The sequence below is a fragment of the Schistocerca gregaria genome, chromosome 6 (assembly GCF_023897955.1).
Source record: "Schistocerca gregaria isolate iqSchGreg1 chromosome 6, iqSchGreg1.2, whole genome shotgun sequence".
Classification (NCBI taxonomy): Eukaryota; Metazoa; Arthropoda; class Insecta; order Orthoptera; family Acrididae; genus Schistocerca; species Schistocerca gregaria.
The window spans coordinates 355,262,391-355,334,479 of NC_064925.1; positions in this window are offsets into that span (position 1 = coordinate 355,262,391).

Genomic DNA, 72,089 nt, shown 5'->3' on the forward strand with positions numbered 1-72,089 from the left:
GAACAACAATATGCGCAAAGCTGCAGGGTTGGCAGCACAGAGTCTGAGTAACAGTGGCAAGATGCAAAGGATGTAAAATCACATTGGAATTTTATTGAAGGAGACAATTTCAAAAAAGGTGACTCATTTTGATATATGAGAGAGCTAGAAATATCATTCGCTAGTGGCAGTAATATTTAAAAGGCATTTCCATAGAATCCAACGTAGGTATGTGGTTGAATGGAAAGACTTGATTCCAAATCGCAGACTTCATTTCTACCTGAAGTGTAGTAATTTTTCTTACGACCGCAGTCAGCTCATGATCTACCATTTGTGATCATTCTCAACCAACCCTCGCCTGTAACCCAGTCAATAAATCGCAGATCCTCTGACGTGGCATTGAGATACAATGCATTACAAATACTGGACAAATCTAGCGGTGGCCTGAGGAGTGAAAACACCGGCTCTATACCACATTCCTTAGCCGAATCACTTTCTAAATTCGGCAATTTTATTATAAGGTGACACCTTTGGTGACGTGTAACCACACTTTCAGTATGTTAATTACACTCGAGTTTTCACCGTCTGTATTCAGTGTTGTGGTACTAGTGTGGAAAAGGCACTTCATTTGGAGGTAATGCGATTCCTCGATTTGTAAGGCTTGTACAGTTTTCTAAATGCGTATCGTTAGATATACTTGTGAGCACTTGTAGAACCAAGACAGATTTTGATAGTAACATTGTCGTTGTGATGCTGGTTTTAACATCTCACAGCTTGTAAGACTATTAGGTTTCTCCTTCTATAACACTGTGGTATCACACGCAAGTAAACGTATGAGACATGTCCATCCATCACTCATTTTCGCTAGGTATTTTTTCGTGTCGCCAGCAAACAATTATGGACGAATTATTAACTCAGTAGTTGGAGATGCATGATAGATTTGCCTTGAGCATCAGGCTTATAAAGTGTGTGTGTGTGTGTGTGTGTGTGTGTGTGTGTGTGTGTGAGTGGTAAGAATGGTACAGATATTTCTATTTCCAAAGCCACAGCCACCAGCAGTGGTATTTCCGCTGTTTCGCTCATTGTCGAATGACATCCAATTAAGACCGCCATCAGCATTTTTATTTGCGAGTACAGTGATAAAATACTTGTGGCCCGTTTCCTAGGACGATTCTGTCTGATTTGTGAGGAGTACGTGGAGGCGTTGGCCTTTGGGGGGAATCATTCACGTTTCCAGCTAACGGCCGGTGCCGTGCTAACGGAAAGACTGGTTAGGATACAGCAATGTAGCTGATTTAACTAACTCGCTCTCTAGACAGTTGAATAGTCTACTAATACTCACTATTATATATTGGACAGCATTCATGATTGGGCATGTTCTCTGTACGAATTTGAGAAGATTCAATATGGACATGTAATTGCACTGGACCACATTCCCTCCAATATAAACTCTCCAGTTGACTGCTTCTGCACATTTCCCGCCTCTATTTCATTGAGGGAATATCTATTGTGATGTGTACATTCAGCAGGTGAAAGACTGGTGGCAGGCATATATGCAGATTCTCTACACACGAGAAGCACTTTAATTGACTTTGTAAATTATGAGGATGATTGGCAATCTGTTATAACACCAACATCCTTATTCAAGAGTGGAAATATCAGTTTCCTCTATTTGTTTCGAGTTTTTGCTTAAAGATCTTCGTAGATGGGGTAAGTTACTCAGTGGTTTACGGCACGCTGCACCTCGTTTACATTTCGGGTCGCTAGATAAATAATTTCCTGTCTGTATCTCCGGAATTATACGGTACAAGCCATCGGTAGCATACTGCTATTTGCTTGATATCGAGACGTGTAGCATAAATCGTATGATATTCTGTCACACCATGTGAAAATACATATACTCTTGTAATCCCAGATTCTGGAGTTGGATGTATAAAGTAGCAAGCAACCAGGTCGGGACCAGAAACACTATCACCTTTCTGCCAAGGGAAACCAACTCAGCCTTTGTACAACAGTTCGGAGAGTGACCGCAATCCACTGTGAGTACTCTGGTCACATGTCAGGTCAGCGTGTGTGTGCTCAGCCTTTGTACAACAGTTCGGAGAGTGATCGCAATCCACTGTGAGTACTCTGGTCACATGTCAGGTCAGCGTGTGTGTGTGGAGACAGATGACTTGTCACCCTCATCTGCAGCTGATGTCTCACTGACCTCAAGGGAAATATCTCTGATCCATGTGGTTATCCTATTTATGTTTAAATGTATTGCAGTGCTTGTCTGAAATGTATATATGTTGTACTGTAAAGTTATCATGGCTCGTATTCCGGTATGATCAGAGAAGGGTATGGGAGAAATTGTATGTGGAGAATTTTGTGCGCTCTAGATACTGAGATTAGTTCCAGAACCACGGCGTCAAGAGGAGACATTTTCTGTACATCGCTCTGTATTAAACTACAACAGTAATCCTATTGAATTGTAGTTACACAGATAAATATGCGCCAGGTTCCCAATATTCTTGTGGATCTGCAGATGGCTGTAGAAAGTGTAGCAGCAAAAAAGTAGGTTGGGGAGTTGAAAAGAGAAACAGCTTGTCAATGAACAGCTTTGTTGTGTCTGGGACTTGCCTATACTTTGTACACCTGTTCAGAGAGTCAGAGAAAGCGTCCAGCTTATGACGATTTTGGTAGTGGTCCCCCTATCCTGGACAGGTAAATAGTGACCTAGTATCCAGTTTTTATTTGAGTCTGCTTATGGACCGTTTATATCGTTTGTTGACTATGCAAAAATGTGGGAAGATTCAATATGACGAGAGTTTGCACTGGTGGTATTGGTAGTGTTCGGACTCCTATACCTCAGGTTCTCCTTGGGTGGAGGGGGCTTGTCCACAGCTGGCTGGCATCTCTCTGACTGACACACGCTTCTGTGGCTGCGGTCATAGGCAACGTTTATGGTAGTAGTGTCCCTCATTAGCGCTGCTCTGTGGCACAGTGAATAGATGGGGTGTGTCTTACGCTCTGTAGACTATTTTTGCGGGGTTTAATTGTCATTGCAATATGGTGACCTGTACAAAATAGTTTTGCTGCTGAAAGTCTCCTCTGCAGAAAAAAAATGCTGCATCAGTAAATTGGCAGGTATATTCAGTAAGATACAAGCAGAATGCTCTATTATTTCAAAACGTATCCTTTGTTTCGGACATAGAAACCTATCCAGATTGGTTCAAAGAAGATTTGGGAAGTGTTCTAAGACAAGTTGAAGCAGTCCATCAATCTCTGCCATTGTGGCATTAGGACATCTCTACTGTAGGATGGTGTTTTCCATTCTGTTTGTGTAATTGTTTCGATTTTCCCGTCTGTGCTTAGATACTGCTCTCTTACCAAACAGCAAGTATTCTTTTATGATTAACAGTGTTTTCACTAGCATTCACAGACGTGATGAAAGCTTTTAGCGGTGAGAACATGAGTGAAACGTTTACCATTTCTGTTACAAATATGTTGCAAGCAGCACATTACAGTTTCTGGGAAGAGTAACACGCTGTGGACGGGCTGTTCCATTAGGATCGCTGGAACGAATGCATTCTGTGTTATTGTGGTAAGCATTGCAAAAGATTTATACAGTGCTTGCAGAGGGAGACTTGGCTGTCATTTATATAGACCTGAGATGTCAGTATTTTCGGGATGAGTTGCTATGCGAATATCTCTTGCTTGGCAGTTAGGCCTTTGCTGGACTCACTATGCATAGTCCACAGTGGCTAGCTAAACACGTGTTTTGACAGGAAGTTCTCAGGTATTAAGTATGAGAGCTACACCACCGCCTCATGCTTACAAGACTCGAATGCATACCTGAGCATGGATAGTCTACTCATTGCCGTGCCGTCGCATTGTGGGGGACGCTGGTGAATCCTGGATACTGGTAGCATGTGCGGTGGCGTTCTGTGCGGTCCTATGGACCGCACATTCATCTTAATCCTAAGATTTTTACCAGTTAATTAACTGTGGTAAGTGTTTCATGACAGAGATCCTTGCATGATCAGACCTGGATGATTTAAAACAGCAGAGAATGATTAGCAAGAGAAATCCATCCCCTGCAGACTGTTATCTTTATAAATAAACAATATAAACTTGAATTTCGCATCATGAGATGCTCTCCAACACAGAGCCACCAATTTCCACGTAGGGGTGATGGGAAGAGGGTTCATAGGGGCAGAGGGATGATTTGCCAGAGGGGTTAATTAATTGATGAGTTAAAACAAGTAGTCAATCAAACTGATAAGGAGAGGGGGTATTCGAATAACTCAAACATACAAGTGTACCTGTATCAGCAGGGAGGGTGAGTTGGAGGTTTCGTCAACATTAAGGGGGGGGGCAGGGGAGGGGTAGGGGGTGGCCTGCAGTATAAGGACCTGTCAATCAAAAGGAAGAGTCTTTGCAGAACAAAAGTTTATAGACCTGTCAATCAAAAGAGAAAAATGGATTTTCCCTGAGTGCATACCTGTCCCTGGAGTAGGCAACATAGACTAACGAAATGCGCTGTGGCCGCTGTTGCTCTAATACAGGCAGCACCATAGCGACCAATGCAATTACATCTGGATTGTAATAATATTTGTTTACTTAACGGTTTTGGCTTACATTACAGCCATCTGACAGACTGTGGCTGGTGCTCACACATCCTGGGTTTTCTCATGATGCCTCAATTGTACACTGTGTATGATCCATAGCAGGCAAAATATTCGAGATATGGCCTTAACATAAGACGAAACCGCTAATTATACAAATATTATTGCGACCTTCAATGTTGATTTTGCTCTAAATATAGCAACAGGTGACTGTATTCGGTGGACAACATTGTTTAAATTTGTGAATTATATCAAGTGGCTAGTGTGATAACTGTCAAATTTGTGTACCAATTGTAAAACCATTGCAAGTTATTAAACAAATTGACAGCAATGCACTTTAATTTCTTATCAGAAAATCTTTCAGAATTAGGAAACAGATATAGCATGTAGCAAAGGACCCCGCTTACTTGGGCCCTGTAGACCGGAACAAGTTCAACCACCACGTAACAGTCAAATCAAAATATCACGTCCTTGGCATGGAACCGAAACAAAGCCATGTGTAACTATGTAGGACAGACTGAACTCGTGTCTGTAAATACCACCGAAGGGCTGGCTAGAGAACTTCCTTTGAGTTGTGCCAGAAGCTGTTATTGGCGGGCGGTATTAATTAACGGTTCAGAAAAAAATATTGCTGAATACTGTGAGACTTAGTTTTCTAGATACATGTCAGTCCTGGCTGAAAGGCGAAATAACTCTTCAGTAGTAACGCACAAAATGTAAGTAAACAGGAACGGAACAAAATTTAACAAAATTCATCACAATAACTTGTTACAGTCTAAGGCAAAAGCGACGCAAATGTTACCGAACGGGAAGGGGTTAGAAGCAGTGCGAACTGTAACGCAGATCGTATCATTCTAGTCTGGAGACAATACGTGGGCAGTAACCACGAAATTGTAATCAAGAGGTTCAGCTGAAGAACGAACCCAAAGGCAATGCACTTTTCCTAATGCCACAAGACAAATGAATGTTCCAAAAGGTACACACCGGGAAGATCGTGTGACATCTGAATAACTCCCGGTACAGTCCGAAGCTTGTAGTGCAGCAGAAGGCTTTCTCCCATTTGGCCCCTGCATGGATCAACTTAGTTGCCTTCCCCACGTACTCCTCGGAGCCTAGCTTCTTAGAAGACCAATCGGCACTGAACTACAGCATTTCCAGGATGGGGCCCACGTCCAGCACACCCGCCGAACTCGAAATTGAGGTTTACGCACACCTTACCTCATCTACACATACATGGATGCTCTGCAAATCACATTTAAGTGCATGGCAGAGGGCTCATATAACCATCTTCATAATTTTCTATTATTCCAATCTCGTTTAGCTCGCGGAAAGGACGAACACCTATACCTTTCGGTACGACCTCTGATTTCTATTATTTCATCGTGGTGATCATTTCTCCCTATGTAGGTCGGTGTCCCAAAAAAACAAAAAACAAAAAAAATGCATTCGAAAGAGAAAGCTGGTGATTGGAATTTCGTGAGATGATTCCGTTGATACGAAAAACGCCTTGCTTTTAATGATGTCCATCTCAAATCCTGTATCGTTTCTGTGACGCTCTCTCCAATATTTAGTGATAATACAAAACGTGCTGCCCTTCTTTGTTCTTTTAATTTTTTCGGTGTACTCCGTCAGTCCTATCTGGTTAGGATCCCACACCGCGCAGCAGTATTCTAAAAAGAGTACGGACAAGCATAGTGTAGGCAGTCTCCTTAGTAGATTTGTTAACATTTTCCAATTGTCCTGCCAGTAAGACGCAGTCTTTGGTTGGCCTTTCCCACAACATTTTCTTTGTGTCCCTTCCAACTAAAGTTGTTCGTAACTGTAATATCCAGGTATTTAGTTGAATTTACGGCTTTTAGATTACAGTGACTTACCGTGTAATAGAAGTTTAACGCATTCCTTTTAGAACCCCTGTGGATGAATTCACACTTTTCGATATTTAGGGTCAACTGCCAAATATCGCACCACTCAGCTATCTTTTCTAAATCATTATTCCATTAGTTTTGATCTTCTGATGACTTTATTAGTCGATAAACGACAGCGTCATTTGCAAACAACCAAAGACGACTGCTCAGATTGTCTCCCAAATAGTTTACATACATAAGGAACAGTAAAAGGCCTATAACAGTACATTGGGGAACGCCAGAAATCACTTCTGTTCTACTCGATGATTTTCAGTCAATTACTACAAACTGTGGCCTCTCTGACAGGAAATCAAAAATCCAGTCACATAATTGAGACGATATAGCTTAAGCACGCAACTACACTACAAGCCGCTTATGTGGTACAGTGTCAGAAGCCTTCGGGAAATCCATAAATACGGAATGGATCTGAAATCCTTTGTCAATACCACTCAGCACTTCATGTGAATAAAGAGCTAGTTGTGTTTCACAGGAACGATGTTTTCTAAACCCATGCTGACTGTGTGTCAACAGACAGTTTTCGTCGAGGTAATTCATAAAGTTTGAACACTATATGTTCCTAAATCCTGCTGCATATCGACGTTAACAATTTGGGCCTGTAATTTAGTGGATTACTCCTACTACCTTTCTTGAATATTCGTGTAACCTGTGCAACTTCGCAGTCTTTGGGTACAGATCTTTCATTGAACAAGGATGTATATGATTGTTAAGGTATTGAGCTAATGCGTCAGCATACTCCGAACGTAACCCAATTGGTATACAGTCGGGACCAGAAGACTTGATTTTATTAAGTGATTTAAGTTGCTTTACTACTCCAAGGATATTTACTTCTTCGTTACTCATGTTAGCAGCTGTTCTTGATTCAAATTTTGGAATATTTACTTCGTCTTCTTTTGTGAAGACATTTCGGAAGTCTGTGTTTAGTAACTCTACTTTGACAGCACTATCTTCAATAGTATCTCTATTGCAGAGAAGACATTGACTGTTGCCGGCCGTGGTTGCCGTGCGGTTCTAGGCGCTACAGTCTGGAACCGCGTGACCGCTACGGTCGCAGGTTCGAATCCTGCCTCGGGCATGGATTTGTGTGTTGTCCTTAGGTTAGTTAGGTTTAAGTAGTCCTAAGTTCTAGGGGACTGATGACCACAGATGTTGAGTCCCATAGTGCTCAAAGCCATTTGAACAATTTGAACATTAATTGTTCCTTGCTGCTAACATACTTCACATACGACCAGAATCTCCTTGGACTTTCTAACAGTTTTCGAGACAAAGTTTCGTTGTGGAAACTGTTATAAGCATGTCGAATTGAAGTCTGCTCTAAATTTCGAGCTTGTGTAAAAGAGCGCCAATCATAGGGATTTTGCGTCTGTTTAAATTTGGTATGTTTGTTTCGTTGTGTCTGCAACAATGTTATAACCAGATTTGTGTACCGAGGAGGATCAGCTCCGTTGTTAATTAATTTATTTGATATCAATTTCTCAATTTTTGCCGAAACTATTTCTCTGAATTCAAGCCACATCTAGTCTATTTTTATATTATTAATTTGGAATGAGTAGAGATTTTCTCTCAGGAAGGCTTCAAGTGAATTTTTATATGCGTTTCTGAATAGGTATATTTTTCTCTTTTTTAGGAGGATTTGTGGATTACAATATTCAGCCTCGCTACGACAACCATATCTTTACTAATCCTTGTATCGGTTTTTATGCTCCTTATTAACTCAGGATTATTTGTTGCTAAGGGCTCAAGTGTCCATACTAAAGACCGTCGAAAACTAAACTGTGCAGATTAACTGACTATCGGCAAGTGCTGCGCAACTCTACTGTATATCCTGACAAAAACACAGGAACTGTGTCTAATAATATGCTGATATTCAATGGGCTAAGCACCGAAGCACTCAGGTGGAATAAATAATTCTCCCCTGATTAAGAACTTACAATGTGTCACAAAATCGGTTCACTTTCCGACGCAAACGAAAACGGGCAAACTGGGGCTATTAGATATTAAATATACACGCAGAACCTCAAGAAACGAAACTGTTAAAGCACACAGATGGTATAGTAAAATTCACTTCTGGTTAGGAAATCGTAAATGTCACTAAACCGGTTTCTTCCCTGTTGCTGCGTCTGTCTCGCTCGGCTACTACTGCCTCACTCCTCATTTCCGTTCATGTCGGCCGTCTTACACCAAGTCCCGCATCGTAGGCCCCCAAGTGGCACTGCCTGCACTCAAAAGATAAGCATGGATGGGGAATGGTGCGACCTACTGATTATGAAAGACTATTCAAGTTGATTAGGAAAATTTATTGCTCCACTACAGCATACTATCAGATAATATGAGAAATGTTAGCCGTACAATCCAGAAAATAGGAAGAAAAACATGATAAATGAGAAAACTACCGCACAATCAGCTTAACATCTAGTGAAGGATATCTTTCAAAAGGTCTAATTTTACAGTACTGGCCATTAAAATTGCTATACTAAGAAGAAATGCAGATGATAAATGGGTATTCATTGGACAAATATATTATACTTGAACTAACATGTGATTAAATTTTCACGCAATTTGGGTGCATTGACCCTGAGAAATCAGTACCCAGAACAACCTACTCTCGTCGTAATAAAGGCCTTGATACGCTGGGGCAGTGAGTCAAACAGAGCATGGAAGACGTGTACAGGTACAGTTGCCCATGCAGCATCAACACGATACCACAGTTCATCAAGTGTAGTGACTGGCGTATTGTTACGAGCCAGTTGCTCGGCCACCATTGACCTGACGTTTTCAATTGCTGAGAGATCCAGGGAATGTGCTGGCCAGGGCAGCAGTCAAACGTTTCCTGTGTCCAGAAAGGCCCGTACAGGACCTGCAACATGCGTTCAGGCATTATCCTACTGAAATGTAGGGTTTCGAAGGGATCGAATGAAGGGCAGAGCCACAGGTCGTAACACATCTGAAATGTAACGTTCACTATTCAAAGTGCTGTCAATGCGAACAAGAGGTGACCGAGACGTGTAACCAATGGCACCCCATACCATCACGCCGTGTGATACGCCAGCACGCCGATGACGAATACATGCTTCCAATGTGCGTTCACCACGATGTCGCCAAACACGGATGCGACCATCATGATGCTGTAAACAGAACCTGGATTCATCCGAAAAAATGACGTTTCCCCATTCTTGTACACAGGTTCCTCGTTGACTACACCATAGCAGGCGCTCCTGTCTGTGATGCAGCGTCAAGAGTAACCCCAGCCATGGTCCCCGAATTGATAGTCCATGTTGCTGCGAACGTCGTCGAACTGTTCGTGCAGATGGTTGTCGTCTTGCAGACGTCCCCATCCGTTGACTCAGGGATCGAGACGTGGCTGCACGATCCGTTACAGTCATGCAGATAAGATGCCTGTCATCTCGACTGCTAGTGATACGAGGCCGGTGGGTTCCAGCACTGCGTTCCGTATTACCCTCCAGAACCTACCGATTCCATATTCTGCTAACAGTCATTAGACCTCGACCAATGCGAGCAGAAGTGTCACGATAAGATAAACCAAAGTCGCGACAGACTACAATCCGACCTTTATCAAAGTCGGAAACGTGATAGTACGAATTTCTCCTCCTTACACGAGGCATCACAACAACGTTTCATCAGGGAACGTTGGTCAACCGCTGCTTGTGTATGAGAAATCGGTTTGAAACTTTCCTCGTGTCAGCACGTTGTAGGTATCGCCACCGGCGCCAACCTTGTGTGAATGCTCTCAAAAGCTAATGTTGCATTTCACAGCATCTTCTTCCTGTCGGTTAAATTTCGCGTCTGTAGCACGTCATCTTTTTGGTGTAGCAATTTTAATGGCGAGTAGTGTAAATTATTTCACTATGCTCTACTAGTTTAGGGAGCAGTCCACTTTTATGTGCATCTATAGCACGAGATGTGGCTAACTCGTCAGTGTAACGCTAAAAAATCGCACGCTATACATCGACATCTGTTGCTATGGAAGAACCTGATCGTAAACCGTGGTCAAAGGTGGTGCTGCAGAATACAGACCTGTGGAATAATATTTATCTTCAAATCGATCAAGTCTGAGCCACCGCCACTGAGCGAGCTGGCTCAGTGGTTACCACACTGGACTTGCTTTCGAGAGGTCGATGGATCAAACCCGTGCTTACTCTAAGTTGTTACAGGAAAATGCCGTGTTGGTTCCCTTTTAAGGGCATGGCCGACTTCCTTCCCCATCTTTCCCTACTCCGATAGGATCGATTACCTCACTGTTTGGTTCCCTCCCACATATTAACCAGCTAACCTGCAGAGTCACCACAAAAAAAAAATAACTTAACAATTGACACTTGCAGATTGCTGACCATAGTAGTAGAAACTGGAATAGAAATGAAATTTAAAGATATTTTTGTTTTAAGAAAGGTAAAGGCACGAGAGGTACAGGATTATCCACATAGCAGTGTCTCGGACAAGTGACGCACTCACCATATGTACGTCTGCCACGTTATCCACACCGATTGAGAGCGGAGTGCCTTCTGTGTAAGTGTGAATGGAGCAATGTAAAAGGGGCAGGTACAGCTGCCCATGCAGCATCAACACGATACCATGAGCAGTGGGTGTTTGTTCTAGAAAGTTATGTGACAACAAAGTTGTAGACATGGTGTGATCAGTTGTTTGCTGATGAGTTTAGTGGTTTAAAAATGCCAGCAAAGAGTTCAATGCAATGCTTAGTCCGACAATGGTGTCAAACAATATATGTTTTGAGCAAGTCGAAAAACATTTCGAAACGTGCCTGCACACCAGAAAATGTGGCTGCAGTTCACCAGAAAAACCCTTCAGAGCCTACCAAATGAACCCGACGCCTGTCGCGGAAGAGGCCGGCATAATATGTCGATCATGCGGAAGAACACTCCACCTAGACCCACACGTACACCCCTGCCGAGCTTCTGTTCCTCAAGTATTAAAATCACCATACGCTACACAGCACCACCAGTTATGTGAGGGCTGTTCACTGAGGAGATAACATATGAAAGTCTTGGACATGGATCTGTGCTTTATGTGAGATAAAGCCTGGTTTCAGGTGAGTCGTTATATAAATCACAGAATCGCAGGTTCTGGTCAGCGGAGTATTCGCATAACTTCCACAAAACACCGTTGCATGATGAGAACTTTGGGGTTTGGTGTAGAGTGTCTGCGCGCCATATTATCGGTCAATGTTCTTTCATCAAGCGCTGACTTCGGTGCGTTATACTGCCAACATTTTGAAATCATTTGTGGTAGCGTTAAAGGAGAAGCAAAAGACCTACAGTTACTTCCGACAGGATGGAGCAACTGCTCATACAGCCGGTCGAACCTCGGAGCACATTTACACAATCTTCACGCCCTACAGTTGTTAGCAGAAACCAGTCTGGTCGCCGCTCTAGCTGGCCATCTATGTTACCATATCTGTCAGTGTGTGATTACTTTGTGTAGGGAGCCCTCAAGTCTACTGAGTATCGCAGAAACCACCATTGTCTTCAAGAACTGCAGTAGAACATTTCGGATGGGACTGCAGCAGTTCTAGACATACAGCTTCGGTCCACCTTCAGAAAATCGCTGACCGGGGCCGAAATTTGCAACGGGGTGAATGGTGGTCATATTTAACATCTGCTATATGAGGTAAGTACTGTATTTCCTTTGTTGTATTTCTTTGCACGCTGGAACTCTGTACTCCGGGCCACTATTATTGGCCTCACCCTGCAGTTCTGACTTTGCATCTGATAATGAAAGCATAACTTAAGAAAAGTCGATATTTATTAGTAGTATTCGTCCAGCTAGAAAAAGTGTTTATTAGTGTAAGATTTTTAAAGACGTACGATATTCCTAGCAAAATAGGTGTAAGACGGAGTGGTAGACAGGTATTACAAATATGTACTCTACGATCTGTCTGTAGAATAAGCAATAACTGCAATAAGAGATTAAAATGAAAGGCGAAAGGACTGCAATGATATGCTTCACTGATGATATTCATAAGAATTAAAATGCATACTTAGTTTCAGGAACACAGAATAAGGAATTGGAGTAATCTGAAGAAATTCGAATGTATAGAGGAGTAGCAGAAATGAAGTTTGCCACAAATGTCAAAACTGGGGACCACGAAGAAAACTACGAGAGGGAATTCTGCTGCCTTGGATGCAAAATAACTTATGAAGTAAGAGGCAAGATGAATTTAAAAATTTACTTTAGGACAGGCAAAAAGGGCATTCCACGCAAAAAGAAGCCTAGTAGTACCAAACATCGGCCTTAATGTGGGGACGAAATACCTGAGAATGTATCGGAACTTTAATAACGAATCTCTGAAGAATCAGGTTTTCGGATTTAATTTGACGGTATGTGTCTCCTAATTTCGGAACTGCAGACAATCTGTAAATGTCCATGAACACGCCAGAGGGTAAAAGCCGTTTCCAGCATAAAATTTTCGCTGTCTATTAATTTATACTAAAGGAAAGGACAGAAGGTTCGACTTCAGTTCTAGTAAATTTTTGCTATATAAAATCAAGCGATCAAGTATGTCAGTGCTTCGCTTTTCGGTAGATCTTAAACACTGTGCACAATAAATACGACATGCGGCATTTTTTGCAGGAAATTAGCTATTCACGTACAAATAGGCATTCGGTAACTTCATAACAAAACACACAGCTCTTCTTAGGATTTTATATGTTTACATTCTAAATTTTATGAATCTGTCAATAGTAAAGAATCGCTCAAAGGAATTTCCGGAAGCTCCCATTAATGCTTGTATAAGAAAATGGTTCTCTGAAAATTTCTCTCTGCTGATTAGAATACAATCAGAGTTATAAGTTTCTAAAGGAACCACGCTTGTCCCACCACCTACCAAGAGCAGGATCCAAACACCAGAAATAATATACCCGATGATCTATTAATGTAAAACATATTAACAATTATGAACTTTATAAAATTTTATCGATGTATGCCCATTTCAAAAGGGATGTAAAAATTAAGTCTAAATTATGAAAATTTGTGAAATGTATAAAGCCTAGTTACAAGAGCTTAAATAAAAAATTTAAAATGGCAACTGGGGAACCTAAATAATTTGTGAAGACAATGAAATCAAATGTTGAAGATAAAGTAATTTCTAAAACGCTTTTACGTTAATATAATAGTTACTAACCTGATGTGCCCACAAACCATTTCGGAAAAAGAAATAACTTGTATGTGTTGCTTAAGATGTCTGTTTTGTGTACTGCTGCTGTTTCCGTACCTATTCCTGTGAGGCGGTAGAAGAAAAATACAAAAGAGGAAACTTAATTACACTCAGATTACTCTGATCAGATTAAAAGGCTCCCAGTGACAATCTTTTCCATTATTCCGTGTAAAGTGCAGTCTTACCCTGTGGATGAATGTGAAATAACGTAGTGTTAGACATCCGGTCGCGAGAAAAGGATTTACTTACTTCTCCTGTGTATCAAGCACCATTTTTCTCACATAGTTGCACCAAAAAAGTTATTCTTTGCTTTATTTTGCCAAATATCTTTGCTTAACTGGCAGCAATATTACGTATCTGTGAACTAGAGGCTATATTCTCGTGTTTGTACATATTTTGTAGAGTGGAATTGGTCAAATTGCTCTAAGTACTATGGGACATAACATCTGAGGTCATCAGTCCCCTAGACTTGGAATTACTTAAACCTATCTAACCTTAGAACATTACACACATCCATGTCCGAGTCAGTATTCAAACCTATGACCATAGCAGCAGAGATGTTCCGGACTAAAGTCCCTAGAACCGCCCGGCCACAGCAGCCGGTTGTACAGTGGAATGTTTCACACTTTTCTGAGGACAGAGGTTATTGTTAGCAGCTTAACCTCAGACGTGTTTAGCTCTATACCACATGGGCTGGTGGATACTCAAATGTAGACATAAGTGCAACGTTTCCCAAACACAGACTCGAACTGAGCGAGGTGGCGCAGTGACTCGCACAGTCGACACGCTTTTGGGAGGAGGAACAGTCCAAATCAGCATCCGGTCACCCAGATATAGCTTTCCGTGATTTTGCTAAATCGATCCAGGCAAATGGCACCATAGTCTCTCTGAAGGGACACAGCCGAATTCCTTTCCCGTCAGTGAACAATTCCGATCCTTTGCTTCTTCTCTAACGACCTCGTTATGTAGGAAGGTTCAACCCTAATCTTTCTTCTCTCCTTTTTTCTAGCGACAAGCACATAAAATATCGGCAGTTATCTACTTCAAAGGCAATTTAAGTATTGTTATGTAAGTGATTTGTAGATCAACGACCAGGCACTAGAGTCCGCAGCTCGTGGTCGTGCGGTAGCGTTCACGCTTCCCACGCCCGGATTCGATTCCCGGCCAGTTACTGTATGAAGTATATCGATTCAGTAAAGTCATACGATGATTCGGAATATTAGGTGAAGAGCACAGAGCTTATGAATTCGTTTCAGCGGTAAGCTTCATCACTATTACTCAACTGTTTTTCCACTGTGAACTAACCTCTGTGGACGAGGTATCTAGCTACGGCTGAGCTATTGCGCTCGACTCGGATGTCAGCAGAATCCTGGTGCTGGATCATACACTCCTGGAAATGGAAAAAAGAACACATTGACACCGGTGTGTCAGACCCACCATACTTGCTCCGGACACTGCGAGAGGGCTGTACAAGCAATGATCACATGCACGGCACAGCGGACACACCAGGAACCGCGGTGTTGGCCGTCGAATGGCGCTAGCTGCGCAGCATTTGTGCACCGCCGCCGTCAGTGTCAGCCAGTTTGCCGTGGCATACGGAACTCCATCGCAGTCTTTAACACTGGTAGCATGCCGCGACAGCGTGGACGTGAACCGTATGTGCAGTTGACGGACTTTGAGCGAGGGCGTATAGTGGGCATGCGGGAGGCCGGGTGGACGTACCGCCGAATTGCTCAACACGTGCTGCGTGAGGACTCCACAGTACATCGATGTTGTCGCCAGTGGTCGGCGGAAGGTGCACGTGCCCGTCGACCTGGGACCGGACCGCAGCGACGCACGGATGCACGCCAAGACCGTAGGATCCTACGCAGTGCCGTAGGGGACCGCTCCGCCACTTCCCAGCAAATTAGGGACACTGTTGCTCCTGGGGGTATCGGCGAGGACCATTCGCAACCGTCTCCATGAAGCTGGGCTACGGTCCCGCATACCGTTAGGCCGTCTTCCGCTCACGCCCCAACATCGTGCAGCCCGCCTCCAATGGTGTCGCGACAGGCGTGAATGGAGGGACGAATGGAGACGTGTCGTATCAGCGATGACAGTCGCTTCTGCCTTGGTGCCAATGATGGTCGTATGCGTGTTTGGCGCCGTGCAGGTGAGCGCCACAATCAGGACTGCATACGACCGAGGCACACAGGGCCAACACCCGGCATCATGGTGTGGGGAGCGATCTCCTACACTGGCGTACACTTCTGGTGATCGTCGAGGGGACACCGAATAGTGCACGGTACATCCAAACCGTCATCGAACCCATCGTTCTACCATTCCTAGACCGGCAAGGGAACTTGCTGTTCCAACAGGACAATGTACGTCCGCATGTATCCCGTGACACCCAACGGGCTCTAGAAGGTGTAAGTCAACTACCCTGGCCAGCAAGATCTCCGGATCTGTCCCCCATTGAGCATGTTTGGGACTGGATGAAGCGTCGTCTCACGCGGTCTGCACGTCCAGCACGAACGCTGGTCCAACTGAGGCGCCAGGTGGAAATGGCATGGCAAGCCATTCCACAGGACTACATCCAGCATCTCTACGATCGTCTCCATGGGAGAATAGCAGCCTGCATTGCTGCGAAAGGTGGATATACACTGTTCTAGTGCCGACATTGTGCATGCTCTGTTGCCTGTGTCTATGTGCCTGTGGTTCTGTCAGTGTGATCATGTGAAGTATCTGACCCCAGGAATGTGTCAATAAAGTTTCCCTTTCCTGGGACAATGAATTCACGGTGTTCTTATTTCAATTTCCAGAAGTGTATTTATGCTGCCAATATTTGTCCGGCGGAGAAAGAGACGGTGACTTAACGTTGCTGATAACCCAAGTTAGCACCAGTGTCCTGAATTAAATTACAGACCCCTCAGTAGTGTCTCATGAAGTGATAGTGTGAAACGCGGTTGACGGTGAGCCGTCCTTCCGATGAGTACTTTAATCTCGGGGGCTCCCTTCGAGCCATTCCAGTGGAGTATGCTGTGTGCCAGCAGCAGATTTCACCCTCTCCCTTTCCTCACCATCATCATATATCACAAACATAACATTACATGACACACGATCCATACACTCACCTACAATCCACAAAAACATATGACAGAACTGTCACGTATCCCTAAGAAACGAGGTTATTGCGAGTGGAGGAACATCAGCCTTTCCGAAAGGCGGCTGGTCGCACCCGATGGATTTTCCAGTCAACAATACAACACGATATGTATATGTCCATTTATAATATTATTATGGAATGTGTAAGCTATGGGACAGATGTCTTACGAATGAGTTAATGTATGTGCACGTTTCTGGAGTAAAGATAAGGATAAGTACAACGATGTCGTACGCTCGTTACTCTCTCTCCCCTTCTCTCTCAGCCCCTCTCCAAACTCTCACTCCCTCTCTCTTTCTCTGTCTCTATATCTCTCGCTCGCTCGGTGTATTATCTTCATATAGCATATAGCACAAATATAACATTACACGACACACCATCCATACACTCACCTACAATCCACAAAAACATATGACAGAACTGTCACGTATCCCTAAGAAACGAGGCTATTGCGAGTGGAGGAAAATCACCCTTTCCGAAAGACGGCTGGTCGCACCCTATGTATTTTCCAGTCAACAATACAACACGATATGTACATTTACATTTATAATATTATTATGGAATGTGTAAGTTAAGGGGCAGATGTCTTACGAATGATTTAATGTATGTACAGGTTTCTGGAGTAATGATAGGATAAGTACAAAGATGTCGTACGCTCGTTACTCTCTCTCCCCTTCTCTCTCAGCCGCCCTCCCAACTCTCACTCCCTCTCTCTTTCTCTGTCTCTCTATCTCTCGCTCGCTCGCTCGGTGTATTATGTTTTCACCTACTTGTGATGATTTGGTGATGTGTCACACTGTTTGTTGGACAAAGTTGTTTTCGTTGAATGTCTAGATACCCTGTTACACAAAAATCGTATGGGAATGAATCTTCAATGGCAGAATCGATCAACGACGCTCACAGCAGTAATTCAAGAACTGACGTAGTTGGTGGCTTCAATTGGAGTGCACTTCGTTGCGCAAATGGTAGCAGTGCGCACGCAGCCAGAAATGAGGTTGCATTTTCAGAGCATTTGCGTGAATCACCCTCTGTACTAAAGTGAATGTCAGCGCTGCATCAAACTCTGGCCCCGTGGAGTGTCAGGTGCTTACTATGCTACCCTCACGGTCATTAAAGTTAATCTCACCACACGGATCTTTCGTCCTCTGAAGTTTTTCTCCCGAGAATGATGAAATTCCGTTACAATTCTCCAAAGGAGAAAATATTCTTGACGGTACACAGGATAAAACCCCGCTCCCTCAATCGCCACGATTAAATGCAACGTTCGTGAAGTATGTATTACAGACTTGAAACTGTATTGTATTGTCCTTGCTACCAGTTTACATGTAGAATAAATCACTATTTTTACTGTTAGGTTCAGCTCTATTATGGAACCGGTTTTTTAAACGCAGCCCACTGGCATATACCAAACTCTCTATTCAATTAATGTTTCATGTTTAACTGAGAGATAACAAACTTTTGTCATATTGTCTTGAATATGAAAAACAACGTAAATTCTTGAGTCAGAATATACAGCGTGAGTCACTAATTACTGCCACCAAGAGTAACTCCGAAAGTATGATAGGAGCTGAATATTTTGTGGGACGAATGTTGCATGTTATTGTAGGTGGCAATAGTTAGGGACTCACTCATGAATTTACTTTTTTGATCCCTGTATAAATTTTATTTTATGTAGGCGAGGTGATGGCTGTTGTAACCTCGATGTTGATACTTTTACCAATGTGCAATGCTTTCTTGTTTTGGTAAATAAAAAGTATTGGTATAGGGTATACCAAGTCGCTCTCGGTCCTCCCACTTCAGCAGCCCTGTTCCGAGCTATTAATTACATTTAGACTAAAGCAGTACTGCCTACATATCCTTAGATTTTCATAGGTGTCACTCATGCTAGGTAACTAAAAAGTATACCAACCTAAGGAACCGTGGTGCACCACGTTTGTAGTAAGAATTGGGCGGCAGTGCTATGGACGTGCAAGCATAATCTTACACTAGTACTTGTAATCACTTGAAGCACTAACTACGGATATGAAGAAACTGTGGAAGTGAGCTTTATCACAATGTCATCTGTTTTCTGCTCACACTTAATGTGGCAAAGTCGTAAATATATTTCCCTTCATTTTCACCAGAAATCATAAGGAGTGTAATATTTTGACAGGTAAAAAGGCTCTCGCGTTTATAAAGTTGTGATACCGGAAAATAAATCACAAAAAGAATCCTAAATACAATAAAGTCTTGCACGATCAGCGCACAAGCATAAATTCATGGATCACGTTCTACATGAGGGTGCAAAACGTCGCTATAGAACAACTTCATAGCAATTAGCACAGAGAGGGAGAATGCACCACCCACTACTTGCTATACATTCAAGCAAGGCGAATAGAACAACGAAGATCCCGAACTGCGACGCTGGGACTTCTGATGTAGGTCACACTCTGTGCAAACACCTTACATCAACACAAATAATAATGACCCTGTTCTGAGACCCTAGATGATGCACATGATCCAACACACAAAGAACGTGGTTAGTTCCTGGAGTCTGTTATCCAAATGTTTCCACAAAATTTCTCTAAGCCGATGGTGAACAGTTGACAAAATAACGAATCAAAGAACTCGCGATAACAGCAACTCTAGTACAAGATCCAAAGGCACACCACTCACAATTCCTCGAAGAAGAGTGTGCCTGGACAGGATGACCACCAACTACGGCAACGATGTTAAATAAAACAATTAATTGTTGTTGTTGTTGTGGTCTTCAGTCCTGAGACTGGTTTGATGCAGCTCTCCATGCTACTCTATCCTGTGCAAGCTTCTTCATCTCCCAGTACCTACTACAACCTACATCCTTCTGAATCTGCTTAGTGTACTCATCTCTCGGTCTCCCTCTACGATTTTTACCCTCCACACTGCCCTCCAATGCTAAATTTGTGATCCCTTGATGCCTCAAAACATGTCCTACCAACCGATCCCTTCTTCTAGTCAAGTTGTGCCACAAACTTCTCTTCTCCCCAATCCTATTCAATACCTCCTCATTAGTTACGTGATCTATCCACCTTATCTTCAGTATTCTTCTGTAGCACCACATTTCGAAAGCTTCTATTCTCTTCTTGTCCAAACTAGTTATCGTCCATGTTTCACTTCCATACATGGCTACACTCCAAACAAATATTTTCAGAAATGACTTCCTGACACTTAAATCTATATTCGATGTTAACAAATTTCTCTTCTTCAGAAACGCTTTCCTTGCCATTGCCAGTCTACATTTTATATCCTCTCTACTTCGACCATCATCAGTTATTTTACTTCCTAAATAGCAAAACTCCTTTACTACTTTAAGTGTCTCATTTCCTAATCCAATTCCCTCAGCATCACCCGATTTAATTTGACTACATTCCATTATCCTCGTGTTGCTTTTGTTGATGTTCATCTTATACCCTCCTTTCAAGACACTGTCCATTCCGTTCAACTGCTCTTCCAAGTCCTTTGCCGTCTCTGACAGAATTACAATGTCATCGGCGAACCTCAAAGTTTTTACTTCGTCTCCATGAATTTTTATACCTACTCCAAATTTTTCTTTTGTTTCCTTTACTGCTTGCTCAATATACAGATTGAATAACATCGGGGAGAGGCTACAACCCTGTCTCACTCCTTTCCCAACCACTGCTTCCCTTTCATGCCCCTCGACTCTTATGACTGCCATCTGGTTTCTGTACAAATTGTAAATAGCCTTTCGCTCCCTGTATTTTACCCCTGCCACCTTTAGAATTTGAAAAAGAGTATTCCAGTCAACATTGTCAAAAGCTTTCTCTAAGTCTACAAATGCTAGAAACGTAGGTTTGCCTTTTCTTAATCTTTCTTCTAAGATAAGTCGTAAGGTCAGTATTGCCTCACGTGTTCCAACATTTCGACGGAATCCAAACTGATCATCCCCGAGGTCCGCATCTACCAGTTTTTCCATTCGTCTGTAAAGAATTCGCGTTAGTATTTTGCAGCTGTGACTTATTAAACTGATAGTTCGGTAATTTTCACATCTGTCAGCACCTGCTTTCTTTGGGATTGGAATTATTATATTCTTCTTGAAGTCTGAGGGTATTTGGCCTGTCTCATACATCTTGCTCACCAGCTGGTAGAGTTTTGTCATGACTGGCTCTCCCAAGGCCGTCAGTAGTTCTAATGGAATGTTGTCTATTCCCTGGGCCTTGTTTCGACTCAGGTCTTTGAGTGCTCTGTCAAACTCTTCACGCAATATCGTATCACCCATTTCGTCTTCATCTACATCCTCTTCCATTTCCATAATATTGTCCTCAAGTACATCACCCTTGTATAAACCTTCTATATACTCCTTCCACCTTTCTGCCTTCCCTTCTTTGCTTAGAACTGGGTTGCCATCTGAGCTCTTGATATTCATACACGTGGTTCTCTTCTCTCCAAAGGTCTCATTAATTTTCCTGTAGGCAGTATCTATCTTACCCCTAGTGAGATAAGCCTCTACATCCTTACATTTATCCTCTAGCCATCCCTGTTTAGCCATTTTGCACTTCCTCTCGATCTCATTTTTGAGACGTTTGTATTCCTTTTTGCCTGCTTCATTTACTGCATTTTTATATTTTCTCCTTTCATCAATTAAATTCAATATTTCTTCTGTTACCCAAGGATTTCTAGCAGCCCTCGTCTTTTTACCTACTTTATCCTCTGCTGCCTTCACTACTTCATCCCTCAGAGCTACCCATTCTTCTTCTACTGTATTTCTTTCCCCTATTCCTGTCAATTGTTCCCTTATGCTCTCCCTGAAACTCTGTACAACCTCTGGTTCTTTCAGTTTATCCAGGTCCCATCTCCTTAATTTCCCATATTTTTGCAGTTTCTTCAGTTTTAATCTACAGGTCATAACCAATAGATTGTGGTCAGAGTCCACATCTGCCCCTGGAAATGTCTTACAACTTAAAACCTGGTTCCTAAATCTCTGTCTTACCATTATATAATCTATCTGATACCTTTTAGTATCTCCAGGCTTCTTCCAGGTATACAGCCTTCTTTCATGATTCTTAAACCAAGTGTTACCTATGACTAAGTTGTGCTCTGTACAAAATTCTACTAGGCGGCTTCCTCTTTCATTTCTTAGCCCCAATCCATATTCACCTACTATGTTTCCTTCTATCCCTTTTCCTACACTCGAATTCCAGTCACCCATTACTATTAAATTTTCGTCTCCCTTCACTATCTGAATAATTTTTTTTTTATTTCATCGTACATTTCTTCAATTTCTTCGTCATCTGCAGAGCTAGTTGGCATATAAACTTGTACTACTGTAGTAGGTGTGGGCTTAGTATCTATCTTGGCCACAATAATGCGTTCACTATGCTGTTTGTAGTAGCTTACCCGCATTCCTATTTTCCTATTCATTATTAAACCTACTCCTGCATTACCCCTATTTGATTTTGTGTTTATAACCCTGTAATCACCTGACCTGAAGTCTTGTTCCTCCTGCCACCGAACTTCACTAATTCCCACTATATCTAACTTTAACCTATCCATTTCCCTTTTTAAATTTTCTAACCTACCTGTCCGATTAAGGGATCTGACATTCCACGCTCCGATCCGTAGAACGCCAGTTTTCTTTCTCCTGATAACGACATCCTCCTGAGTAGTCCCCGCCCGGAGATCCGAATGGGGGACAATTTTACCTCCGGAATATTTTACCCAAGAGGACGCCATCATCATTTAATCATACAGTAAAGCTGCATGTCCTCGGGAAAAATTACGGCTGTAGTTTCCCCTTGCTTTCAGCCGTTCGCAGTACCAGCACAGCAACGCCGTTTTGGTTAATGTTGCAAGGCCAGATCAGTCAATCATCCAGACTGTTGCCCCTGCAACTACTGAAAAGGCTGCTGCCCCTCATCAGGAACCACACGTTTGTCTGGCCTCTCAACAGATACCCCTCCGTTGTGGTTGCACCTACGGTACGGCCATCTGTATCGCTGAGGCACGCAAGCCTCCCCACCAACGGCAAGGTCCATGGTTCATGGAGGGGAAAACAATTAATAGCAGATTTAAAGTACAGCACAAGCCAATCAAACTCAGTGTAAAGGAACGGTCCACATGAAGTAAGCAGGTATCCTGATTTTGGTCCAGCGAAATCGCTCACTATAGTAATACAGCAGCTTCAAACTAATAACTCTGACGAGTCATGGAGAATTCACATTTGAAAACGCTGCAGATCAATGATGTGGCCACGGACAAAAACCAGTAGCTCTTTTCCCCATTATGCCCGAGCGACACCACGCTACTTCTATGATAAAAACGGAGGGTCTACTGGGCATCAAGTCACCGAGCCTCCCGGCTGTTCCTCGCCTCTGCTGCGCACCATATGTCGCCATAGAGGGCGCCAACGCTACAGTCCACCGCCGTGTTGAAGGATCTGTGCCCGCCGAAGTCCGGCACCAGCAAGCAGACCCGCGAATTCAAACGCCGGATCGATGGACATCCGGCACGCACATGGAATCATGTGGAATACAGGGTGCTTCACTATTATGGTGAAAGAAGCGTGTGTGAGACAACGAACCGAGCAAATGGTTTTCTCGATACGACGTAACACGACGGAGTGCATGATTCCATGTCAGACTAAACACATTACAGAAAGTGTTATCGATACCCATTCACGTTCAAAGGCCCCACATATTTCCGAATGCATTTACACCCAACCACAATGCATTTCCTGAGTTCATTGATATTTTCAAAAGGGCTGAAATATAACAAAGTGTTTACTTATCCCCACACAATGAACCTCAATGGAGTTCAAAACGGGGAACTCGTAAGGCAACGGTACTGGCGATGCTCGACCGATACACTACTATTTATCGGTGGTTAGGTATATATAACGATCATTAAATCAAACATGGGCAATCTGTCACATTCTTATTTACGCTTCATTTGCGGTGTTTCGAAATAAACGTAGACCTAGACATTAACGCTGTTGTAACGTTGGTTCGACTGCACTTGAGTATTTGTCATACCCGGTAGGTGCTTTTCACCCCTATGTTTATTAGAATCATCTGTTTGATACATTTTCGTCCCCTCTCCCCTTTCGTTTGCATCTACAACAGTTAAACATCCTGTCTAGTTATGGAAAAAGGGTTCTGTCTGTGGCAAACAAACCATTCTAAACAAGAATTTCTGTTTGATCATGGGAGAAATCTTTATATATAATCATGCATTTTAAAATGCACACGGGCTAAAAATGAGTCTCATCCACAAGATGAATGACCGTGGGATACGTTTTAGATATATTTTTAGCATCAAAGTTTTCATGCACATTTCACAAATTATCGAAGTGCCCTCAACCAGTATCACGCCAGACATCAGGACGAGGGTCAGACACGTCCTATGTTCGAATGTTAGCAGTCACAGTATTAAATGGGCTTGAATGGGGGTGATATGGGGGAAAGAAACAAACAGCGAGGTCATCGGATTAGTGGAGGATGGGGAACGAGGTCAGCCGTGCCCTTTTAAAGAAACCATCCAGGAAATTGCCTGACATGAGTTAGGGAAATTACGGAGAACTTAAATCAATATGACCGGACATGGGTTTGAACCGTAGTCCTCCCGAATCCGAGACCTGTGTGCTTACGACTACGCCACCTCCCTGCATCAGTATTTACTGCTGTTACATGCGTAACTTGGTATTAAAGCGGGACATATAGTGTCTCACAATATCAGACTAGTTGGCTACTGTGTGATTAATATACATTTTTCGGTTGATTCTATCTTCATTCAGGTCAGTGTTATGAAACGCTCCTATACGCAGCTGTCAGTGGAATAATGCAACGCTCTTTTGAAAAACTGAAATTTTCGGCTTATCATCACACCTGCGAATCGAACGAGCGAGAGGGATTGGTAGATGCACTAGGAACATCTCTACCGTCAGTTCCGTGATAAACCCAACTACAACTCTCGCCACGGTAAGCTTTCAGGTTCGATGTTCAAATTTAAGAGTATTTTGTCTTCATTAATGTAGAATGTTTGTGAATTGTGGTGTATCTTTGAAAGGACCTGTAAAAGTAACTGAAGAGCAGAGGCAACAGCCGGGATGATTGTCTGCTCTGGCCATGTAACATTAACCAAAACGGCATTGCTGCGCTGGTACTGCGAACGGCTGAAAGCAAGGTCAAAGTGCAGCCGTAATTTTTCTCGAAGGCTTGAAGCTCTCTCTAAGGTTAAATGAATATGGCGTCGTCTTAGGTAAAATATTCCGGAGATAAAGTAGTCCCCCATTTGGATATCCGGGCGGGGACTACTCAGGAGGACACCGTTATCAGAAGAAAGAAAAGTGGCATTCTACGGATCGGAGCGTGCAATGTCAGATCCCTTAATCGGGCAGGTGCGTTAGAAAATTTGAAAAAGGAAATGGATTGATTAAAATTAGATGTAGTGGGAATTAGTGAAGTTCGGTGGCAAGAGGAACAAGACACCAGTTCAGGTGAATACAGGGTGGCAAATTCGAAATCAAATAGTGGTAATCCGGCAGTAGATTTGATAATGAATAAAAAAATAGGAGTGCCGGTCAGCTCCTACGAACATCATAGTGAACGCATTATTGTAGCCATGACAGACAGGAAGCCCATGCATACCACAACAGTACATGTTTAAATACAAACTAGCTCTGCAGATGACGAAGAGATTGAAAAATGTATCATGAGATAAATGAAATGATTCAGATAGTAGAGGGAGACGAAAATTTAATAGCCATGGGGACTGGAAATCGATAATAGGAATAGGAAAAGAAGGAAAAGTAGAAGGTGAATATGTAATGGGGATAAGGAATGAAAGAGGAAGCCGCCTGGTAGGATTTTGCACAGACCATAACTTAATCATAGCGAACACTTGGTTTATGAATCTTGAAAGAAGATTGTATATGTCGAAGAGACCTAGAGACACTACAATGTTTGAGATACATTCAGTGATGATAAGACAGAAATATGGGAACCTGTTTTTAAATTCTAAGACATTTCCTGGGGCTGATGTAGACTCGGAACACAATCTATTGGTTATGAACAGTACATTAAAACGGAAGAAACTGTAAAAAGTGATAATTTAAGGACATGGGATCCGGATAAAGTGAAAGTACCAGAGGTTGTAGAGAGGTTGATAGAGGGCAGTAGGGAACTATTGACGGGAACAGAGAAAAGAAATAGAGTAGCAGAAGAATCTGTAGTTACGAGAGATGAAATAGTGAAGGCAGCAGAGGATCAAGTAGGTAAAAAGGCGATGGCTAGTAGAAATCGTTGAGTAACTGAAGAGGTATTAAATTTAATTGATGGAAGGAGAAAAATGCAGTAAATGAAGCGGGCAGAAAGGATTACAAACGTCTCTAAAATTAGATCTACGGTAAGAGCAAAATGGCTAAGCAGGGTTGGCTAGAGGATAAATGTAAGGATGTAGAGGCATATATCCCTAGGAGAAAAGAGTACTACTTGGGTGAACATCAAGAGCTCAGATGGAAAACCATTTCTAACAAAGTAGGTTCAAATAGCTCTGAGCACTATGGGGCTTAACATCTGAGGTCATCAGTCCCCTAGAACTTAGAACTACTTAAATCTAACTAACCTACGAACATCACACACATCCATTCCCGAGACAGGTTTCGAATCTGCGACCGTAGCAGTAGCGCAGTTCCGCACTGAAGCGCCTAGAACCGTTCGGCCACCGCGACCGGCTGCAAAGAAGGGAAAGCAGAAAGATGAAAGGAGTATGTAGAGGGTGTATGCAAGGGCGATGAACGTGAGGGCAATATCATGGAAAGGGAAAAGGACGTAGGTGAAAATGAAATGGCAGATGTGATACTGCGTGAAGAATTTAACAGAGCACTGAAAGACTTAAGTCGAAACAAGACCCTAGGAGTAGACAACGTTTTATTAGAACTACAGACAGCCTTGAGAGGGCCAGCCCTGACAAAACTCTACCATCTGGTGAGTAAGATGTATAAGACAAGTGAAATAACCTCCGACTTCAAGAAGAATATAATAGTACCAATCCCAGAGAAAGCAGGAGTGGACAGATGTGAAAATTGCCGAAATATCTACTTAATAAGACACGGCTGCAAAATACTAACACGAATTGTTTAGAGACGAATGGAAAAACTGGTAGAAGCCAACCTTGGGACAGATAAGTTCGGTTTCCGTAGAAATACTGATCCAACGACTTATCTTAGAAGATACACTAAGGAAAGGCAAACCTACGTTTCTAGCACTTGTGGACTTAGATAAAGCTTTTGCAAATGTTGACTGGAATACTCTTTTTCATATTCTGCACGTGTCAGGGGTAAAATACAGAGAGCGAAATGCTATTTACAATTTGTAAGGAAACCAGATGGCAGGTATAATAGTCGAGGGGCATGAAAGGGAAGCTATGGCTGTAAAGGGAGTAAGACATTTTCATGTCCAACCCCCGATGTTATTCAATCTGTATATTGAGCAATCAGTAAGTGAAACAAAAGAGAAATTTGGAATAGGAGTTAAAATCCATGGAGAAGAAATAAAAACTTGGAGGTTTGCCAATGCATTGTTATTCTGTTACAGATAGTAAAAGACCTGGAAGAGCAGCTGAACGGTGTGGACAGTGTCTTGAAACGAGGATATAAGATGAACTTCAACAAAAGCAAAACGAGGATAATGGAATGTAGTTGAAACGGGTGAGGCTGAGGGAATTAGATTAGGAAAAGAGACACTTAAAGTTATAAAGGAGTTTTGCTATTTGGGGAGCAAAATAACTGATGATGGTCGAAGTTGAGAGGATATAAAATGTAGACTTGCAAATGGCAAGAAAAACGTTTCTGAAGAAGAGAAATTTGTTAACTCTGAGTATAGTTTTATGTGTCAGGAAATCTTTTCTAAAGTGTATGTATGGAGTGTAGCAATTTATGGATGTGAGACATGGACGATAAATAGTTAAGACAAGAAGAGAAAATAAACTTTCGAAATTTGTTGATGCAGAAGAATGTTGAAGATTACATAGGTAGATCACGTAACTAATGATGAGGTGATGGATAGAATTGGGGGGAAGAGGAATTTGTGGCACAACTTGTTTAGAAGAATGTATCGGTTGGTTGGACATGTTCTCAGTAATCAAGGGATCACCAATTTAGTACTGGAGGCAAGCGAGGACTGTAAAGATCGTGGAGGGAGACGAAGAAAGGAATATGACAAGCAGATTCAGAAGGATGTAGGGTTCAGTAGTTATTCGGAGACAAACAAGCTTGCACAGGATAGTGTAATATGGAGAGCTGCCTATAACCAGTCTCTGGACTGAAGTCCACAACAGAAACACATGACATATGAGACGACGAGTTAAAACTAGTATCCTGAACCCACTGCTGTGAAGTAAACTTACTCCTTCCGCTGTATGCAACGTATGGGACGACAAGATGAACATACACTGCCAAGCCAATACAATATGAGCACTGCTTCCCGCGAGGTTGGGTGTTGCCTGGTGGCGTTGTGGGAACTTGTCACCATAAGAGAAGTCCGTAAGTGGATCAAAAACGGATGGGGAATAATTCCAGCGACGACGCAAGCTACAAATAGCTTAATAGAGCTGATATTGTTATTACCCAATGGCTGTGGAAAAGTATCTCAAAAACGTCATAGCTGGTCGAATGTCCATGTGCTGCTGTAATGAACATCTATGGAAAGTGGCAGTGGAACTACCACTGGGTGGTAAATGGTTTGACGCCCATAACTCTTCACAGTACGTGGGATTTGGAGGCTTGCCTCTCCTGTAAAGCAGGACAGGTGGCCATCTGCGACATTTCTGCCGAAAGAGCACAGTGCTAGTTCCCTTATGTGTACACCCTTCATCGACATTGTGAAACAAGTGGACCCGCAGCGGACGACCGCTATGTGGTCTCTTGTTGCCTCAATATCATCGTCAGTTACGATTGCAGTGGCCACAGGTTCCTCGAAATTCGTCCGTGTATCAATGGAAACGTGTAGCCTCGTCGGATGAAATAAATTTTTGCAACAACTGGTCGATGATTGTCTCCTTAAACGCCACCATCATCGTGAACGACAGTTCGAAATGTGCACCAGGTCAGCGACGCAGGGTTGTGGGAGCAGTATTATGCGGCAGGAGACACTTTGCTGCAATCGCATGGGAGCTAACGGTTGTAGACCACCTGCACCCTTTCGTTCTTCCTGTCTTCGTCTGGAATCGCGCGACCGCTACGGTCGCTGGTTCGAATCCTGCTTCGGCCATGGATGTGTGGGATGTACTTAGGTTAGTTAGGTTTAAGTAGTTCTAAGTTCTAGGGGACTGATTACCTCAGACGTTAAGTCCTATAGTGCTCAGAGCCTTCCTGTCTTCCGCGCCTACCACGACATCTTCCAACAGAATAACTGTCCATGCCTCAAAGCCAGAACAGCGTTACAATGGTTTGAAGGGCATGACATTGTACTAGCACGACAGTGTACTGACGCTGATGTTTTGGCCACGTAATACGCTAGGTGTGAGTTCAGTGGAATCCATTTGACTCTCCATCAGGCACTATTACCGCGTACACAAATTAACTACCCCCTTGTTTAAAGAAATCTCATTATTTGTGTATGGACATTTTCTGCGACATACCTACCAAACCAATCAACAAACTATGGAATCGATAATAGTAAGTATCGGTGACATATAGGGTTCCAGATGTGGACGAAGAAGTTATTGAAAGGTGGTCACAATGTTTTGGCTCGTCGGTGTAGAAGAGTTACCTGAAAACGCTATACAGGTAAATGTCACTCTCGTAAAGGGGAAAATTTGCAACAGGTCTTGAAACCAGAGATGAAGCCCCACGCCGGTAAGTACAGACTTAACCAGTACTGGTGAGCAACCCAAGGCCTGAGTTAACCAACCCCTCGACACAGTCTTCTGCATGACGAGACCAGGATAGTCAATAGGAAATGATACACACAGACCCACAGCCGTTTATGACTGCCAGTCGTGGCCTCTACTCCAGATAATTGGACGTGATACATAATCGCCTCCTCTACCGCCAAGCCAGTGGAGAGAAGCAGCACTTAAACCTGCCCGAATCAATGGATCAGCGATCGAGCAGCGGGTCATTTGTGTGACGTCAAAACCTCTGTCCAGCGCCGTTTCAAAGACGCAGACGCATCTACCATCAGTAAGTCACAAACCTCTACCTGCCGCCTAAGCATCTGGGCGCCAGGACAGCTCCGAACTCCCAGGATGGTTCACGCTTGCCCCCCCCCCCCCCCCTCGATAGGACAGCACGACAAAACCTCAACACTAAGGGCACTGGAGCGCGATGTCCCCATACGCTGTCACGGTAACTGCCGTCGGCCACATCGTTCCCAGCGGGGCTATCCAGGGAACCGACGACGCAGCAGCAGCAGCATCAGGGGGACGCGCAGTCAACAGCCGGAAACCGACGCACAAGAAACGCCGTGATATTCAACTCGCCTGCCATCGTTACTTGCATTTCCAAGCTAGTGATTGTGAAGAAGCTGCAATAATAACTTACTGTAATCTAGTTCGGATCTTCTTCTCCTTCACACCTCATCTTTTGTCAGCAGAGAACCATAGCCCACAATGTCATCCTGCAAAGCCCATTGCAACCAACGTGCAGAAGCCAACCACAGATGACACCATTATATTATTTATAGGAGAAGTGTAGTTAACAGGAGAAAGCACAAAACTTCCATCCCCGACATCCAATGTGTTTGAAAACTCGCGTTACAAGCTTTTGGTCTTGTGTGGAATGAGTGCATAACATACTATATATACTTTCGCTGGATAAATATAGGCGCCGGCTCCTAGAACTGTGATGCTCTGTAGCGTTGTTGGGTATCGGTACCGTTGTTTAAAGAATGTACGGCAGGCTGACTTTGAATGACAGTATTATGAACCTATACAAGTAAAATTGTCTAATAAGCAAGAGCTCTAACATGTATACGTCAGAATCTTTGAGCCTTTGTTCAATATGGGAGTTGTGTTTCACACTAGCGAAGTTGTAGAAGTGCTCAAAGCTCATGAGGTGTACATTTTAGAACCCCTTGTTTACTAAGAGATTTTGTTTTGTTTTGCTCCATACTACCAGTTTTGAAAGTTTCAGTCTTAGCAACATTAGTACCGGTGTATGAGTTTTTCTGTCATAGATATCACAATGATTTTCGCTTGTGACTTTCGTCTCGTTCGTATCCGAACCACGGAAATACGTTTATCGGTCTGTATCATCCTTGAAAGTCATCACCTTCTATATACATCCGCTGACAGGCGGTGCTGCCTACAGCCTTGACGTTTTGTTATGTCGTAGGTGACTTGGTCTAGGGGTAGCTTCAGAAAGTTTTTCATATTCCATACTTATTTCAAACTGCACATCACCGGTGGTCTAGAGGTTGCGTCTTTGATTCATAATCAAAAGTCTTCGGTCCCAGGTTCGATCCCCGCCACTGCCTAAATTTTCATAAATAACCAGCATTGCCAACGGCCTTGTCAAAGAGGGCGGAGGAGCGGATGGAGGTTCAGAGCACTCTCTTGTCCTAGGGGTGGGAAATTGCCTCTAAAGGCGGAAGAATCAGCAATGATCAACGACATGAGGATGCAAAAGGCAATGGAAACCACTGCATTAAAGACATATAACGTGTATCCGCAGGACATGTGGCCTGTAGTTGAAGAAGTGTCATGATGATCTCTTCATTGGCAAAAGATTCCGGAATAGTCCCCCATTCGGATCTCCAGGAGGGGACTGCCAAGGGGGAGGTTACCATGAGAAAAAGATTGAATAATCAACGAAAGGATAATGTTCTACGAGTCGGGGCGTGGAATGTCAGACGCTTGAATGTGGAAGGGAAGCTAGAAAATCTGAAAAGGGAAATGCAAAAGCTCAATCTAGATATAGTAGGGGTCAGTGAAGTGAAGTGAAGTGGAAGGAAGACAAGGATTTTTTGTCAGATGAGTATCAGGTAATATCAACAGCAGCAGAAAATGGTATAACAGGTGTAGGATTCGTTATGAATAGGAAGGTAGGGCAAGGGTGTGTTACTGTGAACAGTTGAGTGACCGGGTTGTTCTAATCAGAATCGATAGCAGACCGACACCAACAACGATAGTTCAGGTATACATGCCGACGTCGCAAGCTGAAGATGAACAGATAGAGAAAGTGTATGAGGATATTGAAAGGGTAATGCAGTATGTAAAGGAGGACGAAAATCTAATAGTCATGAGCGACTGGAATGCAGTTGTAGGGGAAGGAGTAGAACAAAACGTTACAGGAGAATATGGGCTTGGGACAAGGAACGAAAGAGGAGAAAGACTAATTGAGTTCTGTAACAAGTTTCAGCTAGTAATAGCGAATACCCTGTTCAAGAATCACAAGAGGAGGAGGTATACTTGGAAAAGACCGGGAGATACGGGAAGATTTCAATTAGTTTACATCATGGTTAGACAGAGATTCCGAAATCAGATACTGGATTGTAAGGCGTACCCAGGAGCAGATATAGACTCAGATCACAATATAGTAGTGATGAAGAGTAGGCTGAAGTTCAAGACATTAGTCAGGAAGAATCAATACGCAAAGCAATGGGATACGGAAGTTCTAAGGAATGACGAGATGCGTTTGAAGTTCTCTAACACTGTAGATACAGCAATAAGGAATATCGCAGTAGGCAGCACAGTTGAAGAGGAATGGACATCTCTAAAAAGGGCCATCACAGAAGTTGGGAAGGAAAACGTAGGTACAAAGAAGGTAGCTGCGAAGAAACCATGGGTAACAGAAGAAATACTTCAGTTGATTGATGAAAGGAGGAAGTACAAACATGTTCCGGGAAAATCAGGAATACAGAAATACAAGTCGCTGAGGAATGAAATAAATAGGAAGTGCAGGGAAGCTAAGACGAAATGGCTGTAGGAAAAATGTGAAGCCATCGAAAAAGATATGATTGTCGGAAGGATAGACTCAGCATACAGGAAAGTCAAAACAACCTTTGGTGACATTAAAAGCAACGGAGGTAACATTAAGAGTCTAACGGGAATTCCACTTTTAAATGCAGAGGAGAGAGCAGATAGGTGGAAAGAATACATTGAAAGCCTCTATGAGGGTGAAGATATTTCTGATGTGATAGAAGAAGAAACAGGAGTCGATTTAGAAGAGAAAGGGGATCGAGTATTAGAATCGGAATTTAAAAGAGCTTTGGAGGACTTACAGTCAAATAAGCCAGAAGGGATAGATAACATTCCATCATAATTTCTAAAATCATTAGGGGAAATGGCAACAAAACGACTATTCACGTTGGTGTGTAGAATATATGAGTCTGGCGACATACCATCTGACTTTCGGAAAAGCATCATCCACCCAACTCCGAAGACGGCATGAGCTGACAAGTGCGATAATTATCGCACAATCAGCTTAACCGCTCATGCATCGAAGCTGCTTACAAGAATAATATACAAAAGAATGGAAAAGAAAATTGATAAAGCGCTATGTGACGATCAGTTTGGCTTTAGGCAAAGTAAAGGCACGAGAGAGGCAAATCTGACGTTACGGCTTATAATGGAAGCAAGGTTAAAGAATAATCAAGACACCTTCATAGGATTTGTCGACCTGGAAAAGGCGTTTGACAATATAAAATGGTGCAAGCTGTTCGAGATTCTGAAAAAAGTAGGGGTAAGCTATAGGGAGAGACGGGTCATCTACAATATGTACAACAACCATGAGGGAATAGTACGAGTGGACGATCAAGAACGAAGTGCTCGTATTAAGAAGGGTGTAAGACAAGGATGTAGCCTTTCGCCCCTACTCTTCAATCTGTACATCGAGGAAGCAATGGTGGAAATAAAAGAGAGGTTCTGGAGTGGAATTAAAATACAAGGTGAGAGGATATCAATGATACGATTCGCTGATGACATTGCTATCCTGAGTGAAAGTGAAGAAGAATTAAATGATCTGCTGAACGGAATGAACAGTCTAATGAGTACACAGTATGGTTTGAGAGTAAATCGGAGAAAGACGAATGTAATGAGAAGTAGTAGAAATGAGAACAGCGAGAAACTTAACATCAGGATTGATGGGTACGAAGTCAGTGAAGGAATTCTGCTACCTAGGCAGTAAAATAACCAATGACGGACGGAGCAAGGAGGACATCAAAAGCAGACTCGCTATGGCAAAAAAAAGGCATTTCTGGCCAAGAGAAGTCTACTAATATCAAATACCGGCGTTAATTTGATGAAGAAATTTCTGAGGATGTACGTCTGGAGTACAGCATTGAATGGTAGTGAAACATGGACTGTGGGAAAACCGGAGCAGAAGAGAATCGAAGCATTTGAGATGTGGTGCTGTAGACGAATGTTGAAAATTAGGTGGACAGATGAGGTAAGGAATGAGGAGGTTCTACGCAGAATCGGAGAGGAAAGGAATATGTGGAAAACACTGATAAGGAGAAGGGACAGGATAATAGGACATCTGCTAAGGCATGAGGGAATGACTTACATGGTACTAGAGGGAAATGTAGAGCGCAAAAACTGTAGAGGAAGACAGAGATTGGAATACGTCAAGCAAATAATTGAGGACGTAGGTTGCAAGTGCTACTCTGAAATGAAGAGGTTAGCACAGGAAAGGAATTCGTGGCCAGTCAGTAGACTGATGACCCAAAAAAAAAAAAAAGTTGACAGGTGATCCTATTCAAAATATTGTTTAATCACTCCCATACTCCCATCTACAAGCCCTAGAATTCTGTTATGGAAATTTCTGAACACCCTGAGACGTAGTGTTTTTAATGTCAAATGATAAATGACTCGACTCATTGAAACATGTGTGCGATCACAAAACGCCAAATTATTTTTCTACTTCTTGTATGTGCCGTTCCAAAATCATGTGCGGAATCCATGTTTCAGTGTGCCGTATCAATTAATAGGTCTGTAAAGCTGTCTACGGCATGCTCTGTTCTTCCAGTCTGCAATGAACAATTTTTTCTACACTATGTTGAAGGAGATTTTAGTGTATTGTATAAATATGATTTCGTGTGAATTCAGCAGTTCGAATAATTGCTAATACTAATATAGGATCCTCACAGCACCATACCCCTGTTCCGAAAGATTCATTGCTTTATTTCTATGTGTAAACTGAGTCTAGAATCCTTCCAAGTAAGACACATAACAGCTGGAACTAGTCAAAAGGTAAAGTAATGTAACAGCGATAGCTTTACGTAAAATTTACGCTGTTGTTATGCTTATATACGACAACTACGTTTCTTAGGCGGCGAAATATGTTGTAACTCATTACTTCTTATAACGTCAAAAAGTCTAAACAAAATAAAGGGTATTACTACCCGTTGATTTATCAATGAAAAGGTAGGATATAACATATTATTGACCAACTGGTAGTGACTATATTTTAAATGTATTTAAATAAATGTCATCCTCATCCTACAATACAGGTGATTCATTGAACATGTGAAAAGGAATTCAACGCTAGCCTACAAACGTGTGTTAACTCAATTTATAATGAGCTGAAAGCTGAATAGCGGATAGAAGAAGGAACAAGTATGAGAATGAATACAAAGGTAATGAACAGAAGCTAGCGACTGAAACTATAGTTATATGAACGGAGTGGACAATAATAACCGACAGTGTTACCCCTTTTCAAGATGTTCCTTGTGTAGGGCCATGCTGTAGCTGGATGTTGCATATGGTGCGAGTGTAGACAAGAATTCTAGTTTGTTAGAGAAGCACGTGTCGTGAAGATGAGAGCACGTCAAGGGTAGCCGAATTTGAACGTCTGATGACAATCAGTGCAAGATGCATCGTTAGTAAGACATCGGAGATAATGCACGAATTCGGAAGGTACAAGACAGCTGTCTTTATTGTGGATCTTCAACATCACAAACTCAGTGTTTATAAACGCAGAAATAGCCACACAGGACGGCATCAAATCAGTGAGGAATCACGTCACGTGGCCTGCTCAGAGCGATAGGGCATTCGATGTTGTACTGTGTCGGGGATGAGGATGTTCGAAGCGATATTAGGAAGTATCCCACGGCTTCTTACACTTCATTGCACGTGTTCTACAGAACCAAGTGTATTTAGTGATGTTTCCGTTAATTAAGTGGCATTCACGCCAGATAATTTTATGTAAGCTTATTATGGACTAACGTATTAATTTGTCTCTTTTCTGTAGAAGCAGTGTAAGTTAATGAAAAATTACAGAAAATAACATAAACTGTGAAATAAGAAATCAAAAGGCTAAAGAACACAATCGAGAAGTTAAAAGTTTACATTACGAATATGAAATACGGAGGTATATCGCATTGTATACACGTTGTGTGTATCGTGTTTTCTATTGCTACACAGCATTCGGAGTTGCATTACGCTATACATCACGGTGAATAATGATACCTACTCACTCTAATTGGGTTACTGGTCTCATATGGAATTCAGAATCGTTGCAGGTAATTTCCGGGGAAACCTCTCCCTTCGGTACATCTCAAATGAAATACGAGGGCAATTGACATCATTTTTCACTCTGGCGCGAAATTACGTGCCAGATGCGGCCGGTGGTGCGCGGGAACTCTATCTGCATAAGTGGAAACGTTCCCCGCGTAGGGAGGGTCTGTGACGTGTTGATGCTTGTCTCCAGGAGGGAGGTAGCTGGAGGAGGAGGGGTATGGGGAGGAGGAGGAGGGAGGACAGAGGAGGCAAAGTGAAAGATGACGTCCGTCACGTGCTCCTGCGCACCCCGGCGTGGTTTCCTCTCGCGGGGTCGTCATTAATTGTGGGCCGCGCAGCTGCCTGCAAGCGACTCTAATGGATGGAAACGGGGATTTACGCCGACCCCAAGTGGCCCGGCGCCGCCCTGCCAGGGTCTTCCTTCCTGCGAGCGAGACCGCCAATCGCGCGGCGCTGCTGTCGCTGGCGGCAGGCACTGCATCTGCCAGTGTTTCCCCACCTCTAATGTACATATCAAATGCGCGTCTTTCTGCCTCATACTCGCTCTCAGTTGGCTGTAGTAACGGATAGTCAATTATAAATACGGAACAGCGGAAGTCATCACCTCCTGTTGTATCTCCTTCACCTCTGCTCTAGCGTAGCCTAAGCAAGAATCCTTATCTCAGGACTGTTCATCTTTTCTTTATTGTTCTTTTTTAATGTTTATTTTGAGTGATCAGTCGTCTGACTGGTTTGCTGTGGCTCTCCTCGCACTCATCTCAGGATGAGCACCTTGCTGGATGTGTTCCAATCCCTGCCCTTCTTCACATTTTTTACCTTCCACAGCTCCATCTGGTAATCTGGAATTTATTCTGTGATTTCTTTTACCTGCCCGATTATACTGTCGCTTCCTCTTGTCAGTGATTTTCACATATTCTCTTCGTCGCCTCCTCTGCGGAGAACATCCTCATCAGTTGAAATTTCCTGGCAGATTAAAACTGTGTGCCCGACCGAGACTGGAATTCGAGACCCTTGCGTTTCGCATGCAAGTGCTCTACCATATGAGCTACTGAAGCACGACTCATGCTCGGTACTCACAGCTTTACTTCTGCCAGTATCCGTCTCCTATCTTCCAAACTTTACTGAAGCTCACCTGCGAACCTCGCAGAAGTAGCACTCCTGAAAGAAAGGATATAGCGGAGAAATGGCTTAGCCACAGCAGGGTTACAAGGTATTTTAAGAAAATTTACTTTCAATTCTTTGTCTATAAGTTTAATTAGCAATCTCAATGAATGATATATTAAACACATAAATGATATTTGAAATATGTTTGTTGTACGGTAGTTGCTCAAATTAAATATAAATTTTATATCAGTATGAAGTGTGTTGTATTTGCTGTTTTTTCCACAACTCTTGTTGATTTGTGCTGTCTGACATGGTGTCTTGGTAATCATATTTAATGTCTCAAACCTTAAACAGAGGTAATTCAAGTATGGTTTTCTCTTTTAGTGCACTCATGTGCTTGTTAGACATAGATATTCTGTAATATCGCAATCAGCAGTGCATAACATTGTACAAGCGGTTAACAGTAAAAAAATTCTCAACATTCATTACTAGAGTCAGTGTTGGACCTTTCTATTACTTAAATGTAATATCCTCAATCTTCCAGACCGCGTTTAATTGATGTTAGTTGAAAATTGATGTTACCAAGAAACATATCAATATAATAACTTAGTTACTTCTACAGGCTTTATTCACCATTATATTTAAATTATGTTACACACTTATACTTGTGTAATTTTCAACATAATAAATTAGAACCTATCGCATGAATGACAATCTTACAGTCGTTTATCCTAGAAGACAGATTTTAAAGTAAAACCTACATAGTATTTCACTACATCGATCTGTCATTAATAGGTGTCATAAAACTGACTGCTTTGCTGGTAATAACGCCAGTCTTCTATCACCAATTCGTGATTGTGGTCACCTGCAGTAATGAAACACAACCTAGCGGCTAAAACACACACAACTTTTACACTGTTCAGTGTTTTTAACATTTCTCTGTTAATAATCTGTCCATCTATAAATCTGTGTGTGGATCACTGTCGCGTACATTGAGGTAAAGGAGAGAAAGAAGCGAAGAGTTCTCAGGAGTTTTAAACGTAACTGAGAACTAAGATGCACATTTATACTAATAGTCCCTAAAATATTCAAGTGTCTGGTCAGTAATACTACCTAGCTACGGCAAATAAAGATGAATCGTGCAGTTTAATAGACGGCTAGTGGGCTGAGGATACTTTAAAAGGCAAAGATATCGGATATGAAAAGAGGAAGGGCCAACTATATAAAATACAAGTCAGTGGCGAGTTTAATGTTCCGTTAAGAAGAGGAATGGAGTATTGGGTAAGATAAACGGCCCTGGAGGTGGAACTGGCCTGGGTAAAGCTTTCACAACGATTGATTTAGGAAAACAACGAAAATTCTGCGGGAAGTCGACTGGAAGAACTCCAAAAAATAGTCCTCCCACATTTCCGTAAGCCATCTTCTCTCGCATGATGAGAGGAAGGTGTTACTTAGGAGGGGCACACGGATGCACAAAAGGACAATTTGAGCATGTGACAACTAAACTATCATAATGTTCATTGTAAACCTTTTCATGACTTTGAAAGGTGGTTGCTACTTCCTTCGTTCATTACTTACTGTAAATGAAGATTGTCATACGGAATGAAATTTCCGAAGTTTCTCGCATTGGCCATTCTGTGTTACGAACTATTTGTTTTTCACAGGGCTACATCTGACTGGGTTTCAGTCATGTCTCGTGGAGCCCTCTAGTTGGCGGTTTTGTTTGGGGAACTTGTGGTCGAGTTCCTCTGCTAGCTGGTTGTATATCTTGACGTAACCATATTATTCTTCAATCGGAGTGATCCCTCTTAGGAAATATTTTGTATTTTTACTTTCAACTTTAGCTTAAAAGAAATCAAACTACTTTCCATGCTTTTTTCACTCGAGAACCAAAACTAGTTATTTTCCCTGCCAATATTTGGCTGAAGAGGGGAGGAGAGATGCTGAGTACAGTTGGTGATCGCCAGACTTTTCTTATATGTCCTGGGTTAAATGGTAGTGCTCTCCGCAGCGTCTGACGAAATGAGATAATGTGACACCACTGTTGACAATGATTTGTCTGCCAGATGGAGACTTTGAGACTGGTAGCCTCCTGGGTGCTGTTCGGGAAGAACCAAACACAATACATGCATTTAATACTACAAATATTATAAAGGAGCAGATGCAAATAAATAAATGAAGAAAAATTGAATGTTAATGGGTTCGAGCCACGCACCCATGTCGGTGAGGATATACAATGAATATTTTTCTTGTGTAATGTGGGGACTGTCTCTCCTAAATGAAAGCAAATCAGTTAATTACTTTGGAAACATTCCCTCAAGTATTACTTTCAAAATCTAAACTACTAAACCGTTCCCGAACAGGCCATGAAGACCCAATGATACCGACCGGCTGCCGTGTCATCATGAGACCATAGGCGTCCCTGGATGCGGACATGACGGGCAAGTGGTCAGCACTCCGCTCTCCCGGCCGTATGTCAGTTTCCGAGATCGGAGCCGCTAAACCAAGTAGGTCCTCAGTTTGCCTCGCAAGGGCTGAGTGCACCCCGCTGGCCAACAGCGCTCGGCAGACCGGATGGTGACCCATCTAAGTGCTAACCTACCCTGGCAGCGCTTAACTTCGGTGATCTGACGGGAACCGGTGTTACCACTGCGGCAAGGCCGTTGGCTAGTATTACTTTCTATTGATGTGAAATGACGTTTTTGATAGTTATCTTTCTCTGTGTGCCTAAAAACCATGTAAATGGATAGCAGTGTAATTATTTCATTTCCCGTTGCATGACGTTTTGTGAGATACATACACTGTCATCTCTTAACATGTACTATTACTTAGCGAGATAAATTTATATACTACTTTTTTTTGTTTAATATTGTTGGCTGCATACGACAGCCAGCTGGAGTGGCCGAGCGGTTCTAGGCGCTGCAGTCTGGAACGGCGGGACGCTACGGTAGCAGGTTCGAATCCTGCCTCGGGCATGGATTTGTGTGAGATCCTTAGGTTAGTTATGTTGAAGTAGTTCTAAGTTCTAGGGGACTCATTACCTCAAAAGTTAAGTTCCATGGTGCTCAGAGCCTTTTGAACCATTTGGATACGACGTAGTAGAAAGAGTGAGTGATACACTTCATTCTACTTCATTTAACACCTATTAGAGCTCTTTACAAACCTACCACAGGCAGTTCTATGCATATCACCATATTTAACTTTACTTTTCACTCCAGATGTCTTTTACCAGTAGCTATGTAACAAAATCTTTTGATAACCTATAATTTTCAGCATCATGAGGTAAATCGATGAGCATACAGGAACAGTAATAGGCTCTGATTCTAGTATGAACAGTGAGACGAGTGGAGGGGTGGTGGATTGTTGAATATTGTAGGGGGTGTATATTACTATGTACAGCAGTGTTAAATTGGAGGCACAATTTCAGCGACTCAGCCGGTTATAGAATGACTGATAATTTTAATACGCACCCTGTCCATGATGTTTGTGACGTCCACATCTCTTTGATGTGGTCAACCACAATGACCTCCGCAGAGATTTATACGTATGAATGTGAAACACGTAAACAAAAAAAAATCGTTATGGTGATATTCTTTAGCGATCTCATTTGTGGAACAGAATGAAGCGCCTGCTTCCGCTTTAACTACAAAAGTGTCACACAGTCTTTCGTGGACTTATGTTATGTGTATTCATGTCAGATATTTGTGGATATGGCACAACAAAACATCTTCTGGTAAACGTCGCTTTGAGAAACGACGAAAGGCTTCAGAGATGTGTCCTCAGATTTCTTCTTTATATGGAGCATAACAGCACTCTTATGACTTAAACTGTTCTTAACTCAATTGAAAACCAGAAAGTTTCTTACTCCATGTGATGTTTACTGCAACACCTAAGACGTCAAAATCTCAAGTCCCTCAGAGCACTTTCGAAGCAGACCTGGATATATTTCCTCTTCTCATACTGAACTTGAGAAACATTGTCTGTCAAAACTCTGTGTGGTTCCACTATATTTAAGAAATAACATGCTTGAATTATTCTTCTTATTTCTTGCTATTTGATTTCCACTGTGAATACAGCCGTAAATCTTTTCCAAATTCAGAGACCCGTTTCCTTTGTGGCACTGATCCAAAAACATCACCTGTAACTAAATGTTGATTAAACAGTTCTGCTACCCTGGAAGCCAAATAATACAGTATGAAAAACTAAAGGTGGCAATTACGAGAACAGGCAAGAAGAGTATCTCCCAACGTACGAAACAAATTAGTTCGAAATTAGAGGAAAACGTTACTAAGACTGTTCCATGTCTTCTACGATACTCCATTTTCTTCGTACTAATGATGTGGACCATCAGTTCCAACTAATTGCCCATTTAATTGTTGTGTCTCCTTGCAATAAAACTAACGCTAATCTAGGAGGGTATAAGGAACAGAAGCCAGAAGAACATTTCTTCCTGTAAGAATTTTACTATTACTAAAAACAGATCTAAATTTGAGCAAAACATTTACGAACATGTACATCTCAAACAAAGTATAGGATGAATTTAGTTAAAGGACTTTTGGAAAATCTGAAATAAGGGAACTGCAGGATTCATGTTGTGGTTTTATGTAACAATACTGAAGTCTCACTCAATTGATTAGAAGTGACGATAATTTCCACGGAAACGCTGAAGGAAGGAGTATGTGGATAACAAGTAATCGGCCACACCTGAAGTATTCCATCTCTTGGAAATATAGGACATTGTTCGTTGGTGGACATTGCAGCAAATCCAAGGATGAACCTGTCAAGAACCGAGCCTCTCCTTCCTTTAACTTTACTTTCATGTATTATTCTTGTCCCAAATTCCTTTAAGGCTAGACATATTCTGTGCATCTGCTCATCTCCTTGGGCATACGTTTTATAGGTTGTACCGACCATGAGGCAGTGGAAGTGACTGTGCATGGCCTGCTGGCTCTTGCACATGGGTACTGAAGAACAGAATACTGCAAAGTTAAGGTTATCTGAGACTAAACAGTTACGGGAAATAGAAGAGTATTCGCTGTAAGGAAATATGGCCAAGACGGTCACAACTGTGAGACAAATTCCCCAGTGTCTTAAAGGGTCAAACGTAATTAGTGTGTTTTAGGGTTAAGGGAAGGAAAAAAAGGAGATAATTGACAAAAATGATGCTACTATCAGAGAAAAATAAATTGCATAACTAGAGGATTAACATAGAGAGCTACAATGCAATTACAAACTACAATATGAACACAAATTTTAATTTGTTGTTGTTGATGATGTGAAGCTGGAAGATGAATAAATAATGAAACCAACGGAAAGTTCAATAACTACTGCGCTATTAACACAAACAGACGGGTAATTTTTATGAAAGACTAATAGTTTGCTTAGCAGTAACTCATGTTACGTTAACAGCGGCAGTTATGGGTAGCAACAGACGAATGCAGAAATACGACGTTAATAACCATCTTGTCATTCATCATTGTACCTCTACCTTCCTTCCACTAAGCATATAGTGGTCCCCAGATCATGCACCTCTGCTGCCTTACCATGGAATGGAAGATAGTGTGGCTAAAGGCCCCCTCGATATACAGGAAGATCCAGAGGGCTACGTTTTGGAAGCGAAATGCTTTTTCCACCTTCCCGACGAGTTGGTAGAGAGCTACTTCACATGATTTACCTGGTTGGTATGCGTATTAGTTCAGGTGTAAAGGGACACTATATAGCCTGATCTGCCATACGTATACATTAACCAGTTTTTCCAGTGTTTTGAGAATGAAGGAGGACAGACTGGTCTCATATCCTTGGCAATGGTATTATCATTTCTCCCTGGCTATGGAATGAAGAGAACCTTTACTGCCCTCCAAACATTGGGAATGATTCCTACTGCTGCGCTAACCGTAAATAGCCAGCATAGGATTCTTGTAAGCTTTCCTCCTGCCTGTTGCAGGAAAGCTGGAAAAATTCCATCTGTGCCAGGTGACTTGAATGGCTGGAATGTTCCCACTGCCCACTGGATTTTGTTGAAGTTCACACACTCCTTGGCCGATTACCAGTCCTCTCTTCGAGTGTCTGAGAACCGTTGTCTCTCTGGGGTCACAAACTGCTCTGTGTTAGCCGGCAGAGCATATTGAGGAAAGTGAGTTTTGAGGAGAAATTCCAGGGTCTCATGTGCTGTCTTTGTATATTCCCAATCCTCCATCCTTAACGTACCTCCTTGGTTAGTTGGTACTCTTGTGAGAATCTTGTGAAGTCAGGCTTTTGCATCCGTGCCTTCCACTTCCTCACAGAATGCCTCCTTTGCTTCTCTTATTGCAAGGTTGTAACTGACAAGGGTCTCACGATATTTATCCCATTGCCCTTTGCGTCTCGCAATATTAAACAGTCTCCGTACCTAATTTCTGTGGGTTTCCAATTTGTTATTCCACCCAGGAACACTCGTATTTGTGCGCTTACTGGTGATTGTGCAGTTATCCTGATACGAGGTAACTATAGCAGAAGTAACAGCCTCTGCTACTTCCTCAAATTCTACTGGCTTCCTTATCGTGGTTTTAATTTCAAATAAGCCTAAGTCAAGGTCCCTCCTATATGTATCCCAGTCTGTTTTCTGGAATTTCTATAAGTCATGGTCGGTCTGATTCCCATATCAACCTTGAATTTAATGTACATGTGGTCCGCTGAGGATGGCTCCAACACCACAAACCACTTTTTGACATAGCTACCCATCGTCATGGAACCAAATGTTATGTCAATTACTTCTTCCCTTCTGCTGTTCCTGAATGTAAGTCCATTGCCCCTATTCAGGACATCTAAGTTGTTAGCTAAGTAGAATTTAAGAAGATACTTACCTCTACGGTTGGTGTCCTTGCTGTACCTAAATAGGTTGTGGGCATTGGCGTCGCACCCCACCAGCAGTTGGTCACCTTCCCGATGGCAAGTCTCTACCAATCTCCTCTCCTCCAAGGGAGGGAGAGAACTGTCTTCGTAAGGAAGGTATGCTGAGGCCAATACAATTTTCCCCCGTGATACCTTCCTCACATTGCTGCATTTTGATGGTCACTAAGTTCCTAGAGCACAAATCTACCATTGGCATAAAAGAAATCCCGTTTCTAACATAGATGCATGTTCTGGCGATTCTTAGATTTCTAGTATAGATCAGCCTACCTCCAGTGCCTCCGAGTCCCGATACACCCCCTTTGTATAAATGGTTTTTTTTTATCAAGGCCACGTCCAGTTTCTGTCTCCACAGGCAGCGGCTCAGGGCAGCAGAGGCCCCTTTACTATGCTGCAGATTAATCTGCAGCACGTCGAGGCTCCGTCTTACTGCCATCTTTGAGGTCTTTGAGAACCCTGACGGTGACCTGCGAGAACCCTAAAAACAGTTTCAGGTACTGCTCCCTCATCGCCTCCAGGGACTTCTCAGCAGCCTCCCGCACCGGGGTTCGACCTTCCGGAGCAACTTCTGGTTTATCACTCTCCGGTATTCTGTCGGGAGTTTTGGGTTCTGGGCCCCTATTTTCCCGAACAGAGTCTTGGGAGAGACTTCCTTAAGGATCTTGGGTACCCTTAATGATATCTTTGCGGTCTAAAGAAGCTCCGCTGCCGTCTTGACCAGCAGCTTCGCATCTTCCCACGGCGATATCATGGGCACCTTGTCCTTAAGTCATTGTACTGTGCACACGCCCTCACAGACAAAAATGAGTGCAGCGCATTCTAGATAGACCCTCCTGAAGTTCGGAACTGGGCTATCGTCCCCCCCCCCCCCCCCCAGTCTTTTCAAAGAGGGCCATCTGTACTAGATCCTTCTGCTGTGAGGTAATGGCACCTTGCTGGATAACTGCCATTCTAAAAACTGCAGTACAATAGCTCTGTTTCCCTATTTATTGCCTCGGTTTTTTATGGACTCGCTTATCCAGGGAGGAGGGATCTTTGATTCCTCCCTTATCCGCTTACTACCTGTCGTTGAAGTTGTGGGGGTCTGCGTGTCCCCCTTTTTCCTGGGGGTCTTGGGTTCTAGTCCTTTTACTTCACTCCATTTGTGTTTAGGAAATGGAGTTTTCGTATCACCTGATACTCTCTATCTCACCTGATGGATCCCCTCAACATGTGACGTCCTTACTTCAACACCTCACTTCACATGTGCTACTTCTATAAGCAAACTGCATCAATCTCTGCTACGTCAAATAGTTGCATCACAACAGACGGCTGTTCTTTCAGAACTTGCGTCTTATTCTTGTAGTCACACACAGACTGTTTTAAACCAGTATTTTATGTGGTAATGCCTTCAACAATTTCACGAACTTTAACTATGTCTGTTATTGGTAGTTTGTATAATAAAGTACCCTCAATCAGATGGAGAGTATCTTTGTCGTCAAGCCCAGCACTTACCCCAGAGACGATAAATTAAGACAATCAGGATAGAAGACCTCACTTTCTGCTCCTAGCTGCTCCGTCTGACCTACTGCTGCCCCGCTGCTGGACGTGGTTGGTTAGTTAGTTAGTTTCATGTCCATGGGATCATTTTCACGACACATCGTACAGAAGTGGAACGAGTCGTTATACATTCATATCGAAAATTAATTCATAAATTTGGCTACATGCTGAACATTTATAAGCAATTTTTTGGTTTTCTTTAAATATTGTTATCAAATAAACAGATGTGAGTTAGCATTCCCTACCCACCCCCTTTTACACGTTACAATAACAGAAACTCTTTCGAGGACAGAAGGAGTTGTCAAAGAGCAACTTTTTGAGTTTGTTTTCAGATTTTACTTTGCTATCTGTCAGACATTTTGTCACTGTATAAGTTGTCAAAAAGTTAATTACAGTGTTGCCATCCCATTTTGTACTAAAGACAGTATTAATATCTAATTATGAATGTCAGTTTTCCCTTTTTTGTTGTAATGATGTACGTGATTGATCCTTTCCAGCTGCAGTGGAACACTTACGACAAATGTCATAAAACTGTATTTAGAATGTTCAACAAATGAAACACATGTCCACAAGATGATCGTTGAAGAGAACCGCATATTATTCTTACAGCACGTTTTTATCAATGAAGAATTTCTTTTCTAAAGATGAGTTACCCCAGAATATTAGTCGATTCACCGTTATTAAAAGAACATGTGGAAAATACGTCGACACACACATTTTCCTCTCCCCTAGATTCGTAATTACTCTAAAGGAATATGTACTTGAACTAAGTTGTTTTAGGAGTTGAGTATGGGATTTCTCCAGTATAAATTATCATGAATACGTAAGTATTTTGAAGTTCACCACCTATTTAATATTTTCCTCACCATGATTGGTGTAGCACACCCTAGACGTGCCGAAATGGATATGTAATATCTTTTAAAATGAAGTTTGAGCCCATTCGGAGCCAACTTGTCAATAATACATTTAAGAAGATCGTTTACCGTATCTTTAATTTCTGTATTTCTTGTGCGTGGTACTACGTTACCACTACATGTGCTCAATACATTATGAAAGGCGGGACACGAGGGGTAATTGAAAATTGCTTCCTTAAAATATTTTTAAATTTATATGGTCACAGAACTATTGTTATTACAAATACAAATTGAGCGTCAGGTAATTGGCATGAATGAAGGTGATATGAAGAAGGGAACCCCTATGCCATTAAAAGTAAAATAAAAAAGAACCATTAAAACTTACAAGATAGGTAACAGATTGGGATGCTCTTTTAAGATTCGTATCAGTTTAATCCAAATGCGCTAATAAACAGGACGAAGATTCTTTAGTTAATAAAAAATAAATACGCTTACAATTGTAAGTTTTTAGCCAGTGGACACAGGAGAACAGAAACGCTTGGCAAAGAACTCAGAAACGAAAACAAATTACATCCAAGAAGGAGGATGAGCAAATCGATACTAGATCCACAAGAACACACCAAAGGCGCTCTGAATAAGCTTGTCGAAAAAAAAGAAGAGGATGGTGCATCAAAATAAAGCAGTTGGACTGCCGAATAATATTCCCAGAACTGTGCTACACGGCCCACTGTTCTGATCTGAGGAACACCACCAATTCACGAGGATCATTACGGCACTCATCCAGTCTCAGTAGGTCCAGGAGCAGCAAGGCTTCGTCCTCCGGATAAACCAGCACCAACAGCCAGATCTAGAAAACAGGAGTTGCCACGGGCGCCTTTTGATCGCAGCGTTTCACCGGGGCAGGAATGTCCTCCTTTGTGTGATAATTCTGTTTCTCCTCAGTTTCCAGCGAGCTCCACGCAGATTCCTTCCTTAAAGAGCGCCTCGTAGGTAAAACAGACTTCCCAACACCTATTTCAACGACAACCACCAAAGAAATCTCTCTTTACCCGCTGCTTCAATCAGTTTCAGCAAACCAAAGACAGCCTCACATCGCAGCACCACAGACATATTAGGTAGTCAGGCGCAAGGTATCGACCTTGCAGCAAAGATCAATAACCTTACATTGATCACAATAGTAATGCCATTTGCAAAAAGAGCTAATACTGCTTGTTGTATATTAGATGGAAGATTGTTACATATATGAGGAACTGTAGTTGAACCTCAGACTGACTCTTAGGTAGCCACCTCCTCCCCCTCATCCCCAAATCAGAATAACGTCCATGGATTACATTAATTGAATCACTCAGTACAATGTTTTGCATTCTATTTGTTAGATACGATATTAACCATTCAGCAGCCATATCATCAGTGCCATAAAATTTCAGTAGTCCTAGGAGAAGCTGATGAGTGGAAAAAGTGCACTCAAAGGAAAGACTTCTCTTATGTGATACAGGAAGAAACTAGAGATACCGCATCCAGTATTACTCGTAGAATCATAATTTAAAATAGCTTTTGAAGAATTAAGATTGAATAAGGCATATGGGATAAATAATATTCCATCACAAGTTTTAAAATAGCTGTGGACTGTGGCCACAAAACGACTATTCATGCTAGTAGGTAGAAGTAAGTAGATTGTATGTGTCTGGTGATACATCACTTGACTTTCGAAAAACCATCATCTACACAGTTCCAAACGTTGCAAGAGTCGACAAGGGCGAGAATCATCGCACAATCACCTTAAAGCTTATGCATCCAAGTTGCTGACAAGGATAATATTCAGAAGAATGGAAAGGAAAATTGAGGACGTATTAGATGACGATCAGTTGGCTTTAGGAAAGGTAAAGGCACCAGAGAGGCAATTCCGTCGTTGCGGTTGATAATGGAAGCTGTACTAAAAAAAAAAAAAATATCTAGGCAAGTTCATACGATTTATCGACCTGGAAAACTCGTTCTACAATGTCAAATGGTGCAAGATGTGGAAATTATTACAAAAACAGGGCTAAGGTGTAGGTAAAGACAGGTAATATACAATACGTACAAGTGCCAAGAGAGAACAATATGACTGGAAGACCGAGAATGAAGTTCTCGGACTAGACTGGGATGTCGTCTCCCACCACTACAATTCTGTTTATACATTGACGAAGCAATGATGGAAATGAAAGAAACGTTTAAGAGCGGAAATAAAATTCAAGGCGAAGAGATATCAGTGATAAGCTTCGCTGATGACATTTCTATCCTCAGTGAAAGAGAAGAAGAATTACAGTGCCTGCTTCATCGAATGAACAGCCAATCAATACAGAGTATGAACTGAGAGTAAATGGAAGAAGGACGAAAGTAATGACATGTAGCACAAATCGGAATAGCCAAAAAATTAATATCAGAATTGGTGATTACGAAGTAGATAAAGTTAAGGTATGCTGCTACGTAGGGAACAAAATAACACATAACGAACTGAGCAAGGTGGAAGTAAAAATCAGACTAACATTGGTAAAAAGAGCATTACTACCAAGAGAAGCCTGCTAGTATCAAAGATAGGAAGAAATTCCTATTGAGGAAGAAATTTCTAAGAATCTACGTTTGTAGCACAGCATTGTATGGTAGTGAAAACCGGAAAAGAACAGAAGCTAAGCATTTGAGATGTGGTGGTATAGAAGAACGTTGAATATTAGGGGAGTTATAAGGTATAGAATGAGAAGGGTTTCCGGAGAATAGACGAGGAAAAGTGTTATATGTAAAACATTGACAAAAAGAAGGGAAGGCATGATAAGACATCTGCTAAGGCATCACGGAATAACATCCATGATACTAAAGGGGGCTGTAGAAGGTAAAAACTGTAGAGGAAGACAGAGATTGTAATACATCCAGCAAGTAATAGAAGACATAATTAGCGAATGCTACTGTAATATGAAGGGATTGGCACAGGGGTGAAATTCTAGGCGGGTTGCATCAGACCAGTCAGAAGACTGATGACTCAAAAATAAATAAATAATATTAAATGCAATAATTGAAAAACGACAGTACTGTGATCCACACAGTCAAATGCCTTAGACAGATCGCAAAAAATACAAGCCGCCGCTACCTTGCTTGTGGAATTTTGCGAGTGAACATGTAAACTGCATTCTCAGTGAACAGCTCTTCCGATCGATAACTCTGATTTTCTATTATACAAGAGGTCACCATCTAAAATAGTTTGGAATCTTGTGTCATCAGTGAAGCAGATTGGTAATTACTGACATTTCTCGTACCACCTTTCTCAAAGAGGATTTCGACACAGCGTACTTTACTCTGTTTGGAAAAATACCTTGAGTTAGTGATGCATTCCATATTTCACAAAAGAAAGGGCTTATTATATGTGAAAAAATGTCTATGGTACATTACTGGAAACGCCATCAAAACCAAACGAGCCTATATTTTTAGAAGAATATATAATATTTTAAATTTCAGAGGAAGAAGATTGTAGAACATTTTTATGATTGTATTTTATAAAAGCTGTTTTTTCAACATCCTGCTCTTATTTTTTTCTTGAACTGTCTGTTCCTATACTGTCCACCATAATTAATAAGTGATTATAAAATATAATTGCTATGTGTGAGTCATCATTTATAGCCCTTCTATTTCATTCAATTGAAAAGTTAGCTGATTCTGTGGCCAGTTGTTCTGTTTCTCTTTTCAGTACATTCCATATACCCTTACCCCTGTCATTGGAATTACTGATTTCTGCCATAATGTGCACGTCTCTTGATTTTTAATAAGTTTTCTTAGCAATTCTGAGTAGTTTTAGTACTGGGCGACTACTATGGTACCCCTAGTTGTTCTTACCAACAGAAAGATTTCCCTTTTTTTCCAAGGTACTTTGATGCTTCTAGTGATCTATGCTTTTATGCATGGTTGTTTAATGTACTTTTTGCTTAGCTTATGTGGAAAGCTATTTTGAAGTAATGATACGAATTTATCATGGCATGGATTGAAATCTATATTAGAATTTGATCACCATAAATTTCATCCCAAGTCATCTGTTCTTAAAAATATTCTTCTTGGTGTAATTTAATTATTCGAGCAATATCCACTGAGGGTTGCCTGTACTGTAAGGCGCTATCTGATTTATCCTAACTAAATGTGCATCGTGATCAGAGGGAGCATTGTCACTGAATAAACAGCTATTTTCTTGTTTTGCGTTTCACCAAAGAAAATAATACCAATTACGGTCCTACTGTTTTTATCCACCTGTGTTGGAAAGTCACTTACTGAGCTCAAATTGCCGAATAGGAATAGGATTTACATACCATTTTTCCTATGACAATACTTCAGAAAACTTCACTGAAGTCACCACATGCCATTAACTGCTTGTTGCTATCTGACAAAAAGCACAGTAAAGAAGCTGACTGCTAACAAACAGTTAAAAGTTGCCACTGAGGATCTGTATGCAGTTACAGTTTCATTGTCATCGGCTTAAAGCATTTAATGACAGTAAGCGCAATTCTCTGTCAACGCAGCACTGTAGTTTCTCCTGCTCACGTGAAAGAATTTCACTAACAGCGCACGACTTGTCGATAGCAACAGTGTTCACTCACGATACGACTTGTCACATGACATTGTCACACACATATATATATATATATATATATATATATATATATATATATATATATATATATATATATTTGCAGAGCAAGCAGATTCCATATTAACGCAGCAGCGTATCTACCCATACCATATTCAGGGTCCACACTGGACCCTCATGAGTAGCTGCACGTTAATTGTAACCAACCGGTATATGGGCACACAGAAGTACACGTTACGGAGAAATGAAATAAATAGGAAGCGCAGGGAAGCTAAGACTAAAAGGCTGAAAGGAAAATGTGAAGAACTCGCAAGAAAAATGATTGTCGGAAGGACTGACTCAGCATATAAGAAATTCAAAACAGCTATCGGTGAGATTAAAAGAAAGGGTGATAACATTAATTGTGCAACAGGAATTCCACTGTTATATGCAGAGGATGCAGCGGATAATTGGAAAGTGTACAAAAAATGGTTCAAATGGCTCTGAGCACTATGGGACTTAACATCTGTGGTCATCAGTCCCCTAGAACTTAGAACTACTTAAACGTAACTAACCTAAGGACATCACACACATCCATGCCTGAGGCAGGATTCGAACCTGCGACCGTAGCAGTCGCGCGGTTCCGGACTGCGTGCCTAGAACCGCTAGACCACAGCGGCCGGCGGAAAGTGTACACTGACGGCCTCTATGAGAGGGAAGATTTGTCTGATGTGTTAGAAAAACAAGCAGGAACCCATTTAGAAGAGTTAGGGGATAAAGTATAAAACTTTAAGAAAGCTTCGCCGGAGTTAATATTAAATAAGACAGAACGGATGGATAACATTCCATCAGAAACTCTAAAACCATTGGAAAAATTTGCAACAAAATGACAGCTCACGTGGGTGTGCAGAATGTATGAGTCTGGTAACATACCATCTGACTTTCGGAAAAACATCATCCACACAATTCCGAAGATTGCAATAGCTGATAAGCACGAGAATTATTAATCAGCTTCACAGCTCATCCATCGAAATAGCGGACATGAATAATACACAGGCACCAGAGGCGGTTGATAATGGAAACAAGGCTAACGAAAACCTAAATGCATTCATAGGAGTCGTCGGCCGGGAATAAGCGTTCTTCAAGGTAGAATGGTGGATGATGTTCGAAATTCTGGGAGAAATAGGAGTAAGCAATAAGGAGAGACGGATAATATACAATACGTGCAAGGCCCTTGCAATAGCTGATAAGCACGAGAATTATTACTCAATCAGCTTCACAGCTCATCCATCGAAATAGCTGACATGAATAATACACAGGCACCAGAGGCGGTTGATAATGGAAACAAGACTAAAGAAAACCTAAATGCATTCATAGGAATCGTCGGCCGGGAAAAGCGTTCTTCAAGGTAGAATGGTGGATCATGTTCGAAATTCTGGGAGAAATAGGGGTAAGCAGTAGGGAGGGACGGATAATATACAATACGTAGAAGACCCAAAATAGAATAAGTCTATTACTATCAAATATTGGCTTTAATTTGAGGAAGGAATTTCTTAGAATGTGCGTCCGGAGTACAGCATTGTATGGTAGTGAAACAAGGACTGTATGAAAACCGAAACAGTAGAGAATCGATGAATTTGAGATGTGGTGGTACAGTCGAATGGTAAAAATTAGGTGGACTGATAAGATAAAGAATCAGGAGATTCTGTGAAGAATTGTAGAGGAAAGATGTCTGTGGAAAATACTGACAAGGACAAGGGACGGAGGGACGGTTGATAGGACACCTATTAAGAATTCGGAGAATGACTTCAATGGTACCAGAGGGTGCTGGAGAGGGCAGGAATTGCAGCTGAAGACAGAGATTGGAATACATACAGCAAGTAATTGGTTGCGTAGGTTGGAAGTGGTAGTCTAAGATGATGAGGTTGGTACAGTAGAGGAAGCCGAATGAGTAAAAAGATTAGGTGGCTCGTAAAATCTTTTTTTTTTTTTTTTTTTTTTTTTTAGATTTCTGTTCTAGAGCAGGACCACTTAGTGTGTTTGCAGCAGCGCCTCGCCGTGTGCGGAGTGCAGAAGACGTGTTCGCTATGTTGTCGACGGTGCAAACCCCACTTCTCGACTATGTGCAATGGTATTGTCTCCCTTTTTCGTTAGTATTGTCTCTTTTTTTCGTTACGCTTGTGTCACTCCCTTTGCCTGTCTCGAGCTTTTTCGAAATCTTAGCTATGTGTTCTTCATCTTTGCCTAGTGTTTATGAATACATGGAGGGAATCAAAATTTGTTTGGGTAAGGTTATCGATGGAACAGAGGCTGAAATGATATAATAGTAATACTAGTAACAGGCCAATAATAATAATATTAATTATTATTACATGGTTTGAGCATAAAATTAACTCATGTATTTTCACCTTTTTTATTTGCAATTATGCTGTTAAGATCTGGAACAAGTGATCGGCTGACAACGGGTCTTAGAGTTTTTTTTATGTCTATTAGAATGCTTGCACGCAATCTAGTTTTCATACAAGTCACGACAGATAAAAAGGGTTGACCTACACAAATGGAGCCAAACCTATACATAATCTTCGCTGTTCTCTGTGAAGCTTAGGATTTTCTTCCTTCGACAAGTTCTGGCAGAATTTGAGAAAACCTTTGGCGACCGGTGATAAAATCGTTTCGTTCTAAATGAAAATTCGAAGCTGTACTTTCAATTGATATCGAAAAGGATTTTACAAGGATATCTAGTATTTGCTGCAAGTTACTAACTTCCTGTAACGAAAAAGAAAACAAATTTTAACAAACGAAAGTAATGTATACAGTTGCTTTGAAATACTGAAAGATTATATGTTTTAATAAACAGGTATTGTGGAGTTTTGTTTTTATGCAGAGCTACACTTGCATATTTACCAAAGTCTCCTTAGTTTTGGTGTTAGGAATAGACCCGAACGTTACTTGGAATCGGTCGGAAATCTGATTTCCAATAAACTGTAGCATCTCCACTCATTCCCGCACAGATGCTCTCAAACGAACACAGAGTAAGTACCCTTTAGAATAAGGCACCTCTAAAAATCTGGATACTTTATGATTCGTAAAATTTATGTATCGCTTACATAGCTAATGAAAGTGTTGCGTACTTTTCTTTGAAAGATTGTTTCTGAGGAAGTTTACATTTGAAAGCTTTTGTTTTGTTCGTCGTAGCGTTGATGAGATTATTTTCTTTTTTGAGGCTCAGGCTTACATCATTCAGGAGAGCCACAATGTATGCTAAAAATCCTAACCCAGCTACTCATTCAGGACATGTGAAAGTGGCTGTGGATGTCCTTTTTCGTCCTGAAACCAAGCCACAGCCTGGCGTAATCAGATAACTCGGGAAATCAGTTTTCCTTTACTCCACCAGCTTACCTCAGCGTGGCACAGGATATGTGGATACTCCGAATGAAGTCAAAATTCCTTTGGACTGATGGTGAGTTACCCGTGAGAAAGAATATAGTTCACAACACGCACCTCTACGTTTATCATTCCTTAAAGACTGGCAACCGTCGTGAAAAGAGCCTCTTGACGTGCAAAACAACAGCCGGTAGGCGCTTTCGACATTATAAGGTTGCTCCGCCGTAGGCCGATAAACCCTTTCACTTTACCGCACATTGTTGGCGTCCAATCTGCGGCTACGGAAAACAGCTTTCCCCAAGAAAATTCTATTGCTTCAGTTGCAATTTCGAGCGCTTATAGCATTTCCACCTTGTAGCTGTGCCCTTCAGTGAAATCATATCCAGGAAATTTTCCTTTACAAGTAGCCTCATCACACACAAAAAAACTTCTACCTTAGCCGTGTCGCTAATATCAGTGGACTCAGCACGTGCGGTGGAGTACGCTAGGAGATTTTCAGGCTTGGCTGCCTTTTGTTCATGAAACTTCTCTGCAATGTCGGTGATTCACCGAGATATTGTCATACTGGAAAGTAGTCTTCTGATGTATGTGGGATCTAATGTGGGATTCAAAGTCTGTGTTACATACACCAAAATATTTCTTTTTTGATGTTGCAGAAGAAATGCAGTCTCGGTTGCGAAATTATTACTGTCAATGACGCGCTTTAGCCTTTTGGGACATCATCAGATTGAGTAAAAGTAGCTGGATATGTGACACATCAGTCATAAAACCACATATAATGTAAAAAAGAGATCAAGGTAGCTGGATAAATAATCTATCCGTCATGAAACCTCTAAACAATAAAGTAGATCTTGAGAACACCAGCCGACTCCGCCGTGGCGGCACAAGATAGGGCCACGCTAATAAGAGGTGAAAAGTATTTAAACCGACAAACTCTGGGAGGTTGTAGGGGACATCAAAACAAATATTTTTTCCTATGAGGAGCATTGAAACCGGTAGAGGAAGATTTCTCAGGCGTCAAATTAATTAAACCAACTAACACTTTTCCCATTTTTATGAACAAGACACAACACTCTAACACAACCCAACTTCAGTTACAGTATATTTTCAAAAATGCCTCCATTGACACGTAAACAAAGGCTACATCGTTGGATCATGTTCTGTCTGACACGGGCAAAAACCCCAGGAGTACTCTGAATTGTTCCTGCTGTTGCTACAATCTGGGCAAACAGATGTTCTTCTGATGCAACAGGAGTTGCGTAAACAAGGTTGCTCATCTCTTCCTACACATAAAAGTCCAGACAGGACATATCTGGGGATCGAGCAGGCCATGGTACAGGACCACGACTGCCAGTCCACATTACTGGGAACCGTAGGTCCAGGAATCGACGCACACGACGACTCAAATGTGCCGGCGCTCCGTCATGTTTGAACCACATGCGTTGTCTTGTAGCGAGCGGGACGTCTTCCAGCAATTCTGTCAATGCTCTGGCGAGAAAATTGTAATAGTGCCAGCCATTTAATGGCCTAGGTAGCAGATACGGTCCAGTTAAACAGTCCCCAACAACACCGAATCACATATTAACCAAGAGCCGCACTTGATGAGCGCTAGTAACTGTGGCATATGGGTTGTCCTCACTCCAAACATGGGACTTGTGCATGTTGAAGACTTAATCACGCCCGAACGTTGCTTCATCGGTAAACAACACAGAGGATAGAAATGTAGGACGTATATCATACTGTTCCAGGTACCACTGCGAAAACTGTGCTCTGGGGGGATGCTCAACCGGTTGCGGGTTGTGCACATGATGCAAGTGAAATGGACGTAACAATTTCTCTCGAAGGACTGTTCCTACATTCGTCTGATTCGTCCCCATGTTACATGCAACAGCACGAGTGCTGATTGAAGGATGCCGCTCCACATGTTGCAAGACAGCTTCCTCAAATTGCATCCTTCTTATCATGTGACGGCTTTCCTGTCCAGGTAATATGCTAAATGACCCGGTCCCACGCAGACGTTGGTACACAGCAGCAAAGGTCACATGATTCGGGGTACGGCGATTAGGATATTGTTGTTTATAAAGCCGCTGTGCAGCTTGTCCGTTGTGGTGCTATACGAAGTAGGCACCAACCGTATCAGTGTATTCACTTCAGGTGTATCGCTCCATTAGTAAAGAGAGACAATGCACTACTACACTGGTGGACAGTAGTTTCCTACAATTCAAGAGCGTAATACGCCCTCTAACAACTGAAGAGCGTAATACGGTCTCCACCGGTTTAAATAATCCTCATAGGAAAAAATGACAATAGTGATAAATATTTGTTTTGATGTCTCCTACAAACTCCTAGAGTATGTCGGTTTAAATACGTTTCAACCTGTATATCCACGATAAGAGCCGCCCATCTGAAATACCTTTAAACCGGTTGCTCTAACAGCCTATAACATGGATGGGAAAATTTAATTTATTAGCATACCTTCCCTAAACGGCTTCCCTGTCTCGCTAAACTAGCTCTAAGAGACCTTTCTCAGCACATTTCAGCCTCTTCGCCCTATTAGTAAAAAAAAATTGTGCTACGAATAATGCAAGCGAAAACTGAAAGAAATAGGAATCGAGAGGAAAATAAACAAACGTCAATTCGTTCGCAGACCCATTAACCAAAATAAACATTCTGTAGTACTGATTCAGACATCATTTGTGGTTACAAACTTCTCTTCCTCTTTGGCGTGCCCTGTGACATCGCTATACCTTTCGGAATGCAGTTCATCTCACCACGGCGGCTTTACCATGAAAATCGAGATGAGTTGAATTAAGTCGAATGGGGCAGATGCAACGTGCAAACACACTTTACGTACCTCGCTCTGCACAATTGCGATTTTCCGCGCGTGAGAGGCTCTGGCCTAGGGCCATTACCAGGAATTGTAATGTTTTCAAAAGATCGTACACATCACTAAGCAGAGCTGTTCATGCCTCACAATCTCGTTAATTCACCAGTAGATCGCTTCTGGGTTCAGTAATGAAGTATCTTTTGGATTCGTGCTACAATATGTGGCGACCACACACACAGACGCACTCACACATTCTCTCTCTCTCTCTCTCTCTCTCTCTCTCTCACACACACACACACACATACGGACGCACACGCAGTGTATAATAGTGGGAGCGCTGGCAAACACATTTAGCTGCGACCGCGCCCCTCCCATTCCGGCTAATTACGACCGGCTGATTAATGGTCGCGCCGCTGTCTGCGAGGGTGAGCTTCGCCGGCAAGATGTGCCGCGTTGGGCGCGCGCACTCCGTTCTGATCCCGGCGTCAATAGCCGCGGCAATGCAGATTTACACTTTGCTCCACGGCATTGGAGAGCAAGCAAGCGTATCAGGGCACCGATAGAGCCAGCCCGAGGTGATGGATGTCCTCTGCAACGCGAAGCGTAAAATCTAACACCTTCCCATACCATATCAGTCGTATTTCTTTCTGTAGTGGAGCGAGTTAAAAAGAATTTAAGGCGTTAAACGTATTGGATACGCAACAGTGAGCGCTATTTATTCAGAATCGGAAAGGAAAATTGAGAGAAAAAACGCGAGCGGTAAGTTGTCTCTACAAATCGAAGCTGCCTTATGTACCTAAGAACCCCTTCCAAATTCGAATATGGAAGTTGTAGCGATTCAGCTAACCTGTCAACCATTTACTCTAAGAAACAATTCCGTTCCACTTGCTCCAGAACCATTACACCAGAGTCGACCTACGGGCAGGATTAGATAAATGAACTGGTTTATTTTCTGCGTAAAAAGAAAATTTAATATTTAAAACATTTTAAATATTTTTATTGGTTGAGATCCAGCAATCGTACGTTATTTTGTTACAGAGTGTATACAGGGTTCTCCACTGATCGTCACCGGGCCAAATATGTCACGAAATAAGCGTCAAACGAAAAAACTACAAAGAACGAAACTTGTCTAGCTTGAAGGAGGAAACCAGATTGCTGTATGGTTTTCCCGCTAGACGGCGCTGGCATATGTCAAACGGATATCAACTGCGTTTTTTAGAAAATAGGAACCCCCATTATTTATTACATACTCGTGTAGTACCTAAAGAAATAAAAATGTTTTAGTTGGAACACTTTTTTCGCTTTGTGATACACGGCGCTGTAATAGTCACTAACATATGGCTCACAATATTAGACGAACAAACAGGTATGTTTTTTAAATTAAAATACTGAAGGTAGGTACGTTTGTAAAATTTATTTCAGTTGTTCCAATGTGATACATGTACCTTTGTGAACTCATCATTTCCGAGAACGCATGCTGTTACAGCGAGATTACCTGTTAATACCACATTAATGCAATAAATCCTCAAAATGATGTCCGTCAACCTCAGTACATTTGGCAATACGTGTAAACTACATTCCTCTCAACAGCGAGTAGTTCGCCTTCCGTAATGCTCGCACATGCATTGACAATGCGCTGACGTATGTCGTCAGGCGTTGTCAGTGGATAACGACAGCAAATATCCTTCAACTTTCCCCACAGAAAGAAATCCGGGGACATCAGATCCGGCGAACGTGCAGGCCATGGTATGGTGCTTCGACGACCAATCCACTTGTCATGAAATATGCTATTCAATATCGCTTCAACCGCAAGCGAGCTATGTGCTAAACATCCATCAAGTTGGAAGTACATAGCCATTCTGTCATGCTATGAAACATCTTGTAGTAACATCGGTAGAACATTACGTAGGAAATCAGCATACATTGCACCATATAGATTGCCATCGATAACATGAGGACCAATTATCCTTCCTCCCATAATGCCGCACCATACATTAACCCGCCAAGGTCGCTGATGTCGTTGATGTTGCACTTGTCGCAGCCATCGTGAATTTTCCGTTGCCCAATAGTGCATATTATGCCGGTTTACGTTACGACTCTTGATGAATGACGGTTCGTTGATAAATAGAACTCGTGCAAAGAATCTGTCACGTCCCGTAATTTCCCTTCTGCCCACTGGCAGAAGTGTACACGACGTTCCAAATCGTCGTCATGCAATTCCTCGTGCATATAAATATGGTACGGGTGCAATCGATGTTGATGTAGCATTCTCAACACCGAAGTTTTTGAGATTGCCGATTTTCGCGCAATTTGTCTGCTACTGATGTGCGGATTAGCTGCGACAGCAGCTAAAACACCTACTTGGGCATCATTATTTGTTGCAGGTCATGGTTGACGTTTCACATGTGGCTGAACACTTTCTGTTTCCTTAAATAACGTAACTATCCGGCGAACGGTACGGACACTAAAATGATGTCGTCCAGGATACCGAGTAACATACATAGCACACACCCTGCAACAAAATATTTAAAAAGGAAGTAATTGTATGGTGTTATACATAATATATATTTGATTACGAGCATACTTTCAAGTTCTTAGGGTAACTGAAAGTGACAATAGATAAAATAAAGAGCGATATTACTAATACGGATTCAAGAGGTACTTAAAATAATGAGACAGACAATGTTCACAATGGAAAGTAAAACTTCTTTACGTTACGCCTATATCGTGCGATTTAACAAAAGATGCTAAAGATAGTGTAGTATGTAATGTCGGGGTCATTATATCTAACAAAGTTTACTGTTGTTTTCGAACATCAGCGTTGCCCAGTTTGAGAGAGACAGAAAAAGGAATTTGAGTTTTATCGTATAAGACTAAGCTAGAATGCTGAGTAGTATGCTTATTGACTTCAAATATTTACGGTAGTGCCAATTTTCTGCTGTTTTTACCATGTGTAGAAGGTCGCAATGTACATCATATGGGTGCTTACTGTAAAAAAAATAAATCTATAAATAAATAAAGTAAAATAAAAATTCACAAGTGTCAAATCTATCTTTAATTGTCCTTATTGTCATTATTTGCAAACAGCAACATCAGAGTCCTTCAGATGGGATCTGGTGTTACATGTCATGTCCGCAAAACACGCGTTCCGAGAAGCAGTAACATGCTCTGACAGAAATCCTGACTTGCACCGTGCGTAAGCACCAAATTTCATAAAGACTGGCGCAGCTCTGCCTGACTGACAAATATCCACTTTCTCGTGGCGTTTGCAGGTGGTTTTGAACGTACATGCTACTCTTTCCCAAATATTTCATTGTGATTTTACTACCGAATAGTAACTCAGGTGTGTTATTGTTACTGTACAGTACATGTCTGTATCAGCGAGGCTAACTTTTTTGGCATATTTTTGTCTAACGCACCGATGGAAAATCGGTGGAAATGACTTCACTGACGATGATCATCACGTTTCAGTAGTTGACAAGAACACCAGTTTAAAAAAGGTTACAAATTGAATATTTAGTTAGACAGCCACTATAAGGGTATGCGAAGAGGCCTCCTGGTTATCACTGAAACAATCAGTCTTCTATTACGCCGATTTTTTTCTAGTTTCACGGCATAGTCAGTTTCTGATATAACCAATTTTCGGTTATTTTATTTCTATTACTTCGAGTAATAATCGTGGAATTCGATCAAAGTCTCTAAAAGTTTGACTCCTTCATTGTTAGGATAGAAATAAATAAAATATTAAATTAAATAGGCAAATAAAGGAAAACCGTTCGCAGCTTTTACCAGAAGGTGATAAGTGATTGAGTACTATAAAGAAAATCACCAGTGTTGTCCTATTGATTTTAGTTTATGGAAATTCTGCTCAAAAATCGTGTTTTAATCGGGTATCATAGAAAACTATTGGGACATGACCAATAGTCAGCGCTAAACGGTCAAAACAGCAGCTAAAACACATACTTCGGGATCATCATTTGTTGCAGGTCGTGGCTGACTTTTCACATGTGGCTGAAAACTTCCTGTTTCCTTAAATAACGTAAGTATCTGGCGAACGGTCCGGACACTTCGATGATGTCCAGGATACCGAGCAGCATTTATAGCACACTCCCGTTGGAAATTGTGATCACAATAGCCATACATCAATGCGATATCGACCTTTTCCGCAATTCGTAAACGGTCCATTTTAACATGGGTAATGTATCACGACGCAAATACCGTCCACACTGACGGAATGTTACGTGATACCATGTACTTATACGTTTGTGACTATTACAGCGCCATCTATCACAAAGCGAAAAAAGGTGTCCAACAAAGACATTCATATTTCTTTACGTTCTACACGAATATGTAATAAAAAACGGGGGTTCATATTTTTAAAAAACGCAGTTGATATCTGTTTGACCAATGGCATCTAGAGGACCAACCATAGCGCCATCTGGTTTCCCCCTTCAAGCTAGACAAGTTTCGTTCTTTGTTGTTTTTTCGTATGACGCTTATTTCGTGAGATATTTGGCCCGGTTGCGATCAATGGACCACCCTGTGTATGTTCTTATGAACCTGTTCAGCTCTCTGAAATTTGCAGTAGAATTTGATTGTGGGCTAAACGTCGAGATAAAGATGCTCTTAGGGTTATTGTCCTTTAAGGACTTACGTCATTTGTTCCCTCTGTAGCACGTAGCGTTGTCATATAAAATTGCCTTGGGTTTTCCCAAGTGAGGAATCTACTGAGAATCGTCTTATCATCGGTTTAGCAGCTGCAGAATTTATGGCGTACAGCTTAACATGTTTCGAAAGTATGCCATAAAATGCTAAAATCACACCACCACTACTAGTTGGTTGTGGACTACTAATGTCCGTACTTACAGTCTCTAGAGCTTTGTTAGCTATTATGGAAAGTAGATCTGTCTTTGAAGATAGGTTCTCAGGTTTTGATTTCTGACAAGATATGTATGTTTTAAATACATTGTGAATCTTTCGTCTCATATAAGCAAAATAACGATAAGTGCTATTTTTGTAAAGCATTTCTTCCTTCTACAGTATCTCCAAACTAAGTGTGTGTGCCAGATTAAGTTCTGTTCAGAGTCCTTGGGAACACATACACAAACGTTAGAGCCATCATGATGACGAGGATAGAATAACACATCATTATATATCAGATGACGGCTGGACAGTGGATACTCAAGTTGATCTGTGACTAAAGTTCTTATCTTGTTCCAGTGCGGACCAGATTTTTGTAAAGCTGCATATTTCTTCACATATCAATATAATATCGGTAATATTGTTTATCTTGCATTGGGTACAACCATTCATACCGTGTGCAAGAGGAGAGAAAGCATCAACAGTAATGTTGTCTTTACCATTAACGTATACAATCACAAAAAAAAGGCTCTGAGCACTATGGGACTTAACATCTCAAGTCATTAGTCCTCGAGAACTTAGAACTACTTAAACCTAAGTAACCTAAGGACATCACATACATCCATGCCCGAGGCAGGATTCGGACCTACGACAGTAGCTGTCGCGCGGTTCCAGACTGAAGCGCCTAGAACAACTCGGCCACACAGGCCGGCTAAAAAATCTCAAGTGCGTAATTCTGCAGAGATAAAGCCCAACGTGATAATCTAGAATGAACTAACTTGCATGTTAAAAAAACTGTCAGAGCTTGGTGATGTTTATAAATTTTCGCGTGTTTACCGTGCAAATAATAGTTAAACTTTTTGAAAGCCCAGATAACAGAAAGAGATTCAAGTTCAGTGGTTCAATAATTAGGTCTACATTTACTTAAAGTACGGCTACAAATCCAGTGATTTTGATCTTTTCCTCTTCTCCGTTCATAACTACATGAAATAGGCAACAACTCCAGCCACTGCATGAAGCGTCACGCTTCATTAAACATCTAAACTAAAGTGAGGATGGTCTAAAATGTTTGCCTTAACCAACGCGTCCTTAATGTTATCAAAATCTTGCTGGCGTTGCTGAGACCAGATCCATACCTGATTCTTTTTAAGTAAATGTAGGAGATGCTTACTGTTCAATAGTAGCTGTGACAGGGAACGTCGAAAGAAAGGACATAGTCCTAGAAATGACTGAAGATGTTTCATAGTGCGAGGACTGGGAAAATTTCTAATAGCGTCCAACTTACCTGGATCATGGCGTATACCTTGTGCATTAATTACCTGTTCAAGATACCTAATCTCACTACAAGCATATTTTGACTTCTTTAGATTAGCTGTTACACCAGCTTGTGCAAATTTATAGAGAATAATTTCAAGTGTGTCAAGATGTTCATTCCAAGTCTTAGCAGCTGTCAAAAGATCATCTCAACTAACTCGTCACCAAGCATAGTATCCAAAGCAGTAATGAATACCTCTGAAATGACGCTCAGTCGGAAAGGAAGAACACAGAATCGATATTTTGCACCCCCAATATGAAAGCAGTATATTTTCTGGAATCAGGGCTGACTGACACTTTCCAAAGCGGATTTGCCAAGTCGATCGTGGAAAAGTACCTAGCATCTAAAAGTTTTTGTAATTGTTCCTCTAAATTTTCTGGTTTATTACGTGCAGGTAGTATAATTTAATTTATTGCACTAGCGTCCAACACCACTCTAATATTTCCGTTAGGTTTCTTGATGACAAGTAATGGACTACAGCAGGGGGATGTGAAAGGTTCGATAGTCTTCCACTGTAACTTCCGTTTATGTTGGTGCCACACCGCAGGTCGTTTAGACAGTGTCGCATTATAGGTTTTGTGATAGAAAATTTTGTGTTACTTCACTTCAGTTTGATAAACATACGTCTTAATGGCACGTGGTCGCTTAGTAAAGACCTGTATATACTTAGATAGAACATGATAGAGCTCATTGCGTTCATCACCAGTAACAGCAAAGAGATCACTTTACTTAAAACTGCTCAGTGTTTTCAAATCATAATACTCTATATCAGCTGCGAGTGTGTGTATGTTTGTTGCGTCACTCTGTTGCAAAAATTGAATTTTGTACCCAGTACAATACTTGTCTTGTCTGAGAGTCAATAGTAATTTTACTGCCCTTATGTCTATGAAAATATTTACGTTTAGAGAAGTCAATAATACTGTCCTTCACACATAATATATCTTAACCTATAATACAATTGGTAACTAGATTCTAGACCACGAGGAATGGCGACTATACTGTTCCATTACCTATCTTAATGGTCACCAAAACCTGTTTCCTAACTCTACTAGCCTTATGGCCTACGGCAGTTGAAATCATATACTTTTGAATAGGAAACACTGGTACAGGTTCAAATTCAGACATCTTATAGAAATTATACGTCAAAACACTCACAGCCGCTCTTGTGCACGAAGCAATACTGGTTGGAACACCTCCTACTTACCAGCAGTTGTAGCTAAAACTGTTTCATTGCTAGATGAACGACATTGTGTATTTTCCTGCAATGGTACATCAGATAAGCTGTCACCATGATTATAGCGTATAAATAACAGCGGTTGCTGCTTAAAACTATTTACTACATAATTATTCTGTTGTTCAGTAGTAGGTGTTTCAAACAGTGTTTTGATATTGAAGTCGTCCCCCAAACATTCTTCAGCCACGACCTGAGGCACAGTGGTGACTGTATTTAGTTTGAGTCGTCGTAATTCGTAATTGCTGTACGTGATTACAAAGGCTGAGGTGGAATTTCACATGACACTTCTATATGTTTACATTAGGGTAATGTGTATTCCACTATTCAATGTGTTGTGGCGTTTGTGGTCGAGCACCTTGACGTACCTGCTGAAGGGTGAGTAAAGTCCAATTTTCATTTTATATAAGCTGAGGCGGCAGTTGCCATGGAAGTGTGTCGACGTAGTACTGAGGTGATGGACCAGTATTTTCGTACGTATCACAGGTGTTACTGTTCCAGTTTTGCTGTTGATTTTGTATAGGCTGATAATTGTTTCTTTTTTGTTGCAGTTTTGTCGTTTCCGTTTCTGTTATTTCCATTATTGTTGTGTCAGCGCTTCTTGTGTGGGTTGTCGCTTGTTCTGTATGATACCTTATGATTGTTATTCTTAGTGGAGTGTATCTGCTCATTTTGGTACACGTATTGGTTAGCGGAAGAAAGCTTTTGATTCTGCTGCGCTACGTAACCAACAGCGGCCGGCGAGGCAGGATTATGTTGGCTAGTCTGCGCATTTTGCATGCCACTGACGTAAACATTGTGGCAGCTGTTTTGCCGTGCTCAACGTTAATCCTCATATAACATATAAATAAAATCAAGGACAGCCAGAAATATTCTGTATCATAGCCTGGGATGTGCAGTAACTTCTCTTTAATGTTTGCTGGGGCAGATTATCATGTTTAGCACTGAAAGGCTACTCTGATTCCATAACATGTTGCCTAAGACGTTTTTGTACCGACTGCAGTGACAATTTGGCCAACAAAGCCCTCTCAAATTGCTCATAAGTCACACATCTGTAAGGTTCATTATATGCCCGGACAGCTTAAGAAATTCTCTTTCGGTCACTCCATACTCTTGAGAATGCATTTATAAACGCTTTTAGAAAAATTGCGGGTTGTACCGTACGGAGTTCTGGGTTGAAAGGTGGAAATTGCCGATGTTTAATCAGACTTTCTTCTTCTTTGGCACTGTAATGTCGATTGCTTTCACTATGATTATTGCAGTGATCGGGTGGTAAATGGAAAGGAATGTACTGCCCATAAATGTCAGGACTGTAATTAGGTGTTGTGTACTGTTGTTGCTGTGAACTTTGTGTTGTGTACGGAGGATACGTGTCATACTCGTATCTATTTTAATTACCAAAGCGAGCAGTTTGCACATTATTAGCATTACTACACTCCTTTCATATGTCATCTTTTAATTGTTTCTGCTGTGCTGCATTGGACTGAGCTGCCTCAGCTACGACACGTTTATTATTTTTCACAAATTCGGCCCGGTGACATGCACAACCGTCGGTAAATTTACCTCTATACATTTGTCAGAATATTTATCTTTTTGATCAGCCCAGTCATGAAATTCTTTATTTAAGTTGTCGAAATGGCTGTCACCGTGTAATTTCAGTTTCTATGTAAGTTTTTTATCCATATTATTAACTTTACCTTCATTTACATTAATGTTTTATTGACTCATGAACTGACGGATAATATTTGACTTGAGTGGCAACAGCTTCGCATGTATTGTTTAAATGTTTGTCTTGTTTGAAAATCTTTTACGTCTTTTGTGGTTTTTTCCTGCTCTAAGTTCAATTTTGAAAATTTTGAGTCAAGTTCGGACAGTTGTCCGCTGAGACTCTTGTTAATTTTGTCTACTATTTCACACAATGTGTCATTACAAGTTTTAGTGCTGTTAATTCAGACTTAATCTCGTCATGTCTCGTTTTTAAAACTGTCATGTGTTCGTCAGTGCCTTTTTGCTTTCAGTCATCTGATTTTGTATTGCTGTCATGTGATATTTGTTTTTAGTCATCTCAATTTGCATTGATGACATGTGACCTTTTTTTCAGCCATCTTCTTGGAACAGCGTCAAACATGCTGGCAATATTTGTCAACTGAAACTGTTCTGGCCCCACTACGTCCACGTCGTTGGATATCACGTCACGGATAAGAAATGGCTTTAAGCTGGAGTTTGTTATTTGACTAGTGGTCGGACTACAAACGAAATTTCTCTCACTGGAAATGTTAACTGCTGATATTTCGTTACTGTTGCAGTCAACTCTGGGGTCACTGATCAATGTCCAAGTTCGATTCGGTTTGCATCTTTTGTCTACCGTGTTCCATTTATGCTAGTAGTTTACATGTTACCACCAGGCTACACGTAATGTATGGCCACCAGTGCCATACGCTCATTATCATTACTAGTTCACAGCCAACAGAATTGCAAAAACTCTCTCACACGAGATTATTTCTGTCGTGTCTTCCACTCACGCATTACCGTATAGTCATTTACTCGTACCTGTATCAATCGATCGGGCCCACCTTCCTATTAACGACCTATGACACAGTTCCCACCTAAGTGAATACGCGCATATTTCACGATTCAGAGGTCTAATTCTCCGCACAAATTTACTATTTCGAAATTGCTTTACACGAAACTGTAATGAAGCTACAGGATATTCTTGGAACGAAACTGAACTTTACGAATGTGGCGGTTACTCCAACCGACCACATGACGGAGAAACCAAGTACAGAAAGAAAACATATCAGAAAAATACTCAAACTGTCACTACGAAAGGAACACCACATTAAAATACATTAAATGAATTAACTCCTGTTACACTCAGAGCAATAATACGACCGTGAGCTTAAGGGCCATGTTGCGTGCCTGACCATGGCCCAAACGCAAAGTTCTTTCTGAAATTTAATCAAACTACGAGAATAACTTCCTTATGGGGGTTTCGAGGTAATTCACACTTTATTTCAGGATCTAGACCTTAGTAACTAACATATTTGAAACATTCTAATATCTTTGATAGTACTACCATAAAATCGAGAGCTACGTCTTCAACGTCTGCACAGCGCCGCTACTCAAGAACCAGTGTCCTGCGGACCACATCACATAAATATGCACATTCACAAGCGGGGATGGAGAGGGTGGTTAACCAACTTGACAGGGCAAGTAGTTGTGAATTCGCGACCTCTGTGCCATGTCTTCTACACTTCAAACTTGTTCGCAATGGGGGGTTGGTACTAGACTACCACTGAATCACTCTAATCATGCGATGCTACAACCTCTGACTAAAGCTGCCAGTTCCCATAATATCTCACTCATGCAGCCCAGGTCGCACAAGGGAGTGGATGCCAGGAAAAAACAAACGCAGTTTCGTCCATTTTCTCCTGCTTGTTACCAAATGAGTTGTTTCTGCAGAGTAACAACCCTTTCGCTATTAACGCTCTTATATCTGAAATTTGATGAGAAAGATGTGGAATGGTACAAGAAGTTCCGTTTTACACGTCTCTGTATCTTCATTGTCCGGTGCTTACTGGGACAACGGACAACAGACAAAATCTGCATCTGCGGTTGAACCTTTCAGAGGCGTGTAATGATAGTACCTCCTTCACTGCCCCTTCCCTCCTTAATGGCTGAATGGAGCTATACCGTAGCGCTCTAGCTGCATTTGCGAGTTGAGTCTAACGTGCAGATAATGCCACAAGATGTCACTTGCACCCTATTCCGACAGTAAAATTCAGAAATGAGGCGATTATCTTAGACATTTTAATTGATTTAACGTTTGAAAAATTATGCATTGCATTAACGAAACATGAGTCTGCTTCAGAAAAATTATTTTGCCTAGGTTTATGGTCATAAGCCCATTTACTACTTCACAAGTGGTCTCAAAAATGATAACCAAGCAAAGGTAAATATATTAAATTCTTAATAAATACAGGGTGAGTCACCTAACGTTACCGCTGGCTATATTTCGTAAACCACATCAAATACTGACGAACCGATTCCACAGACCGTACATGAGGAGACGGACTAGTGTAATTGTTTAATATAAACCATACAAAAATGCACGGAAGTATGTTTTTTAACACAAACCTACGTTTTTTTAAAATGGAACCACGTTAGTTTTGCTAGCACATCTGTACATATAAACAAATACGTAATCAGTGCCGTTTGTTGCATTGTACAATGTTAATTTCATTCGGAGATATTGTAACCTAAAGTTGTCGCTTGATACCTCCCACGTTCAGTTGCGTGTTGTAACAAACACGGGCCACTTTCGGCGAGCAGCATCTCCAGGGACATGTTTACGATGACGACCGTGTTTACGAGTGTGGCTATAGTGCAATGTTGTAGTTTGGTCTAGCTGTCGCAGTGTCCGCATGAAGCGCTTGCTGCTATTGTTATTTTGCATTCGTCTCGGCACACAGACAAACTGTAGTACACCGTGTTACCAGGCGTCTGTGATAGTGTAGTGTTGTAGGAACTGTGACAATGGTGTATTCGAACTCTGAAAAGGCGGAGATGATACTCATCTATGGCGAGTGTCGACGAAATGCAGCTGACGCCTGCAGGGTGTAAGCAGAACGGTACCCGGACAGAGAGCATCCAACGTGTCGCACATTGCAAAACATCTACCGCCAACTGTATGCAACAGGTATGGTCGTAGCACGCAAACGGGTCCGTAACAGGCCCGTCACAGGAGAAGCGGGTGCAGTTGGTGTGCTAGCTGCTGTTGCCATGAACCCACATATGAGTACACAGGACATTGCGAGAGCCGGTGGAGTGAGTCAAAGTAGTGTCATGCGCCTACTGCATTGTCACCGCTTCCGCCCGTTTCATGTGTACCTACATCAGCAATTACATGGTGATGACTATAATCATCGAGTGCAATTATGTCAATGGGCATTAACAAAGAATGCGTTGCAGTTCTACCTGTTTACCGACGAAGCGGGTTTCACAAACCACGGGGCAGTGAATCTACGGAACATCCATTACTGGTCCGTGGACGATCCTCGCTGTCTCAGACAGGTAGAGCGACAGCGACCGTGGACTGTAAATGTATGGTGCGGAATCATTGGCGACCACCTCATTGGTCCTCACTTCATTGCAGGGGCCCAAACAGCTGCAACATACATCGCGTTTCGACAGAATAATCCGCCTACATTGCTCGAAACTGTCCCTCTGGAAACGCGTCGACGTATGTGGTATCAGCATGATGGTGCACTTGCACATTTCGCAATTAACACTAGGCTGACCCTTGACAGGATGTTCGACGGACGTTTCACAGGACGTTGAGTACGCAAAAATTGGCCAGCCCGTTCTCCTGATCTTACACCTCTGGACTTCTTTCTGTGGGGTACATTAAAGGATAATGTGTGCCGTGATGTGCCTACAACCCCAGAGGCTATGAAACAACGTATTGTGGCACCCTGCGGCGACATTACACCAAATGTACTACGCCGTGTACGACATTCATTACGCCAGAGATTGCAATTGTGTGCAGCAAATGGTAGCCACCACATTGAACATCTATTGGCCTAACATGTCGGGACACACTCTATTCCACTCCGTAATTGAAAACGGAAACCACGTGTGTACGTGTACCTCACCCCTCATGGTAATGTACATGTGCGTTAGTGCAAAAGACCAATAAAAAGGTGTTAGCATGAGGACGTAGTGTGATGTTCCAGTCTCTTCTGTACCTAAGGTCCATCACCGTTCCCTTTGGATCCCTATGTAATTCGGTGCTTTCCGATACACACGATCGAACAGCGGAGGACTGGTACTCAGGCTTCAACTTTAGGTTAAAATATCTCCGGATATAATTAACATTTTACAATGCAACAAACAGCACTGTTTACGTATTTGTTTATATGTTCAGATGCGCTAACGAAACTAACAGGGTTCCATTTGAAAAACATAGGTTTGTGTTAAAAAACATACTTCAGTGCATTTTTTTATGGTTTGTATTAACCAATTACACAGCCCCTCTCCTCACGTTCGGTCTGTGGAATCGATTCGTCAGTATTTAATGTGGTTTACTAAATATATCCAGCGGTAATGTTAGATGACTCACCCTGCATATTATTGACAAATAACCAAAATTATATCTGTTGATAATTATGACACAGCTACAAATGAGGAAAACACACTGGAGAGGAGCCATGCGAGTAAATGGGATTTTTTGTCATTATCTACTTATGATTAATGGCACGAAGTTTTTCTCCTACATAGAGTTTACAAAATGGTATAAAACGGATGAATAATCCAGTTGCGTTTACTAATTAATGTGGGAATAAACACACATGTTTCTTAATTTCCAATACCTTTAACAGAGTGCATTTTATACGCTTTCCCTCTATGTGTAGTGGCTTTACGTTTTTAATGTACCGGTATTTGTGATTTTCGTTTAACCAATGTTCAGCACTCCTTGTATCTGGCTTCCTTAATCTTCAGCTTCTCCAGTTATCTCTGAGCCTAGTGTAGACTGGCCTTACTGTTTGTCCAATACAGCAGCCCAGATGCTTTTGGCAGATGATTTCATAAAACCGGCCTAGGGGTCACATATTGCTGTGCAGTGACAAATCATGTTTCAGAGCTCAGAGCCGCTGTCCTTTAAGCCACACGTTAGGAAATGCGTGTTCTGCTCACGGTAATGCACTTATTGTGAAACGATACCGCCAGAGTACAATGAATGAATGGACCGTCACAGATATGTCCCACTTATGTCTACAGATGATTCTTGGGATTTATTTGTCGAAAAGAAGCTGATATACTGGAAAAATCACAAGAAAATCATTGACATGAAGACTTGTTTATTGCTGGTGAGCTCGAGCTGTGGGGATCTTCATATTTGGTGAATGAATTTCTCGCAAGTTATCAAAGACTGGATCCTACAGACAACAGTTAGAGATTACTAATGAGACTGATGCGAATGGCGAATATGTAACGTAGCCATCAAGCGTAAGAGATAACTTGAACTGTATCCTCTATTAACTCATATGTCTGCATGGAAGTCATTTTTATTTTTACAATAGTTATGAGTGAGAGATTATCTAATTCTTTATATTACATATTTGTGATAAATACTGATAAATATTTAATGATGAAGCCTTACCTTGCGTGTAAACCATCGACATCCTCTTCAAGGTATATTCTCTCTTCACTCGTTTATGAACGACATA